This window comes from Diprion similis, chromosome 1, assembly GCF_021155765.1.
Source record: "Diprion similis isolate iyDipSimi1 chromosome 1, iyDipSimi1.1, whole genome shotgun sequence".
Lineage (NCBI taxonomy): Eukaryota > Metazoa > Arthropoda > Insecta > Hymenoptera > Diprionidae > Diprion > Diprion similis.
In genome coordinates this window covers 14925881-14997969 of record NC_060105.1, presented here as the reverse complement: position 1 = coordinate 14997969, position 72089 = coordinate 14925881, and positions in this window count along the sequence as shown.

Sequence of the window (72089 nt, the reverse complement as noted above, 5' to 3'; positions counted from 1 at the left end):
AATTGAGGAATCTTGATTTAGAGACAAGATAGCCGAATATTCGACATTTTTCAACGGATCTCGGCTATTTATGAACCGATCCTGAAATTCTTTGGTGGGTTCGACAGGGCTCCAGACACTCAGCTGCCCCGCACCGAAAATTCAGAAGAAAGTTAGTATTTGGCCGAGAAACCCTCGATTCTTGTCGGTTCTGACCGTTCTGACCAAGTTGCGGATGAGACCTCAAATTGCAATGCGCGTTCGTCGGAATCGCAGACATTCGGGTCAGACCAGCAGAAAAATTAAGGAATCTTGATTTCGAGACAAGATAGCCAAATATTCGACATTTTTCAACGGAACTCGGCTATTTATAAACCGATCCTGAGATTCTTGGGTGGGTTCGACAGGGCCCCAGACACTCAGCTGCTTCGCACCGAAAATTCAGAATAAAGTTAGTATTTGGCCGAGAAACCCTCGATTCTTGTCGGTTCTGACCGTTCTGACCGAGTTACGGATGAGACGTCGAATTGCAATGCGCGTTTGTCAGAATCGCGGACATTCAGGTCAGACCAGCAAAAAAATTGAGATATCTTGATTTAGAGACAAGATAGCCAGAAATTCGACATTTTTCAACGGATCTCGGCTATTTATGAACCAATCCTGAAATTCTTGAATGAATTCGACAGAGCTCCAGACACTCGGCTGCCCCGAACCGGAAATTCAGGAAAAAGTTGGTATTTGGCTGAGAAACCCTCGATTCTCGTCGGTTCTGACCGATCTGACCAAGTTGCGGATGAGACCTCGAATTGCAATGCGCGTTTGTCGGAATCGCAGACATTCGGGTCAGACCAGCAGTAAAATTGAGGAATCTTGATTTAGAGACAAGATAGCCAGAAATTCGACATTTTTTAACGGATCTCGGCTATTGATTAACCGATCCTGAAATTCTTGGGTGGGTTCGACAGGGCCCCAGACACTTAGCTGCCCCGCACCGAAAATTCAGGAAAAAGTTGGTATTTGGCCGAGAAACCCTCGATTCTTGTCGGTTCTGACCGTTCTGACCAAGTTACGGATGAGACGTCGAATTGCAATGCGCGTTCTCCGGAATCGCAGACATTCAGGTCAGACCAGCTGGAAAATTGAGGAATCTTGATTTAGAGACAAGATAGCCAAATATTCGACATTTTTCAACGGATCTCGGCTATTTATTAACCGATCCTGAAATTCTTGGGTGGGTTCGACAGGGCCCGAGACACTCAGCTGCCCCGCACCGAAAATTCAGAAAAAAGTTAGTATACGGCCGAGAAACCCTCGATTCTTGTCGGTTCTGACCGTTCTGACCAAGTTACGGACGAGACGTCGAATTGCAATGCGCGTTCTCCGGAATCGCAGACATTCAGGTAAGACCAGCAGGAAAATTGAGGAATCTTGATTTAGAGACAAGATAGCCAAATATTCGACATTTTTCAACGGGACTCGGCTATTTATGAACCGATCCTGAGATTCTTGGGTGGGTTCGACAGGGCCCCAGACACTCAGCTGCCCCGCACCGAAAATTCAGAATAAAGTTGGTATTTGGCCGAGAAACCCTCGATTCTTGTCGGTTCTGACCGTTCTGACCAAGTTACGGATGAGACGTCGAATTACAATGCGCGTTCTCCGGAATCGCAGACATTCAGGTCAGACCAGCAGGGAAATTGAGGAATCTTGATTTAGAGACAAGATAGCCAAATATTCGACATTTTTCAACGGATCTCGGCTATTTATGAACCGATCCTGAAATTCTTTGGTGGGTTCGACAGGGCTCCAGACACTCAGCTGCCCCGCACCGAAAATTCAGAAAAAAGTTAGTATTTGGCCGAGAAACCCTCGATTCTTGTCGGTTCTGACCGTTCTGACCAAGTTGCGGATGAGACCTCGAATTGCAATGCGCGTTTGTCGGAATCGCAGACATTCGGGTCAGACCAGCAAAAAAATTGAGATATCTTGATTTAGAGACAAGATAGCCAGAAATTCGACATTTTTCAACGGATCTCGGCTATTGATTAACCGATCCTGAAATTCTTGGGTGGGTTCGACAGGGCCCCAGACACTCAGCTGCCCCGCACCGAAAATTCAGGAAAAAGTTGGTATTTGGCCGAGAAACCCTCGATTCTTGTCGGTTCTGACCGTTCTGACCAAGTTACGGATGAGACGTCGAATTACAATGCGCGTTCTCCGGAATCGCAGACATTCAGGTCAGACCAGCAGGGAAATTGAGGAATCTTGATTTAGAGACAAGATAGCCGAATATTCGACATTTTTCAACGGAACTCGGCTATTTATGAACCGATCCTGAGATTCTTGGGTGGGTTCGACAGGGCCCCAGACACTCAGCTGCCCCGCACCGAAAATTCAGAATAAAGTTGGTATTTGGCCGAGAAACCCTCGATTCTTGTCGGTTCTGACCGTTCTGAACAAGTTACGGATGAGACGTCGAATTACCATGCGCGTTCTCCGGAATCGCAGACATTCAGGTCAGACCAGCAGGGAAATTGAGGAATCTTGATTTAGAGACAAGATAGCCAAATATTCGACATTTTTCGACGGATCTCGGCTATTTATGAACCGATCCTGAAATTCTTCGGTGGGTTCGACAGGGCTCCAGACACTCAGCAGCCCCGCACCAAAAATTCAGATAAAAGTTAGTATTTGGCCGAGAAACCCTCGATTCTTGTCGGTTCTGACCGTTCTGACCAAGTTACGGATGAGACGTCGAATTACAATGCGCGTTCTCCGGAATCGCAGACATTCAGGTCAGACCAGCAGGGAAATTGAGGAATCTTGATTTAGAGACAAGATAGCCAAATATTCGACATTTTTCAACGGATCTCGGCTATTTATGAACCGATCCTGAAATTCTTCGGTGGGTTCGACAGGGCTCCAGACACTCAGCAGCCCCGCACCAAAAATTCAGAAGAAAGTTAGTATTTGGCCGAGAAACCCTCGATTCTTGTCGGTTCTGACCGTTCTGACCAAGTTGCGGATGAGACCTCGAATTGCAATGCGCGTTTGTCGGAATCGCAGACATTCGGGTCAGACCAGCAGTAAAATTGAGGAATCTTGATTTAGAGACAAGATAGCCAGAAATTCGACATTTTTTAACGGATCTCGGCTATTGATTAACCGATCCTGAAATTCTTGGGTGGGTTCGACAGGGCCCCAGACACTTAGCTGCCCCGCACCGAAAATTCAGGAAAAAGTTGGTATTTGGCCGAGAAACCCTCGATTCTTGTCGGTTCTGACCGTTCTGACCAAGTTACGGATGAGACGTCGAATTGCAATGCGCGTTCTCCGGAATCGCAGACATTCAGGTCAGACCAGCTGGAAAATTGAGGAATCTTGATTTAGAGACAAGATAGCCAAATATTCGACATTTTTCAACGGATCTCGGCTATTTATTAACCGATCCTGAAATTCTTGGGTGGGTTCGACAGGGCCCGAGACACTCAGCTGCCCCGCACCGAAAATTCAGAAAAAAGTTAGTATACGGCCGAGAAACCCTCGATTCTTGTCGGTTCTGACCGTTCTGATCAAGTTACGGACGAGACGTCGAATTGCAATGCGCGTTCTCCGGAATCGCAGACATTCAGGTAAGACCAGCAGGAAAATTGAGGAATCTTGATTTAGAGACAAGATAGCCAAATATTCGACATTTTTCAACGGGACTCGGCTATTTATGAACCGATCCTGAGATTCTTGGGTGGGTTCGACAGGGCCCCAGACACTCAGCTGCCCCGCACCGAAAATTCAGAATAAAGTTGGTATTTGGCCGAGAAACCCTCGATTCTTGTCGGTTCTGACCGTTCTGACCAAGTTACGGATGAGACGTCGAATTACAATGCGCGTTCTCCGGAATCGCAGACATTCAGGTCAGACCAGCAGGGAAATTGAGGAATCTTGATTTAGAGACAAGATAGCCAAATATTCGACATTTTTCAACGGATCTCGGCTATTTATGAACCGATCCTGAAATTCTTTGGTGGGTTCGACAGGGCTCCAGACACTCAGCTGCCCCGCACCGAAAATTCAGAAAAAAGTTAGTATTTGGCCGAGAAACCCTCGATTCTTGTCGGTTCTGACCGTTCTGACCAAGTTGCGGATGAGACCTCGAATTGCAATGCGCGTTTGTCGGAATCGCAGACATTCGGGTCAGACCAGCAGTAAAATTGAGGAATCTTGATTTAGAGACAAGATAGCCAGAAATTCGACATTTTTCAACGGATCTCGGCTATTGATTAACCGATCCTGAAATTCTTGGGTGGGTTCGACAGGGCCCCAGACACTCAGCTGCCCCGCACCGAAAATTCAGGAAAAAGTTGGTATTTGGCCGAGAAACCCTCGATTCTTGTCGGTTCTGACCGTTCTGACCAAGTTACGGATGAGACGTCGAATTGCAATGCGCGTTCTCCGGAATCGCAGACATTCAGGTCAGACCAGCTGGAAAATTGAGGAATCTTGATTTAGAGACAAGATAGCCGAATATTCGACATTTTTCAACGGATCTCGGCTATTTATGAACCGATCCTGAAATTCTTGGGTGGGTTCGACAGGGCTCCAGACACTCAGCTGCCCCGCACCGAAAATTCAGAAAAAAGTTAATATTTGGCCGAGAAACCCTCGATTCTTGTCGATTCTGGCCGTTCTGACCAAGTTGCGGATGAGACCTCAGATTGCAATGCGCGTTTGTCGGAATCGCAGACATTCGGGTCAGACCAGCAGTAAAATTGAGGAATCTTGATTTAGAGACAAGATAGCCAGAAATTCGACATTTTTCAACGGATCTCGGCTATTTATTAACCGATCCTGAAATTCTTGGGTGGGTTCGACAGGCCCTCAGACGCTCAGCTGCCCCGCACCGAAAATTCAGGAAAAAGTTAGTATTTGGCCGAGAAACCCTCGATTCTTGTCGGTTCTGACCGTTCTGACCAAGTTGCGGATGAGACCTCAAATTGCGATGCGCGTTTGTCGGAATCGCAGACATTCGGGTCAGACCAGCAGAAAAATTGAGGAATCTTTATTTAGAGACAAGATAGCCAAATATTCGACATTTTCCAACGGAACTCGGCTATTTATGAACCGATCCTGAAATTCTTGGGTGGGTTCGACAGGGCTCCAGACACTCAGCTGCCCCGCACTGAAAATTCAGAAAAAAGTAAGTATTTGGCCGAGAAACCCTCGATTCTTGTCGATTCTGACCGTTCTGACCAAGTTGCGGATGAGAGCTCAAATTGCAATGCGCGTTTGTCGGAATCGCAGACATTCGGGTCAGACCAGCAGTAAAATTGAGGAATCTTGATTTAGAGACAAGATAGCCAGGAATTCGACATTTTTCAACGGATCTCGGCTATTTATTAACCGATCCTGAAATTCTCGGGTGGGTTCGACAGGGCCCCAGACACTCAGCTGCCCCGCACCGAAAATTCAGGAAAAAGTTGGTATTTGGCCGAGAAACCCTCGATTCTCGTCGGTTCTGACCGTTCTGACCAAGTTACGGATGAGACGTCGAATTGCAATGCGTGTTCTCCGGAATCGCAGACATTCAGGTGAGACCAGCAGAAAAATTGAGGAATCTTGATTTAGAGACGAGATAGCCAAATATTCGACATTTTTCAACGGAACTCGGCTATTTATGAACCGATCCTGAGATTCTTGGGTGGGTTCGACAGGGCCCCAGACACTCAGCTGCCCCGCACCGGAAATTCAGAATAAAGTTGGTATTTGGCCGAGAAACCCTCGATTCTTGTCGGTTCTGACCGTTCTGACCGAGTTACGGATGAGACGTCGAATTACAATGCGCGTTCTCCGGAATCGCAGACATTCAGGTCAGACCAGCAGAAAAATTGAGGAATCTTGATTTAGAGACAAGATAGCCGAATATTCGACATTTTTCAACGGATCTCGGCTATTTATGAACCGATCCTGAAATTCTTTGGTGGGTTCGACAGGGCTCCAGACACTCAGCTGCCCCGCACCGAAAATTCAGAAGAAAGTTAGTATTTGGCCGAGAAACCCTCGATTCTTGTCGGTTCTGACCGTTCTGACCAAGTTGCGGATGAGACCTCAAATTGCAATGCGCGTTCGTCGGAATCGCAGACATTCGGGTCAGACCAGCAGAAAAATTGAGGAATCTTGATTTCGAGACAAGATAGCCAAATATTCGACATTTTTCAACGGAACTCGGCTATTTATAAACCGGTCCTGAGATTCTTGGGTGGGTTCGACAGGGCCCCAGACACTCAGCTGCTTCGCACCGAAAATTCAGAATAAAGTTAGTATTTGGCCGAGAAACCCTCGATTCTTGTCGGTTCTGACCGTTCTGACCGAGTTACGGATGAGACGTCGAATTACAATGCGCGTTCTCCGGAATCACAGACATTCAGGTCAGACCAGCAGGAAAATTGAGGAATCTTGATTTAGAGACAAGATAGCCAAATATTCGACATTTTTCAACGGATCTCAGCTATTTATGAACCGATCCTGAAATTCTTGGGTGGGTTCGACAGGGCTCCAGACACTCAGCTGCCCCGCACCGAAAATTCAGAAAAAAGTTAGTATTTGGCCGAGAAACCCTCGATTCTTGTCGGTTCTGACCGTTCTGACCAAGTTGCGGATGAGACCTCAAATTGCAATGCGCGTTTGTCGGAATCGCAGACATTCGGGTCAGACCAGCAGAAAAATTGAGGAATCTTGATTTAGAGACAAGATAGCCAAATATTCGACATTTTTCAACGGAACTCGGCTATTTATGAACCGATCCCGAAATTTTTGGCTGGGTTCGACAGGGCTCCAGACACTCAGCTGCCCCGCACCGAAAATTCAGAAAAAAGTAAGTATTTGGCCGAGAAACCCTCGATTCTTGTCGATTCTGACCGTTCTGACCAAGTTGCGAATGAGACCTCAAATTGCAATGCGCGTTTGTCGGAATCGCAGACATTCGGGTCAGACCAGCAGTAGAATTGAGGAATCTTGATTTAAAGACAAGATAGCCAGGAATTCGACATTTTTCAACGGATCTCGGCTATTTATTAACCGATCCTGAAATTCTTGGGTGGGTTCGACAGGGCCCCAGACACTCAGCTGCCCCGCACCGAAAATTCAGGAAAAAGTTGGTATTTGGCCGAGAAACCCTCGATTCTCGTCGGTTCTGACCGTTCTGACCAAGTTACGGATGAGACGTCGAATTGCAATGCGCGTTCTCCAGAATCGCAGACATTCAGGTCAGATCAGCAGAAAAATTGAGGAATCTTGATTTAGAGACGAGATAGCCAAATATTCGACATTTTTTTAACGGAACTTGGCTATTTGTGAACCGATCCTGAGATTCTTGGGTGAGTTCGACAGGGCCCCAGACACTCAGCTGCCCCGCACCGAAAATTCAGAATAAAGTTGGTATTTGGCTGAGAAACCCTCGATTCTTGTCGGTTTGACCGTTCTGACCAAGTTACGGATGAGACGTCGAATTACAATGCGCGTTTTTCGGAATCGCAGACATTCAGGTCAGACCAGCAGGGAAATTGAGGAATCTTGATTTAGAGACAAGATAGCCAAATATTCGACATTTTTCAACGGATCTCGGCTATTTATGAACGATCCTGAGATTGTTGGGTGGGTTCGACAGGGCCCCAGACACTCAGCTGCCCCGCACCGAAAATTCAGGAAAAAGTTGGTATTTGGCCGAGAAACCCTCGATTCTCTTCGGTTCTGACCGTTCTGACCAAGTTACGGATGAGACGTCGAATTGTAATGCGCGTTCTCCGGAATCGCAGACATTCAGGTCAGACCAGCAGAAAAATTGAGGAATCTTGATTTAGAGACGAGATAGCCAAATATTCGACATTTTTCAACGGAACTCGGCTATTTATGAACCGATCCTGAGATTCTTGGGTGGGTTCGACAGGGCCCCAGACACTCAGCTGCCCCGCACCGAAAATTCAGAATAAAGTTGGTATTTGGCCGAGAAACCCTCGATTCTTGTCGGTTCTGACCGTTCTGACCGAGTTACGGATGAGACGTCGAATTACAATGCGCGTTCTCCGGAATCGCAGACATTCAGGTCAGACCAGCAGGGAAATTGAGGAATCTTGATTTAGAGACAAGATAGCCAAATATTCGACATTTTTCAACGGATCTCGGCTATTTATGAACCGATCCTGAAATTCTTCGGTGGGTTCGACAGGGCTCCAGACACTCAGCAGCCCCGCACCAAAAATTCAGAAAAAAGTTAGTATTTGGCCGAGAAACCCTCGATTCTTGTCGGTTCTGACCGTTCTGACCAAGTTGCGGATGAGACCTCGAATTGCAATGCGCGTTTGTCGGAATCGCAGACATTCGGGTCAGACCAGCAGTAAAATTGAGGAATCTTGATTTAGAGACAAGATAGCCAGAAATTCGACATTTTTTAACGGATCTCGGCTATTGATTAACCGATCCTGAAATTCTTGGGTGGGTTCGACAGGGCCCCAGACACTTAGCTGCCCCGCACCGAAAATTCAGGAAAAAGTTGGTATTTGGCCGAGAAACCCTCGATTCTTGTCGGTTCTGACCGTTCTGACCAAGTTACGGATGAGACGTCGAATTGCAATGCGCGTTCTCCGGAATCGCAGACATTCAGGTCAGACCAGCTGGAAAATTGAGGAATCTTGATTTAGAGACAAGATAGCCAAATATTCGACATTTTTCAACGGATCTCGGCTATTTATTAACCGATCCTGAAATTCTTGGGTGGGTTCGACAGGGCCCGAGACACTCAGCTGCCCCGCACCGAAAATTCAGAAAAAAGTTAGTATACGGCCGAGAAACCCTCGATTCTTGTCGGTTCTGACCGTTCTGACCAAGTTACGGACGAGACGTCGAATTGCAATGCGCGTTCTCCGGAATCGCAGACATTCAGGTAAGACCAGCAGGAAAATTGAGGAATCTTGATTTAGAGACAAGATAGCCAAATATTCGACATTTTTCAACGGGACTCGGCTATTTATGAACCGATCCTGAGATTCTTGGGTGGGTTCGACAGGGCCCCAGACACTCAGCTGCCCCGCACCGAAAATTCAGAATAAAGTTGGTATTTGGCCGAGAAACCCTCGATTCTTGTCGGTTCTGACCGTTCTGACCAAGTTACGGATGAGACGTCGAATTACAATGCGCGTTCTCCGGAATCGCAGACATTCAGGTCAGACCAGCAGGGAAATTGAGGAATCTTGATTTAGAGACAAGATAGCCAAATATTCGACATTTTTCAACGGATCTCGGCTATTTATGAACCGATCCTGAAATTCTTTGGTGGGTTCGACAGGGCTCCAGACACTCAGCTGCCCCGCACCGAAAATTCAGAAAAAAGTTAGTATTTGGCCGAGAAACCCTCGATTCTTGTCGGTTCTGACCGTTCTGACCAAGTTGCGGATGAGACCTCGAATTGCAATGCGCGTTTGTCGGAATCGCAGACATTCGGGTCAGACCAGCAAAAAAATTGAGATATCTTGATTTAGAGACAAGATAGCCAGAAATTCGACATTTTTCAACGGATCTCGGCTATTGATTAACCGATCCTGAAATTCTTGGGTGGGTTCGACAGGGCCCCAGACACTCAGCTGCCCCGCACCGAAAATTCAGGAAAAAGTTGGTATTTGGCCGAGAAACCCTCGATTCTTGTCGGTTCTGACCGTTCTGACCAAGTTACGGATGAGACGTCGAATTACAATGCGCGTTCTCCGGAATCGCAGACATTCAGGTCAGACCAGCAGGGAAATTGAGGAATCTTGATTTAGAGACAAGATAGCCGAATATTCGACATTTTTCAACGGAACTCGGCTATTTATGAACCGATCCTGAGATTCTTGGGTGGGTTCGACAGGGCCCCAGACACTCAGCTGCCCCGCACCGAAAATTCAGAATAAAGTTGGTATTTGGCCGAGAAACCCTCGATTCTTGTCGGTTCTGACCGTTCTGAACAAGTTACGGATGAGACGTCGAATTACCATGCGCGTTCTCCGGAATCGCAGACATTCAGGTCAGACCAGCAGGGAAATTGAGGAATCTTGATTTAGAGACAAGATAGCCAAATATTCGACATTTTTCGACGGATCTCGGCTATTTATGAACCGATCCTGAAATTCTTCGGTGGGTTCGACAGGGCTCCAGACACTCAGCAGCCCCGCACCAAAAATTCAGAAAAAAGTTAGTATTTGGCCGAGAAACCCTCGATTCTTGTCGGTTCTGACCGTTCTGACCAAGTTACGGATGAGACGTCGAATTACAATGCGCGTTCTCCGGAATCGCAGACATTCAGGTCAGACCAGCAGGGAAATTGAGGAATCTTGATTTAGAGACAAGATAGCCAAATATTCGACATTTTTCAACGGATCTCGGCTATTTATGAACCGATCCTGAAATTCTTTGGTGGGTTCGACAGGGCTCCAGACACTCAGCTGCCCCGCACCGAAAATTCAGAAAAAAGTTAGTATTTGGCCGAGAAACCCTCGATTCTTGTCGGTTCTGACCGTTCTGACCAAGTTGCGGATGAGACCTCGAATTGCAATGCGCGTTTGTCGGAATCGCAGACATTCGGGTCAGACCAGCAGTAAAATTGAGGAATCTTGATTTAGAGACAAGATAGCCAGAAATTCGACATTTTTCAACGGATCTCGGCTATTGATTAACCGATCCTGAAATTCTTGGGTGGGTTCGACAGGGCCCCAGACACTCAGCTGCCCCGCACCGAAAATTCAGGAAAAAGTTGGTATTTGGCCGAGAAACCCTCGATTCTTGTCGGTTCTGACCGTTCTGACCAAGTTACGGATGAGACGTCGAATTGCAATGCGCGTTCTCCGGAATCGCAGACATTCAGGTCAGACCAGCTGAAAAATTGAGGAATCTTGATTTAGAGACAAGATAGCCGAATATTCGACATTTTTCAACGGATCTCGGCTATTTATGAACCGATCCTGAAATTCTTGGGTGGGTTCGACAGGGCTCCAGACACTCAGCTGCCCCGCACCGAAAATTCAGAAAAAAGTTAATATTTGGCCGAGAAACCCTCGATTCTTGTCGATTCTGGCCGTTCTGACCAAGTTGCGGATGAGACCTCAGATTGCAATGCGCGTTTGTCGGAATCGCAGACATTCGGGTCAGACCAGCAGTAAAATTGAGGAATCTTGATTTAGAGACAAGATAGCCAGAAATTCGACATTTTTCAACGGATCTCGGCTATTTATTAACCGATCCTGAAATTCTTGGGTGGGTTCGACAGGCCCTCAGACGCTCAGCTGCCCCGCACCGAAAATTCAGGATAAAGTTAGTATTTGGCCGAGAAACCCTCGATTCTTGTCGGTTCTGACCGTTCTGACCAAGTTGCGGATGAGACCTCAAATTGCGATGCGCGTTTGTCGGAATCGCAGACATTCGGGTCAGACCAGCAGAAAAATTGAGGAATCTTTATTTAGAGACAAGATAGCCAAATATTCGACATTTTCCAACGGAACTCGGCTATTTATGAACCGATCCTGAAATTCTTGGGTGGGTTCGACAGGGCTCCAGACACTCAGCTGCCCCGCACTGAAAATTCAGAAAAAAGTAAGTATTTGGCCGAGAAACCCTCGATTCTTGTCGATTCTGACCGTTCTGACCAAGTTGCGGATGAGAGCTCAAATTGCAATGCGCGTTTGTCGGAATCGCAGACATTCGGGTCAGACCAGCAGTAAAATTGAGGAATCTTGATTTAGAGACAAGATAGCCAGGAATTCGACATTTTTCAACGGATCTCGGCTATTTATTAACCGATCCTGGAATTCTCGGGTGGGTTCGACAGGGCCCCAGACACTCAGCTGCCCCGCACCGAAAATTCAGGAAAAAGTTGGTATTTGGCCGAGAAACCCTCGATTCTCGTCGGTTCTGACCGTTCTGACCAAGTTACGGATGAGACGTCGAATTGCAATGCGTGTTCTCCGGAATCGCAGACATTCAGGTGAGACCAGCAGAAAAATTGAGGAATCTTGATTTAGAGACGTGATAGCCAAATATTCGACATTTTTCAACGGAACTCGGCTATTTATGAACCGATCCTGAGATTCTTGGGTGGGTTCGACAGGGCCCCAGACACTCAGCTGCCCCGCACCGGAAATTCAGAATAAAGTTGGTATTTGGCCGAGAAACCCTCGATTCTTGTCGGTTCTGACCGTTCTGACCGAGTTACGGATGAGACGTCGAATTACAATGCGCGTTCTCCGGAATCGCAGACATTCAGGTCAGACCAGCAGAAAAATTGAGGAATCTTGATTTAGAGACAAGATAGCCGAATATTCGACATTTTTCAACGGATCTCGGCTATTTATGAACCGATCCTGAAATTCTTTGGTGGGTTCGACAGGGCTCCAGACACTCAGCTGCCCCGCACCGAAAATTCAGAAGAAAGTTAGTATTTGGCCGAGAAACCCTCGATTCTTGTCGGTTCTGACCGTTCTGACCAAGTTGCGGATGAGACCTCAAATTGCAATGCGCGTTCGTCGGAATCGCAGACATTCGGGTCAGACCAGCAGAAAAATTAAGGAATCTTGATTTCGAGACAAGATAGCCAAATATTCGACATTTTTCAACGGAACTCGGCTATTTATAAACCGATCCTGAGATTCTTGGGTGGGTTCGACAGGGCCCCAGACACTCAGCTGCTTCGCACCGAAAATTCAGAATAAAGTTAGTATTTGGCCGAGAAACCCTCGATTCTTGTCGGTTCTGACCGTTCTGACCGAGTTACGGATGAGACGTCGAATTGCAATGCGCGTTTGTCAGAATCGCGGACATTCAGGTCAGACCAGCAAAAAAATTGAGATATCTTGATTTAGAGACAAGATAGCCAGAAATTCGACATTTTTCAACGGATCTCGGCTATTTATGAACCAATCCTGAAATTCTTGAATGAATTCGACAGAGCTCCAGACGCTCGGCTGCCCCGAACCGGAAATTCAGGAAAAAGTTGGTATTTGGCTGAGAAACCCTCGATTCTCGTCGGTTCTGACCGATCTGACCAAGTTGCGGATGAGACCTCGAATTGCAATGCGCGTTTGTCGGAATCGCAGACATTCGGGTCAGACCAGCAGTAAAATTGAGGAATCTTGATTTAGAGACAAGATAGCCAGAAATTCGACATTTTTTAACGGATCTCGGCTATTGATTAACCGATCCTGAAATTCTTGGGTGGGTTCGACAGGGCCCCAGACACTTAGCTGCCCCGCACCGAAAATTCAGGAAAAAGTTGGTATTTGGCCGAGAAACCCTCGATTCTTGTCGGTTCTGACCGTTCTGACCAAGTTACGGATGAGACGTCGAATTGCAATGCGCGTTCTCCGGAATCGCAGACATTCAGGTCAGACCAGCTGGAAAATTGAGGAATCTTGATTTAGAGACAAGATAGCCAAATATTCGACATTTTTCAACGGATCTCGGCTATTTATTAACCGATCCTGAAATTCTTGGGTGGGTTCGACAGGGCCCGAGACACTCAGCTGCCCCGCACCGAAAATTCAGAAAAAAGTTAGTATACGGCCGAGAAACCCTCGATTCTTGTCGGTTCTGACCGTTCTGACCAAGTTACGGACGAGACGTCGAATTGCAATGCGCGTTCTCCGGAATCGCAGACATTCAGGTAAGACCAGCAGGAAAATTGAGGAATCTTGATTTAGAGACAAGATAGCCAAATATTCGACATTTTTCAACGGGACTCGGCTATTTATGAACCGATCCTGAGATTCTTGGGTGGGTTCGACAGGGCCCCAGACACTCAGCTGCCCCGCACCGAAAATTCAGAATAAAGTTGGTATTTGGCCGAGAAACCCTCGATTCTTGTCGGTTCTGACCGTTCTGACCAAGTTACGGATGAGACGTCGAATTACAATGCGCGTTCTCCGGAATCGCAGACATTCAGGTCAGACCAGCAGGGAAATTGAGGAATCTTGATTTAGAGACAAGATAGCCAAATATTCGACATTTTTCAACGGATCTCGGCTATTTATGAACCGATCCTGAAATTCTTTGGTGGGTTCGACAGGGCTCCAGACACTCAGCTGCCCCGCACCGAAAATTCAGAAAAAAGTTAGTATTTGGCCGAGAAACCCTCGATTCTTGTCGGTTCTGACCGTTCTGACCAAGTTGCGGATGAGACCTCGAATTGCAATGCGCGTTTGTCGGAATCGCAGACATTCGGGTCAGACCAGCAAAAAAATTGAGATATCTTGATTTAGAGACAAGATAGCCAGAAATTCGACATTTTTCAACGGATCTTGGCTATTGATTAACCGATCCTGAAATTCTTGGGTGGGTTCGACAGGGCCCCAGACACTCAGCTGCCCCGCACCGAAAATTCAGGAAAAAGTTGGTATTTGGCCGAGAAACCCTCGATTCTTGTCGGTTCTGACCGTTCTGACCAAGTTACGGATGAGACGTCGAATTACAATGCGCGTTCTCCGGAATCGCAGACATTCAGGTCAGACCAGCAGGGAAATTGAGGAATCTTGATTTAGAGACAAGATAGCCGAATATTCGACATTTTTCAACGGAACTCGGCTATTTATGAACCGATCCTGAGATTCTTGGGTGGGTTCGACAGGGCCCCAGACACTCAGCTGCCCCGCACCGAAAATTCAGAATAAAGTTGGTATTTGGCCGAGAAACCCTCGATTCTTGTCGGTTCTGACCGTTCTGAACAAGTTACGGATGAGACGTCGAATTACCATGCGCGTTCTCCGGAATCGCAGACATTCAGGTCAGACCAGCAGGGAAATTGAGGAATCTTGATTTAGAGACAAGATAGCCAAATATTCGACATTTTTCGACGGATCTCGGCTATTTATGAACCGATCCTGAAATTCTTCGGTGGGTTCGACAGGGCTCCAGACACTCAGCAGCCCCGCACCAAAAATTCAGATAAAAGTTAGTATTTGGCCGAGAAACCCTCGATTCTTGTCGGTTCTGACCGTTCTGACCAAGTTACGGATGAGACGTCGAATTACAATGCGCGTTCTCCGGAATCGCAGACATTCAGGTCAGACCAGCAGGGAAATTGAGGAATCTTGATTTAGAGACAAGATAGCCAAATATTCGACATTTTTCAACGGATCTCGGCTATTTATGAACCGATCCTGAAATTCTTTGGTGGGTTCGACAGGGCTCCAGACACTCAGCTGCCCCGCACCGAAAATTCAGAAAAAAGTTAGTATTTGGCCGAGAAACCCTCGATTCTTGTCGGTTCTGACCGTTCTGACCAAGTTGCGGATGAGACCTCGAATTGCAATGCGCGTTTGTCGGAATCGCAGACATTCGGGTCAGACCAGCAGTAAAATTGAGGAATCTTGATTTAGAGACAAGATAGCCAGAAATTCGACATTTTTCAACGGATCTCGGCTATTGATTAACCGATCCTGAAATTCTTGGGTGGGTTCGACAGGGCCCCAGACACTCAGCTGCCCCGCACCGAAAATTCAGGAAAAAGTTGGTATTTGGCCGAGAAACCCTCGATTCTTGTCGGTTCTGACCGTTCTGACCAAGTTACGGATGAGACGTCGAATTGCAATGCGCGTTCTCCGGAATCGCAGACATTCAGGTCAGACCAGCTGGAAAATTGAGGAATCTTGATTTAGAGACAAGATAGCCGAATATTCGACATTTTTCAACGGATCTCGGCTATTTATGAACCGATCCTGAAATTCTTGGGTGGGTTCGACAGGGCTCCAGACACTCAGCTGCCCCGCACCGAAAATTCAGAAAAAAGTTAATATTTGGCCGAGAAACCCTCGATTCTTGTCGATTCTGGCCGTTCTGACCAAGTTGCGGATGAGACCTCAGATTGCAATGCGCGTTTGTCGGAATCGCAGACATTCGGGTCAGATCAGCAGTAAAATTGAGGAATCTTGATTTAGAGACAAGATAGCCAGAAATTCGACATTTTTCAACGGATCTCGGCTATTTATTAACCGATCCTGAAATTCTTGGGTGGGTTCGACAGGCCCTCAGACGCTCAGCTGCCCCGCACCGAAAATTCAGGATAAAGTTAGTATTTGGCCGAGAAACCCTCGATTCTTGTCGGTTCTGACCGTTCTGACCAAGTTGCGGATGAGACCTCAAATTGCGATGCGCGTTTGTCGGAATCGCAGACATTCGGGTCAGACCAGCAGAAAAATTGAGGAATCTTTATTTAGAGACAAGATAGCCAAATATTCGACATTTTCCAACGGAACTCGGCTATTTATGAACCGATCCTGAAATTCTTGGGTGGGTTCGACAGGGCTCCAGACACTCAGCTGCCCCGCACGGAAAATTCAGAAAAAAGTAAGTATTTGGCCGAGAAACCCTCGATTCTTGTCGATTCTGACCGTTCTGACCAAGTTGCGGATGAGAGCTCAAATTGCAATGCGCGTTTGTCGGAATCGCAGACATTCGGGTCAGACCAGCAGTAAAATTGAGGAATCTTGATTTAGAGACAAGATAGCCAGGAATTCGACATTTTTCAACGGATCTCGGCTATTTATTAACCGATCCTGGAATTCTCGGGTGGGTTCGACAGGGCCCCAGACACTCAGCTGCCCCGCACCGAAAATTCAGGAAAAAGTTGGTATTTGGCCGAGAAACCCTCGATTCTCGTCGGTTCTGACCGTTCTGACCAAGTTACGGATGAGACGTCGAATTGCAATGCGTGTTCTCCGGAATCGCAGACATTCAGGTGAGACCAGCAGAAAAATTGAGGAATCTTGATTTAGAGACGTGATAGCCAAATATTCGACATTTTTCAACGGAACTCGGCTATTTATGAACCGATCCTGAGATTCTTGGGTGGGTTCGACAGGGCCCCAGACACTCAGCTGCCCCGCACCGGAAATTCAGAATAAAGTTGGTATTTGGCCGAGAAACCCTCGATTCTTGTCGGTTCTGACCGTTCTGACCGAGTTACGGATGAGACGTCGAATTACAATGCGCGTTCTCCGGAATCGCAGACATTCAGGTCAGACCAGCAGAAAAATTGAGGAATCTTGATTTAGAGACAAGATAGCCGAATATTCGACATTTTTCAACGGATCTCGGCTATTTATGAACCGATCCTGAAATTCTTTGGTGGGTTCGACAGGGCTCCAGACACTCAGCTGCCCCGCACCGAAAATTCAGAAGAAAGTTAGTATTTGGCCGAGAAACCCTCGATTCTTGTCGGTTCTGACCGTTCTGACCAAGTTGCGGATGAGACCTCAAATTGCAATGCGCGTTCGTCGGAATCGCAGACATTCGGGTCAGACCAGCAGAAAAATTAAGGAATCTTGATTTCGAGACAAGATAGCCAAATATTCGACATTTTTCAACGGAACTCGGCTATTTATAAACCGATCCTGAGATTCTTGGGTGGGTTCGACAGGGCCCCAGACACTCAGCTGCTTCGCACCGAAAATTCAGAATAAAGTTAGTATTTGGCCGAGAAACCCTCGATTCTTGTCGGTTCTGACCGTTCTGACCGAGTTACGGATGAGACGTCGAATTGCAATGCGCGTTTGTCAGAATCGCGGACATTCAGGTCAGACCAGCAAAAAAATTGAGATATCTTGATTTAGAGACAAGATAGCCAGAAATTCGACATTTTTCAACGGATCTCGGCTATTTATGAACCAATCCTGAAATTCTTGAATGAATTCGACAGAGCTCCAGACACTCGGCTGCCCCGAACCGGAAATTCAGGAAAAAGTTGGTATTTGGCTGAGAAACCCTCGATTCTCGTCGGTTCTGACCGATCTGACCAAGTGACGGATGAGACGTCGAATTGCAATGCGCGGTTGTCGAAGTTGCAGACATTCAGGTCAGACCAGCAGAAAAATTGAGGAATCTTGATTTAGAGACAAGATAGCCGGAAATTCGACATTTTTCAACGGATCTCGGCTATTTATGAACCGATCCTGAAATTCTTGGGTGGGTTCGACAGGGCCCCAGACACTCAGCTGCCCCGCACCGAAAATTCAGGAAAAAGTTGGTATTTGGCCGAGAAACCCTCGATTCTCTTCGGTTCTGACCGTTCTGACCAAGTTACGGATGAGACGTCGAATTGTAATGCGCGTTCTCCGGAATCGCAGACATTCAGGTCAGACCAGCAGAAAAATTGAGGAATCTTGATTTAGAGACGAGATAGCCAAATATTCGACATTTTTCAACGGAACTCGGCTATTTATGAACCGATCCTGAGATTCTTGGGTGGGTTCGACAGGGCCCCAGACACTCAGCTGCCCCGCACCGAAAATTCAGAATAAAGTTGGTATTTGGCCGAGAAACCCTCGATTCTTGTCGGTTCTGACCGTTCTGACCAAGTTACGGATGAGACGTCGAATTACAATGCGCGTTCTCCGGAATCGCAGACATTCAGGTCAGACCAGCAGGGAAATTGAGGAATCTTGATTTAGAGACAAGATAGCCAAATATTCGACATTTTTCAACGGATCTCGGCTATTTATGAACCGATCCTGAAATTCTTCGGTGGGTTCGACAGGGCTCCAGACACTCAGCAGCCCCGCACCAAAAATTCAGAAAAAAGTTAGTATTTGGCCGAGAAACCCTCGATTCTTGTCGGTTCTGACCGTTCTGACCAAGTTGCGGATGAGACCTCGAATTGCAATGCGCGTTTGTCGGAATCGCAGACATTCGGGTCAGACCAGCAGTAAAATTGAGGAATCTTGATTTAGAGACAAGATAGCCAGAAATTCGACATTTTTTAACGGATCTCGGCTATTGATTAACCGATCCTGAAATTCTTGGGTGGGTTCGACAGGGCCCCAGACACTTAGCTGCCCCGCACCGAAAATTCAGGAAAAAGTTGGTATTTGGCCGAGAAACCCTCGATTCTTGTCGGTTCTGACCGTTCTGACCAAGTTACGGATGAGACGTCGAATTGCAATGCGCGTTCTCCGGAATCGCAGACATTTAGGTCAGACCAGCTGGAAAATTGAGGAATCTTGATTTAGAGACAAGATAGCCAAATATTCGACATTTTTCAACGGATCTCGGCTATTTATTAACCGATCCTGAAATTCTTGGGTGGGTTCGACAGGGCCCGAGACACTCAGCTGCCCCGCACCGAAAATTCAGAAAAAAGTTAGTATACGGCCGAGAAACCCTCGATTCTTGTCGGTTCTGACCGTTCTGATCAAGTTACGGACGAGACGTCGAATTGCAATGCGCGTTCTCCGGAATCGCAGACATTCAGGTAAGACCAGCAGGAAAATTGAGGAATCTTGATTTAGAGACAAGATAGCCAAATATTCGACATTTTTCAACGGGACTCGGCTATTTATGAACCGATCCTGAGATTCTTGGGTGGGTTCGACAGGGCCCCAGACACTCAGCTGCCCCGCACCGAAAATTCAGAATAAAGTTGGTATTTGGCCGAGAAACCCTCGATTCTTGTCGGTTCTGACCGTTCTGACCAAGTTACGGATGAGACGTCGAATTACAATGCGCGTTCTCCGGAATCGCAGACATTCAGGTCAGACCAGCAGGGAAATTGAGGAATCTTGATTTGGAGACAAGATAGCCAAATATTCGACATTTTTCAACGGATCTCGGCTATTTATGAACCGATCCTGAAATTCTTTGGTGGGTTCGACAGGGCTCCAGACACTCAGCTGCCCCGCACCGAAAATTCAGAAAAAAGTTAGTATTTGGCCGAGAAACCCTCGATTCTTGTCGGTTCTGACCGTTCTGACCAAGTTGCGGATGAGACCTCGAATTGCAATGCGCGTTTGTCGGAATCGCAGACATTCGGGTCAGACCAGCAGTAAAATTGAGGAATCTTGATTTAGAGACAAGATAGCCAGAAATTCGACATTTTTCAACGGATCTCGGCTATTGATTAACCGATCCTGAAATTCTTGGGTGGGTTCGACAGGGCCCCAGACACTCAGCTGCCCCGCACCGAAAATTCAGGAAAAAGTTGGTATTTGGCCGAGAAACCCTCGATTCTTGTCGGTTCTGACCGTTCTGACCAAGTTACGGATGAGACGTCGAATTGCAATGCGCGTTCTCCGGAATCGCAGACATTCAGGTCAGACCAGCTGGAAAATTGAGGAATCTTGATTTAGAGACAAGATAGCCGAATATTCGACATTTTTCAACGGATCTCGGCTATTTATGAACCGATCCTGAAATTCTTGGGTGGGTTCGACAGGGCTCCAGACACTCAGCTGCCCCGCACCGAAAATTCAGAAAAAAGTTAATATTTGGCCGAGAAACCCTCGATTCTTGTCGATTCTGGCCGTTCTGACCAAGTTGCGGATGAGACCTCAGATTGCAATGCGCGTTTGTCGGAATCGCAGACATTCGGGTCAGACCAGCAGTAAAATTGAGGAATCTTGATTTAGAGACAAGATAGCCAGAAATTCGACATTTTTCAACGGATCTCGGCTATTTATTAACCGATCCTGAAATTCTTGGGTGGGTTCGACAGGCCCTCAGACGCTCAGCTGCCCCGCACCGAAAATTCAGGATAAAGTTAGTATTTGGCCGAGAAACCCTCGATTCTCGTCGGTTCTGACCGTTCTGACCAAGTTACGGATGAGACGTCGAATTGCAATGCGCGTTCTCCAGAATCGCAGACATTCAGGTCAGATCAGCAGAAAAATTGAGGAATCTTGATTTAGAGACGAGATAGCCAAATATTCGACATTTTTTTAACGGAACTTGGCTATTTATGAACCGATCCTGAGATTCTTGGGTGAGTTCGACAGGGCCCCAGACACTCAGCTGCCCCGCACCGAAAATTCAGAATAAAGTTGGTATTTGGCTGAGAAACCCTCGATTCTTGTCGGTTTGACCGTTCTGACCAAGTTACGGATGAGACGTCGAATTACAATGCGCGTTTTTCGGAATCGCAGACATTTAGGTCAGACCAGCAGGAAAATTGAGGAATCTTGATTTAGAGACAAGATAGCCAAATATTCGACATTTTTCAACGGATCTCGGCTATTTATGAACGATCCTGAGATTCTTGGGTGGGTTCGACAGGGCCCCAGACACTCAGCTGCCCCGCACCGAAAATTCAGGAAAAAGTTGGTATTTGGCCGAGAAACCCTCGATTCTCTTCGGTTCTGACCGTTCTGACCAAGTTACGGATGAGACGTCGAATTGCAATGCGCGTTTGTCAGAATCGCGGACATTCAGGTCAGACCAGCAAAAAAATTGAGATATCTTGATTTAGAGACAAGATAGCCAGAAATTCGACATTTTTCAACGGATCTCGGCTATTTATGAACCAATCCTGAAATTCTTGAATGAATTCGACAGAGCTCCAGACACTCGGCTGCCCCGCACCGAAAATTCGGAAATGAGTTAGTATTTGGCTGAGAAACCCTCGATTCTCGTCGGTTCTGACCGTTCTGACCAAGTTACGGATGAGACGTCGAATTGCAATGCGCGTTTGTCAGAATCGCGGACATTCAGGTCAGACCAGCAAAAAAATTGAGATATCTTGATTTAGAGACAAGATAGCCAGAAATTCGACATTTTTCAACGGATCTCGGCTATTTATGAACCAATCCTGAAATTCTTGAATGAATTCGACAGAGCTCCAGACACTCGGCTGCCCCGAACCGGAAATTCAGGAAAAAGTTGGTATTTGGCTGAGAAACCCTCGATTCTCGTCGGTTCTGACCGATCTGACCAAGTGACGGATGAGACGTCGAATTGCAATGCGCGGTTGTCGAAGTTGCAGACATTCAGGTCAGACCAGCAGAAAAATTGAGGAATCTTGATTTAGAGACAAGATAGCCGGAAATTCGACATTTTTCAACGGATCTCGGCTATTTATGAACCGATCCTGAAATTCTTGGGTGGGTTCGACAGGGCCCCAGACACTCAGCTGCCCCGCACCGAAAATTCAGGAAAAAGTTGGTATTTGGCCGAGAAACCCTCGATTCTCTTCGGTTCTGACCGTTCTGACCAAGTTACGGATGAGACGTCGTATTGTAATGCGCGTTCTCCGGAATCGCAGACATTCAGGTCAGACCAGCAGAAAAATTGAGGAATCTTGATTTAGAGACGAGATAGCCAAATATTCGACATTTTTCAACGGAACTCGGCTATTTATGAACCGATCCTGAGATTCTTGGGTGGGTTCGACAGGGCCCCAGACACTCAGCTGCCCCGCACCGAAAATTCAGAATAAAGTTGGTATTTGGCCGAGAAACCCTCGATTCTTGTCGGTTCTGACCGTTCTGACCAAGTTACGGATGAGACGTCGAATTACAATGCGCGTTCTCCGGAATCGCAGACATTCAGGTCAGACCAGCAGGGAAATTGAGGAATCTTGATTCAGAGACAAGATAGCCAAATATTCGACATTTTTCAACGGATCTCGGCTATTTATGAACCGATCCTGAAATTCTTCGGTGGGTTCGACAGGGCTCCAGACACTCAGCAGCCCCGCACCAAAAATTCAGAAAAAAGTTAGTATTTGGCCGAGAAACCCTCGATTCTTGTCGGTTCTGACCGTTCTGACCAAGTTGCGGATGAGACCTCGAATTGCAATGCGCGTTTGTCGGAATCGCAGACATTCGGGTCAGACCAGCAGTAAAATTGAGGAATCTTGATTTAGAGACAAGATAGCCAGAAATTCGACATTTTTTAACGGATCTCGGCTATTGATTAACCGATCCTGAAATTCTTGGGTGGGTTCGACAGGGCCCCAGACACTTAGCTGCCCCGCACCGAAAATTCAGGAAAAAGTTGGTATTTGGCCGAGAAACCCTCGATTCTTGTCGGTTCTGACCGTTCTGACCAAGTTACGGATGAGACGTCGAATTGCAATGCGCGTTCTCCGGAATCGCAGACATTCAGGTCAGACCAGCTGGAAAATTGAGGAATCTTGATTTAGAGACAAGATAGCCAAATATTCGACATTTTTCAACGGATCTCGGCTATTTATTAACCGATCCTGAAATTCTTGGGTGGGTTCGACAGGGCCCGAGACACTCAGCTGCCCCGCACCGAAAATTCAGAAAAAAGTTAGTATACGGCCGAGAAACCCTCGATTCTTGTCGGTTCTGACCGTTCTGATCAAGTTACGGACGAGACGTCGAATTGCAATGCGCGTTCTCCGGAATCGCAGACATTCAGGTAAGACCAGCAGGAAAATTGAGGAATCTTGATTTAGAGACAAGATAGCCAAATATTCGACATTTTTCAACGGGACTCGGCTATTTATGAACCGATCCTGAGATTCTTGGGTGGGTTCGACAGGGCCCCAGACACTCAGCTGCCCCGCACCGAAAATTCAGAATAAAGTTGGTATTTGGCCGAGAAACCCTCGATTCTTGTCGGTTCTGACCGTTCTGACCAAGTTACGGATGAGACGTCGAATTACAATGCGCGTTCTCCGGAATCGCAGACATTCAGGTCAGACCAGCAGGGAAATTGAGGAATCTTGATTTAGAGACAAGATAGCCAAATATTCGACATTTTTCAACGGATCTCGGCTATTTATGAACCGATCCTGAAATTCTTTGGTGGGTTCGACAGGGCTCCAGACACTCAGCTGCCCCGCACCGAAAATTCAGAAAAAAGTTAGTATTTGGCCGAGAAACCCTCGATTCTTGTCGGTTCTGACCGTTCTGACCAAGTTGCGGATGAGACCTCGAATTGCAATGCGCGTTTGTCGGAATCGCAGACATTCGGGTCAGACCAGCAGTAAAATTGAGGAATCTTGATTTAGAGACAAGATAGCCAGAAATTCGACATTTTTCAACGGATCTCGGCTATTGATTAACCGATCCTGAAATTCTTGGGTGGGTTCGACAGGGCCCCAGACACTCAGCTGCCCCGCACCGAAAATTCAGGAAAAAGTTGGTATTTGGCCGAGAAGTCCTCGATTCTTGTCGGTTCTGACCGTTCTGACCAAGTTACGGATGAGACGTCGAATTGCAATGCGCGTTCTCCGGAATCGCAGACATTCAGGTCAGACCAGCTGGAAAATTGAGGAATCTTGATTTAGAGACAAGATAGCCGAATATTCGACATTTTTCAACGGATCTCGGCTATTTATGAACCGATCCTGAAATTCTTGGGTGGGTTCGACAGGGCTCCAGACACTCAGCTGCCCCGCACCGAAAATTCAGAAAAAAGTTAATATTTGGCCGAGAAACCCTCGATTCTTGTCGATTCTGGCCGTTCTGACCAAGTTGCGGATGAGACCTCAGATTGCGATGCGCGTTTGTCGGAATCGCAGACATTCGGGTCAGACCAGCAGTAAAATTGAGGAATCTTGATTTAGAGACAAGATAGCCAGAAATTCGACATTTTTCAACGGATCTCGGCTATTTATTAACCGATCCTGAAATTCTTGGGTGGGTTCGACAGGCCCTCAGACGCTCAGCTGCCCCGCACCGAAAATTCAGGAAAAAGTTAGTATTTGGCCGAGAAACCCTCGATTCTTGTCGGTTCTGACCGTTCTGACCAAGTTGCGAATGAGACCTCAAATTGCGATGCGCGTTTGTCGGAATCGCAGACATTCGGGTCAGACCAGCAGAAAAATTGAGGAATCTTTATTTAGAGACAAGATAGCCAAATATTCGACATTTTCCAACGGAACTCGGCTATTTATGAACCGATCCTGAAATTCTTGGGTGGGTTCGACAGGGCTCCAGACACTGAGCTGCCCCGCACTGAAAATTCAGAAAAAAGTAAGTATTTGGCCGAGAAACCCTCGATTCTTGTCGATTCTGACCGTTCTGACCAAGTTGCGGATGAGAGCTCAAATTGCAATGCGCGTTTGTCGGAATCGCAGACATTCGGGTCAGACCAGCAGTAAAATTGAGGAATCTTGATTTAGAGACAAGATAGCCAGGAATTCGACATTTTTCAACGGATCTCGGCTATTTATTAACCGATCCTGAAATTCTCGGGTGGGTTCGACAGGGCCCCAGACACTCAGCTGCCCCGCACCGAAAATTCAGGAAAAAGTTGGTATTTGGCCGAGAAACCCTCGATTCTCGTCGGTTCTGACCGTTCTGACCAAGTTACGGATGAGACGTCGAATTGCAATGCGTGTTCTCCGGAATCGCAGACATTCAGGTGAGACCAGCAGAAAAATTGAGGAATCTTGATTTAGAGACGAGATAGCCAAATATTCGACATTTTTCAACGGAACTCGGCTATTTATGAACCGATCCTGAGATTCTTGGGTGGGTTCGACAGGGCCCCAGACACTCAGCTGCCCCGCACCGGAAATTCAGAATAAAGTTGGTATTTGGCCGAGAAACCCTCGATTCTTGTCGGTTCTGACCGTTCTGACCGAGTTACGGATGAGACGTCGAATTACAATGCGCGTTCTCCGGAATCGCAGACATTCAGGTCAGACCAGCAGAAAAATTGAGGAATCTTGATTTAGAGACAAGATAGCCAAATATTCGACATTTTTCAACGGATCTCGGCTATTTATGAACCGATCCTGAAATTCTTTGGTGGGTTCGACAGGGCTCCAGACACTCAGCTGCCCCGCACCGAAAATTCAGAAAAAAGTTAGTATTTGGCCGAGAAACCCTCGATTCTTGTCGGTTCTGACCGTTCTGACCAAGTTGCGGATGAGACCTCGAATTGCAATGCGCGTTTGTCGGAATCGCAGACATTCGGGTCAGACCAGCAGTAAAATTGAGGAATCTTGATTTAGAGACAAGATAGCCAGAAATTCGACATTTTTCAACGGATCTCGGCTATTGATTAACCGATCCTGAAATTCTTGGGTGGGTTCGACAGGGCCCCAGACACTCAGCTGCCCCGCACCGAAAATTCAGGAAAAAGTTGGTATTTGGCCGAGAAACCCTCGATTCTTGTCGGTTCTGACCGTTCTGACCAAGTTACGGATGAGACGTCGAATTGCAATGCGCGTTCTCCGGAATCGCAGACATTCAGGTCAGACCAGCTGGAAAATTGAGGAATCTTGATTTAGAGACAAGATAGCCGAATATTCGACATTTTTCAACGGATCTCGGCTATTTATGAACCGATCCTGAAATTCTTGGGTGGGTTCGACAGGGCTCCAGACACTCAGCTGCCCCGCACCGAAAATTCAGAAAAAAGTTAATATTTGGCCGAGAAACCCTCGATTCTTGTCGATTCTGGCCGTTCTGACCAAGTTGCGGATGAGACCTCAGATTGCAATGCGCGTTTGTCGGAATCGCAGACATTCGGGTCAGACCAGCAGTAAAATTGAGGAATCTTGATTTAGAGACAAGATAGCCAGAAATTCGACATTTTTCAACGGATCTCGGCTATTTATTAACCGATCCTGAAATTCTTGGGTGGGTTCGACAGGCCCTCAGACGCTCAGCTGCCCCGCACCGAAAATTCAGGATAAAGTTAGTATTTGGCCGAGAAACCCTCGATTCTTGTCGGTTCTGACCGTTCTGACCAAGTTGCGGATGAGACCTCAAATTGCGATGCGCGTTTGTCGGAATCGCAGACATTCGGGTCAGACCAGCAGAAAAATTGAGGAATCTTTATTTAGAGACAAGATAGCCAAATATTCGACATTTTCCAACGGAACTCGGCTATTTATGAACCGATCCTGAAATTCTTGGGTGGGTTCGACAGGGCTCCAGACACTCAGCTGCCCCGCACTGAAAATTCAGAAAAAAGTAAGTATTTGGCCGAGAAACCCTCGATTCTTGTCGATTCTGACCGTTCTGACCAAGTTGCGGATGAGAGCTCAAATTGCAATGCGCGTTTGTCGGAATCGCAGACATTCGGGTCAGACCAGCAGTAAAATTGAGGAATCTTGATTTAGAGACAAGATAGCCAGGAATTCGACATTTTTCAACGGATCTCGGCTATTTATTAACCGATCCTGGAATTCTCGGGTGGGTTCGACAGGGCCCCAGACACTCAGCTGCCCCGCACCGAAAATTCAGGAAAAAGTTGGTATTTGGCCGAGAAACCCTCGATTCTCGTCGGTTCTGACCGTTCTGACCAAGTTACGGATGAGACGTCGAATTGCAATGCGTGTTCTCCGGAATCGCAGACATTCAGGTGAGACCAGCAGAAAAATTGAGGAATCTTGATTTAGAGACGTGATAGCCAAATATTCGACATTTTTCAACGGAACTCGGCTATTTATGAACCGATCCTGAGATTCTTGGGTGGGTTCGACAGGGCCCCAGACACTCAGCTGCCCCGCACCGGAAATTCAGAATAAAGTTGGTATTTGGCCGAGAAACCCTCGATTCTTGTCGGTTCTGACCGTTCTGACCGAGTTACGGATGAGACGTCGAATTACAATGCGCGTTCTCCGGAATCGCAGACATTCAGGTCAGACCAGCAGAAAAATTGAGGAATCTTGATTTAGAGACAAGATAGCCGAATATTCGACATTTTTCAACGGATCTCGGCTATTTATGAACCGATCCTGAAATTCTTTGGTGGGTTCGACAGGGCTCCAGACACTCAGCTGCCCCGCACCGAAAATTCAGAAGAAAGTTAGTATTTGGCCGAGAAACCCTCGATTCTTGTCGGTTCTGACCGTTCTGACCAAGTTGCGGATGAGACCTCAAATTGCAATGCGCGTTCGTCGGAATCGCAGACATTCGGGTCAGACCAGCAGAAAAATTAAGGAATCTTGATTTCGAGACAAGATAGCCAAATATTCGACATTTTTCAACGGAACTCGGCTATTTATAAACCGATCCTGAGATTCTTGGGTGGGTTCGACAGGGCCCCAGACACTCAGCTGCTTCGCACCGAAAATTCAGAATAAAGTTAGTATTTGGCCGAGAAACCCTCGATTCTTGTCGGTTCTGACCGTTCTGACCGAGTTACGGATGAGACGTCGAATTGCAATGCGCGTTTGTCAGAATCGCGGACATTCAGGTCAGACCAGCAAAAAAATTGAGATATCTTGATTTAGAGACAAGATAGCCAGAAATTCGACATTTTTCAACGGATCTCGGCTATTTATGAACCAATCCTGAAATTCTTGAATGAATTCGACAGAGCTCCAGACACTCGGCTGCCCCGAACCGGAAATTCAGGAAAAAGTTGGTATTTGGCTGAGAAACCCTCGATTCTCGTCGGTTCTGACCGATCTGACCAAGTGACGGATGAGACGTCGAATTGCAATGCGCGGTTGTCGAAGTTGCAGACATTCAGGTCAGACCAGCAGAAAAATTGAGGAATCTTGATTTAGAGACAAGATAGCCGGAAATTCGACATTTTTCAACGGATCTCGGCTATTTATGAACCGATCCTGAAATTCTTGGGTGGGTTCGACAGGGCCCCAGACACTCAGCTGCCCCGCACCGAAAATTCAGGAAAAAGTTGGTATTTGGCCGAGAAACCCTCGATTCTCTTCGGTTCTGACCGTTCTGACCAAGTTACGGATGAGACGTCGAATTGTAATGCGCGTTCTCCGGAATCGCAGACATTCAGGTCAGACCAGCAGAAAAATTGAGGAATCTTGATTTAGAGACGAGATAGCCAAATATTCGACATTTTTCAACGGAACTCGGCTATTTATGAACCGATCCTGAGATCCTTGGGTGGGTTCGACAGGGCCCCAGACACTCAGCTGCCCCGCACCGAAAATTCAGAATAAAGTTGGTATTTGGCCGAGAAACCCTCGATTCTTGTCGGTTCTGACCGTTCTGACCAAGTTACGGATGAGACGTCGAATTACAATGCGCGTTCTCCGGAATCGCAGACATTCAGGTCAGACCAGCAGGGAAATTGAGGAATCTTGATTTAGAGACAAGATAGCCAAATATTCGACATTTTTCAACGGATCTCGGCTATTTATGAACCGATCCTGAAATTCTTCGGTGGGTTCGACAGGGCTCCAGACACTCAGCAGCCCCGCACCAAAAATTCAGAAAAAAGTTAGTATTTGGCCGAGAAACCCTCGATTCTTGTCGGTTCTGACCGTTCTGACCAAGTTGCGGATGAGACCTCGAATTGCAATGCGCGTTTGTCGGAATCGCAGACATTCGGGTCAGACCAGCAGTAAAATTGAGGAATCTTGATTTAGAGACAAGATAGCCAGAAATTCGACATTTTTTAACGGATCTCGGCTATTGATTAACCGATCCTGAAATTCTTGGGTGGGTTCGACAGGGCCCCAGACACTTAGCTGCCCCGCACCGAAAATTCAGGAAAAAGTTGGTATTTGGCCGAGAAACCCTCGATTCTTGTCGGTTCTGACCGTTCTGACCAAGTTACGGATGAGACGTCGAATTGCAATGCGCGTTCTCCGGAATCGCAGACATTCAGGTCAGACCAGCTGGAAAATTGAGGAATCTTGATTTAGAGACAAGATAGCCAAATATTCGACATTTTTCAACGGATCTCGGCTATTTATTAACCGATCCTGAAATTCTTGGGTGGGTTCGACAGGGCCCGAGACACTCAGCTGCCCCGCACCGAAAATTCAGAAAAAAGTTAGTATACGGCCGAGAAACCCTCGATTCTTGTCGGTTCTGACCGTTCTGATCAAGTTACGGACGAGACGTCGAATTGCAATGCGCGTTCTCCGGAATCGCAGACATTCAGGTAAGACCAGCAGGAAAATTGAGGAATCTTGATTTAGAGACAAGATAGCCAAATATTCGACATTTTTCAACGGGACTCGGCTATTTATGAACCGATCCTGAGATTCTTGGGTGGGTTCGACAGGGCCCCAGACACTCAGCTGCCCCGCACCGAAAATTCAGAATAATGTTGGTATTTGGCCGAGAAACCCTCGATTCTTGTCGGTTCTGACCGTTCTGACCAAGTTACGGATGAGACGTCGAATTACAATGCGCGTTCTCCGGAATCGCAGACATTCAGGTCAGACCAGCAGGGAAATTGAGGAATCTTGATTTAGAGACAAGATAGCCAAATATTCGACATTTTTCAACGGATCTCGGCTATTTATGAACCGATCCTGAAATTCTTTGGTGGGTTCGACAGGGCTCCAGACACTCAGCTGCCCCGCACCGAAAATTCAGAAAAAAGTTAGTATTTGGCCGAGAAACCCTCGATTCTTGTCGGTTCTGACCGTTCTGACCAAGTTGCGGATGAGACCTCGAATTGCAATGCGCGTTTGTCGGAATCGCAGACATTCGGGTCAGACCAGCAGTAAAATTGAGGAATCTTGATTTAGAGACAAGATAGCCAGAAATTCGACATTTTTCAACGGATCTCGGCTATTGATTAACCGATCCTGAAATTCTTGGGTGGGTTCGACAGGGCCCCAGACACTCAGCTGCCCCGCACCGAAAATTCAGGAAAAAGTTGGTATTTGGCCGAGAAACCCTCGATTCTTGTCGGTTCTGACCGTTCTGACCAAGTTACGGATGAGACGTCGAATTGCAATGCGCGTTCTCCGGAATCGCAGACATTCAGGTCAGACCAGCTGGAAAATTGAGGAATCTTGATTTAGAGACAAGATAGCCGAATATTCGACATTTTTCAACGGATCTCGGCTATTTATGAACCGATCCTGAAATTCTTGGGTGGGTTCGACAGGGCTCCAGACACTCAGCTGCCCCGCACCGAAAATTCAGAAAAAAGTTAATATTTGGCCGAGAAACCCTCGATTCTTGTCGATTCTGGCCGTTCTGACCAAGTTGCGGATGAGACCTCAGATTGCAATGCGCGTTTGTCGGAATCGCAGACATTTGGGTCAGACCAGCAGTAAAATTGAGGAATCTTGATTTAGAGACAAGATAGCCAGAAATTCGACATTTTTCAACGGATCTCGGCTATTTATTAACCGATCCTGAAATTCTTGGGTGGGTTCGACAGGCCCTCAGACGCTCAGCTGCCCCGCACCGAAAATTCAGGATAAAGTTAGTATTTGGCCGAGAAACCCTCGATTCTCGTCGGTTCTGACCGTTCTGACCAAGTTACGGATGAGACGTCGAATTGCAATGCGCGTTCTCCAGAATCGCAGACATTCAGGTCAGATCAGCAGAAAAATTGAGGAATCTTGATTTAGAGACGAGATAGCCAAATATTCGACATTTTTTTAACGGAACTTGGCTATTTATGAACCGATCCTGAGATTCTTGGGTGAGTTCGACAGGGCCCCAGACACTCAGCTGCCCCGCACCGAAAATTCAGAATAAAGTTGGTATTTGGCTGAGAAACCCTCGATTCTTGTCGGTTTGACCGTTCTGACCAAGTTACGGATGAGACGTCGAATTACAATGCGCGTTTTTCGGAATCGCAGACATTTAGGTCAGACCAGCAGGAAAATTGAGGAATCTTGATTTAGAGACAAGATAGCCAAATATTCGACATTTTTCAACGGATCTCGGCTATTTATGAACGATCCTGAGATTCTTGGGTGGGTTCGACAGGGCCCCAGACACTCAGCTGCCCCGCACCGAAAATTCAGGAAAAAGTTGGTATTTGGCCGAGAAACCCTCGATTCTCTTCGGTTCTGACCGTTCTGACCAAGTTACGGATGAGACGTCGAATTGCAATGCGCGTTTGTCAGAATCGCGGACATTCAGGTCAGACCAGCAAAAAAATTGAGATATCTTGATTTAGAGACAAGATAGCCAGAAATTCGACATTTTTCAACGGATCTCGGCTATTCATGAACCAATCCTGAAATTCTTGAATGAATTCGACAGAGCTCCAGACACTCGGCTGCCCCGCACCGAAAATTCGGAAATGAGTTAGTATTTGGCTGAGAAACCCTCGATTCTCGTCGGTTCTGACCGTTCTGACCAAGTTACGGATGAGACGTCGAATTGCAATGCGCGTTTGTCAGAATCGCGGACATTCAGGTCAGACCAGCAAAAAAATTGAGATATCTTGATTTAGAGACAAGATAGCCAGAAATTCGACATTTTTCAACGGATCTCGGCTATTTATGAACCAATCCTGAAATTCTTGAATGAATTCGACAGAGCTCCAGACACTCGGCTGCCCCGAACCGGAAATTCAGGAAAAAGTTGGTATTTGGCTGAGAAACCCTCGATTCTCGTCGGTTCTGACCGATCTGACCAAGTGACGGATGAGACGTCGAATTGCAATGCGCGGTTGTCGAAGTTGCAGACATTCAGGTCAGACCAGCAGAAAAATTGAGGAATCTTGATTTAGAGACAAGATAGCCGGAAATTCGACATTTTTCAACGGATCTCGGCTATTTATGAACCGATCCTGAAATTCTTGGGTGGGTTCGACAGGGCCCCAGACACTCAGCTGCCCCGCACCGAAAATTCAGGAAAAAGTTGGTATTTGGCCGAGAAACCCTCGATTCTCTTCGGTTCTGACCGTTCTGACCAAGTTACGGATGAGACGTCGAATTGTAATGCGCGTTCTCCGGAATCGCAGACATTCAGGTCAGACCAGCAGAAAAATTGAGGAATCTTGATTTAGAGACGAGATAGCCAAATATTCGACATTTTTCAACGGAACTCGGCTATTTATAAACCGATCCTGAGATTCTTGGGTGGGTTCGACAGGGCCCCAGACACTCAGCTGCCCCGCACCGAAAATTCAGAATAAAGTTGGTATTTGGCCGAGAAACCCTCGATTCTTGTCGGTTCTGACCGTTCTGACCAAGTTACGGATGAGACGTCGAATTACAATGCGCGTTCTCCGGAATCGCAGACATTCAGGTCAGACCAGCAGGGAAATTGAGGAATCTTGATTTAGAGACAAGATAGCCAAATATTCGACATTTTTCAACGGATCTCGGCTATTTATGAACCGATCCTGAAATTCTTCGGTGGGTTCGACAGGGCTCCAGACACTCAGCAGCCCCGCACCAAAAATTCAGAAAAAAGTTAGTATTTGGCCGAGAAACCCTCGATTCTTGTCGGTTCTGACCGTTCTGACCAAGTTGCGGATGAGACCTCGAATTGCAATGCGCGTTTGTCGGAATCGCAGACATTCGGGTCAGACCAGCAGTAAAATTGAGGAATCTTGATTTAGAGACAAGATAGCCAGAAATTCGACATTTTTTAACGGATCTCGGCTATTGATTAACCGATCCTGAAATTCTTGGGTGGGTTCGACAGGGCCCCAGACACTTAGCTGCCCCGCACCGAAAATTCAGGAAAAAGTTGGTATTTGGCCGAGAAACCCTCGATTCTTGTCGGTTCTGACCGTTCTGACCAAGTTACGGATGAGACGTCGAATTGCAATGCGCGTTCTCCGGAATCGCAGACATTCAGGTCAGACCAGCTGGAAAATTGAGGAATCTTGATTTAGAGACAAGATAGCCAAATATTCGACATTTTTCAACGGATCTCGGCTATTTATTAACCGATCCTGAAATTCTTGGGTGGGTTCGACAGGGCCCGAGACACTCAGCTGCCCCGCACCGAAAATTCAGAAAAAAGTTAGTATACGGCCGAGAAACCCTCGATTCTTGTCGGTTCTGACCGTTCTGATCAAGTTACGGACGAGACGTCGAATTGCAATGCGCGTTCTCCGGAATCGCAGACATTCAGGTAAGACCAGCAGGAAAATTGAGGAATCTTGATTTAGAGACAAGATAGCCAAATATTCGACATTTTTCAACGGGACTCGGCTATTTATGAACCGATCCTGAGATTCTTGGGTGGGTTCGACAGGGCCCCAGACACTCAGCTGCCCCGCACCGAAAATTCAGAATAAAGTTGGTATTTGGCCGAGAAACCCTCGATTCTTGTCGGTTCTGACCGTTCTGACCAAGTTACGGATGAGACGTCGAATTACAATGCGCGTTCTTCGGAATCGCAGACATTCAGGTCAGACCAGCAGGGAAATTGAGGAATCTTGATTTAGAGACAAGATAGCCAAATATTCGACATTTTTCAACGGATCTCGGCTATTTATGAACCGATCCTGAAATTCTTTGGTGGGTTCGACAGGGCTCCAGACACTCAGCTGCCCCGCACCGAAAATTCAGAAAAAAGTTAGTATTTGGCCGAGAAACCCTCGATTCTTGTCGGTTCTGACCGTTCTGACCAAGTTGCGGATGAGACCTCGAATTGCAATGCGCGTTTGTCGGAATCGCAGACATTCGGGTCAGACCAGCAGTAAAATTGAGGAATCTTGATTTAGAGACAAGATAGCCAGAAATTCGACATTTTTCAACGGATCTCGGCTATTGATTAACCGATCCTGAAATTCTTGGGTGGGTTCGACAGGGCCCCAGACACTCAGCTGCCCCGCACCGAAAATTCAGGAAAAAGTTGGTATTTGGCCGAGAAACCCTCGATTCTTGTCGGTTCTGACCGTTCTGACCAAGTTACGGATGAGACGTCGAATTGCAATGCGCGTTCTCCGGAATCGCAGACATTCAGGTCAGACCAGCTGGAAAATTGAGGAATCTTGATTTAGAGACAAGATAGCCGAATATTCGACATTTTTCAACGGATCTCGGCTATTTATGAACCGATCCTGAAATTCTTGGGTGGGTTCGACAGGGCTCCAGACACTCAGCTGCCCCGCACCGAAAATTCAGAAAAAAGTTAATATTTGGCCGAGAAACCCTCGATTCTTGTCGATTCTGGCCGTTCTGACCAAGTTGCGGATGAGACCTCAGATTGCGATGCGCGTTTGTCGGAATCGCAGACATTCGGGTCAGACCAGCAGTAAAATTGAGGAATCTTGATTTAGAGACAAGATAGCCAGAAATTCGACATTTTTCAACGGATCTCGGCTATTTATTAACCGATCCTGAAATTCTTGGGTGGGTTCGACAGGCCCTCAGACGCTCAGCTGCCCCGCACCGAAAATTCAGGAAAAAGTTAGTATTTGGCCGAGAAACCCTCGATTCTTGTCGGTTCTGACCGTTCTGACCAAGTTGCGGATGAGACCTCAAATTGCGATGCGCGTTTGTCGGAATCGCAGACATTCGGGTCAGACCAGCAGAAAAATTGAGGAATCTTTATTTAGAGACAAGATAGCCAAATATTCGACATTTTCCAACGGAACTCGGCTATTTATGAACCGATCCTGAAATTCTTGGGTGGGTTCGACAGGGCTCCAGACACTGAGCTGCCCCGCACTGAAAATTCAGAAAAAAGTAAGTATTTGGCCGAGAAACCCTCGATTCTTGTCGATTCTGACCGTTCTGACCAAGTTGCGGATGAGAGCTCAAATTGCAATGCGCGTTTGTCGGAATCGCAGACATTCGGGTCAGACCAGCAGTAAAATTGAGGAATCTTGATTTAGAGACAAGATAGCCAGGAATTCGACATTTTTCAACGGATCTCGGCTATTTATGAACCGATCCTGAAATTCTCGGGTGGGTTCGACAGGGCCCCAGACACTCAGCTGCCCCGCACCGAAAATTCAGGAAAAAGTTGGTATTTGGCCGAGAAACCCTCGATTCTCGTCGGTTCTGACCGTTCTGACCAAGTTACGGATGAGACGTCGAATTGCAATGCGTGTTCTCCGGAATCGCAGACATTCAGGTGAGACCAGCAGAAAAATTGAGGAATCTTGATTTAGAGACGAGATAGCCAAATATTCGACATTTTTCAACGGAACTCGGCTATTTATGAACCGATCCTGAGATTCTTGGGTGGGTTCGACAGGGCCCCAGACACTCAGCTGCCCCGCACCGGAAATTCAGAATAAAGTTGGTATTTGGCCGAGAAACCCTCGATTCTTGTCGGTTCTGACCGTTCTGACCGAGTTACGGATGAGACGTCGAATTACAATGCGCGTTCTCCGGAATCGCAGACATTCAGGTCAGACCAGCAGAAAAATTGAGGAATCTTGATTTAGAGACAAGATAGCCGAATATTCGACATTTTTCAACGGATCTCGGCTATTTATGAACCGATCCTGAAATTCTTTGGTGGGTTCGACAGGGCTCCAGACACTCAGCTGCCCCGCACCGAAAATTCAGAAGAAAGTTAGTATTTGGCCGAGAAACCCTCGATTCTTGTCGGTTCTGACCGTTCTGACCAAGTTGCGGATGAGACCTCAAATTGCAATGCGCGTTCGTCGGAATCGCAGACATTCGGGTCAGACCAGCAGAAAAATTAAGGAATCTTGATTTCGAGACAAGATAGCCAAATATTCGACATTTTTCAACGGAACTCGGCTATTTATAAACCGATCCTGAGATTCTTGGGTGGGTTCGACAGGGCCCCAGACACTCAGCTGCTTCGCACCGAAAATTCAGAATAAAGTTAGTATTTGGCCGAGAAACCCTCGATTCTTGTCGGTTCTGACCGTTCTGACCGAGTTACGGATGAGACGTCGAATTACAATGCGCGTTCTCCGGAATCACAGACATTCAGGTCAGACCAGCAGGAAAATTGAGGAATCTTGATTTAGAGACAAGATAGCCAAATATTCGACATTTTTCAACGGATCTCGGCTATTTATGAACCGATCCTGAAATTCTTGGGTGGGTTCGACAGGGCTCCAGACACTCAGCTGCCCCGCACCGAAAATTCAGAAAAAAGTTAGTATTTGGCCGAGAAACCCTCGATTCTTGTCGGTTCTGACCGTTCTGACCAAGTTGCGGATGAGACCTCAAATTGCAATGCGCGTTTGTCGGAATCGCAGACATTCGGGTCAGACCAGCAGAAAAATTGAGGAATCTTGATTTAGAGACAAGATAGCCAAATATTCGACATTTTTCAACGGAACTCGGCTATTTATGAACCGATCCCGAAATTTTTGGCTGGGTTCGACAGGGCTCCAGACACTCAGCTGCCCCGCACCGAAAATTCAGAAAAAAGTAAGTATTTGGCCGAGAAACCCTCGATTCTTGTCGATTCTGACCGTTCTGACCAAGTTGCGAATGAGACCTCAAATTGCAATGCGCGTTTGTCGGAATCGCAGACATTCGGGTCAGACCAGCAGTAGAATTGAGGAATCTTGATTTAAAGACAAGATAGCCAGGAATTCGACATTTTTCAACGGATCTCGGCTATTTATTAACCGATCCTGAAATTCTTGGGTGGGTTCGACAGGGCCCCAGACACTCAGCTGCCCCGCACCGAAAATTCAGGAAAAAGTTGGTATTTGGCCGAGAAACCCTCGATTCTCGTCGGTTCTGACCGTTCTGACCAAGTTACGGATGAGACGTCGAATTGCAATGCGCGTTCTCCAGAATCGCAGACATTCAGGTCAGATCAGCAGAAAAATTGAGGAATCTTGATTTAGAGACGAGATAGCCAAATATTCGACATTTTTTTAACGGAACTTGGCTATTTATGAACCGATCCTGAGATTCTTGGGTGAGTTCGACAGGGCCCCAGACACTCAGCTGCCCCGCACCGAAAATTCAGAATAAAGTTGGTATTTGGCTGAGAAACCCTCGATTCTTGTCGGTTTGACCGTTCTGACCAAGTTACGGATGAGACGTCGAATTACAATGCGCGTTTTTCGGAATCGCAGACATTCGGGTCAGACCAGCAGGAAAATTGAGGAATCTTGATTTAGAGACAAGATAGCCAAATATTCGACATTTTTCAACGGATCTCGGCTATTTATGAACGATCCTGAGATTGTTGGGTGGGTTCGACAGGGCCCCAGACACTCAGCTGCCCCGCACCGAAAATTCAGGAAAAAGTTGGTATTTGGCCGAGAAACCCTCGATTCTCTTCGGTTCTGACCGTTCTGACCAAGTTACGGATGAGACGTCGAATTGTAATGCGCGTTCTCCGGAATCGCAGACATTCAGGTCAGACCAGCAGAAAAATTGAGGAATCTTGATTTAGAGACGAGATAGCCAAATATTCGACATTTTTCAACGGAACTCGGCTATTTATGAACCGATCCTGAGATTCTTGGGTGGGTTCGACAGGGCCCCAGACACTCAGCTGCCCCGCACCGAAAATTCAGAATAAAGTTGGTATTTGGCCGAGAAACCCTCGATTCTTGTCGGTTCTGACCGTTCTGACCAAGTTACGTATGAGACGTCGAATTACAATGCGCGTTCTCCGGAATCGCAGACATTCAGGTCAGACCAGCAGGGAAATTGAGGAATCTTGATTTAGAGACAAGATAGCCGAATATTCGACATTTTTCAACGGATCTCGGCTATTTATGAACCAATCCTGAAATTCTTCGGTGGGTTCGACAGGGCTCCAGACACTCAGCAGCCCCGCACCAAAAATTCAGAAAAAAGTTAGTATTTGGCCGAGAAACCCTCGATTCTTGTCGGTTCTGACCGTTCTGACCAAGTTGCGGATGAGACCTCGAATTGCAATGCGCGTTTGTCGGAATCGCAGACATTCGGGTCAGACCAGCAGTAAAATTGAGGAATCTTGATTTAGAGACAAGATAGCCAGAAATTCGACATTTTTTAACGGATCTCGGCTATTGATTAACCGATCCTGAAATTCTTGGGTGGGTTCGACAGGGCCCCAGACACTTAGCTGCCCCGCACCGAAAATTCAGGAAAAAGTTGGTATTTGGCCGAGAAACCCTCGATTCTTGTCGGTTCTGACCGTTCTGACCAAGTTACGGATGAGACGTCGAATTGCAATGCGCGTTCTCCGGAATCGCAGACATTCAGGTCAGACCAGCTGGAAAATTGAGGAATCTTGATTTAGAGACAAGATAGCCAAATATTCGACATTTTTCAACGGATCTCGGCTATTTATTAACCGATCCTGAAATTCTTGGGTGGGTTCGACAGGGCCCGAGACACTCAGCTGCCCCGCACCGAAAATTCAGAAAAAAGTTAGTATACGGCCGAGAAACCCTCGATTCTTGTCGGTTTTGACCGTTCTGACCAAGTTACGGACGAGACGTCGAATTGCAATGCGCGTTCTCCGGAATCGCAGACATTCAGGTAAGACCAGCAGGAAAATTGAGGAATCTTGATTTAGAGACAAGATAGCCAAATATTCGACATTTTTCAACGGGACTCGGCTATTTATGAACCGATCCTGAGATTCTTGGGTGGGTTCGACAGGGCCCCAGACACTCAGCTGCCCCGCACCGAAAATTCAGAATAAAGTTGGTATTTGGCCGAGAAACCCTCGATTCTTGTCGGTTCTGACCGTTCTGACCAAGTTACGGATGAGACGTCGAATTACAATGCGCGTTCTCCGGAATCGCAGACATTCAGGTGAGACCAGCAGGGAAATTGAGGAATCTTGATTTAGAGACAAGATAGCCAAATATTCGACATTTTTCAACGGATCTCGGCTATTTATGAACCGATCCTGAAATTCTTTGGTGGGTTCGACAGGGCTCCAGACACTCAGCTGCCCCGCACCGAAAATTCAGAAAAAAGTTAGTATTTGGCCGAGAAACCCTCGATTCTTGTCGGTTCTGACCGTTCTGACCAAGTTGCGGATGAGACCTCGAATTGCAATGCGCGTTTGTCGGAATCGCAGACATTCGGGTCAGACCAGCAAAAAAATTGAGATATCTTGATTTAGAGACAAGATAGCCAGAAATTCGACATTTTTCAACGGATCTCGGCTATTGATTAACCGATCCTGAAATTCTTGGGTGGGTTCGACAGGGCCCCAGACACTCAGCTGCCCCGCACCGAAAATTCAGGAAAAAGTTGGTATTTGGCCGAGAAACCCTCGATTCTTGTCGGTTCTGACCGTTCTGACCAAGTTACGGATGAGACGTCGAATTACAATGCGCGTTCTCCGGAATCGCAGACATTCAGGTCAGACCAGCAGGGAAATTGAGGAATCTTGATTTAGAGACAAGATAGCCGAATATTCGACATTTTTCAACGGAACTCGGCTATTTATGAACCGATCCTGAGATTCTTGGGTGGGTTCGACAGGGCCCCAGACACTCAGCTGCCCCGCACCGAAAATTCAGAATAAAGTTGGTATTTGGCCGAGAAACCCTCGATTCTTGTCGGTTCTGACCGTTCTGACCAAGTTACGGATGAGACGTCGAATTACCATGCGCGTTCTCCGGAATCGCAGACATTCAGGTCAGACCAGCAGGGAAATTGAGGAATCTTGATTTAGAGACAAGATAGCCAAATATTCGACATTTTTCGACGGATCTCGGCTATTTATGAACCGATCCTGAAATTCTTCGGTGGGTTCGACAGGGCTCCAGACACTCAGCAGCCCCGCACCAAAAATTCAGAAAAAAGTTAGTATTTGGCCGAGAAACCCTCGATTCTTGTCGGTTCTGACCGTTCTGACCAAGTTACGGATGAGACGTTTAATTGCAATGCGCGTTCTCCGGAATCGCAGACATTCAGGTCAGACCAGCTGAAAAATTGAGGAATCTTGATTTAGAGACAAGATAGCCGAATATTCGACATTTTTCAACGGATCTCGGCTATTTATGAACCGATCCTGAAATTCTTGGGTGGGTTCGACAGGGCTCCAGACACTCAGCTGCCCCGCACCGAAAATTCAGAAAAAAGTTAATATTTGGCCGAGAAACCCTCGATTCTTGTCGATTCTGGCCGTTCTGACCAAGTTGCGGATGAGACCTCAGATTGCAATGCGCGTTTGTCGGAATCGCAGACATTCGGGTCAGACCAGCAGTAAAATTGAGGAATCTTGATTTAGAGACAAGATAGCCAGAAATTCGACATTTTTCAACGGATCTCGGCTATTTATTAACCGATCCTGAAATTCTTGGGTGGGTTCGACAGGCCCTCAGACGCTCAGCTGCCCCGCACCGAAAATTCAGGATAAAGTTAGTATTTGGCCGAGAAACCCTCGATTCTTGTCGGTTCTGACCGTTCTGACCAAGTTGCGGATGAGACCTCAAATTGCGATGCGCGTTTGTCGGAATCGCAGACATTCGGGTCAGACCAGCAGAAAAATTGAGGAATCTTTATTTAGAGACAAGATAGCCAAATATTCGACATTTTCCAACGGAACTCGGCTATTTATGAACCGATCCTGAAATTCTTGGGTGGGTTCGACAGGGCTCCAGACACTCAGCTGCCCCGCACTGAAAATTCAGAAAAAAGTAAGTATTTGGCCGAGAAACCCTCGATTCTTGTCGATTCTGACCGTTCTGACCAAGTTGCGGATGAGAGCTCAAATTGCAATGCGCGTTTGTCGGAATCGCAGACATTCGGGTCAGACCAGCAGTAAAATTGAGGAATCTTGATTTAGAGACAAGATAGCCAGGAATTCGACATTTTTCAACGGATCTCGGCTATTTATTAACCGATCCTGGAATTCTCGGGTGGGTTCGACAGGGCCCCAGACACTCAGCTGCCCCGCACCGAAAATTCAGGAAAAAGTTGGTATTTGGCCGAGAAACCCTCGATTCTCGTCGGTTCTGACCGTTCTGACCAAGTTACGGATGAGACGTCGAATTGCAATGCGTGTTCTCCGGAATCGCAGACATTCAGGTGAGACCAGCAGAAAAATTGAGGAATCTTGATTTAGAGACGAGATAGCCAAATATTCGACATTTTTCAACGGAACTCGGCTATTTATGAACCGATCCTGAGATTCTTGGGTGGGTTCGACAGGGCCCCAGACACTCAGCTGCCCCGCACCGGAAATTCAGAATAAAGTTGGTATTTGGCCGAGAAACCCTCGATTCTTGTCGGTTCTGACCGTTCTGACCGAGTTACGGATGAGACGTCGAATTACAATGCGCGTTCTCCGGAATCGCAGACATTCAGGTCAGACCAGCAGAAAAATTGAGGAATCTTGATTTAGAGACAAGATAGCCGAATATTCGACATTTTTCAACGGATCTCGGCTATTTATGAACCGATCCTGAAATTCTTTGGTGGGTTCGACAGGGCTCCAGACACTCAGCTGCCCCGCACCGAAAATTCAGAAGAAAGTTAGTATTTGGCCGAGAAACCCTCGATTCTTGTCGGTTCTGACCGTTCTGACCAAGTTGCGGATGAGACCTCAAATTGCAATGCGCGTTCGTCGGAATCGCAGACATTCGGGTCAGACCAGCAGAAAAATTAAGGAATCTTGATTTCGAGACAAGATAGCCAAATATTCGACATTTTTCAACGGAACTCGGCTATTTATAAACCGATCCTGAGATTCTTGGGTGGGTTCGACAGGGCCCCAGACACTCAGCTGCTTCGCACCGAAAATTCAGAATAAAGTTAGTATTTGGCCGAGAAACCCTCGATTCTTGTCGGTTCTGACCGTTCTGACCGAGTTACGGATGAGACGTCGAATTACAATGCGCGTTCTCCGGAATCACAGACATTCAGGTCAGACCAGCAGGAAAATTGAGGAATCTTGATTTAGAGACAAGATAGCCAAATATTCGACATTTTTCAACGGATCTCGGCTATTTATGAACCGATCCTGAAATTCTTGGGTGGGTTCGACAGGGCTCCAGACACTCAGCTGCCCCGCACCGAAAATTCAGAAAAAAGTTAGTATTTGGCCGAGAAACCCTCGATTCTTGTCGGTTCTGACCGTTCTGACCAAGTTGCGGATGAGACCTCAAATTGCAATGCGCGTTTGTCGGAATCGCAGACATTCGGGTCAGACCAGCAGAAAAATTGAGGAATCTTGATTTAGAGACAAGATAGCCAAATATTCGACATTTTTCAACGGAACTCGGCTATTTATGAACCGATCCCGAAATTTTTGGCTGGGTTCGACAGGGCTCCAGACACTCAGCTGCCCCGCACCGAAAATTCAGAAAAAAGTAAGTATTTGGCCGAGGAACCCTCGATTCTTGTCGATTCTGACCGTTCTGACCAAGTTGCGAATGAGACCTCAAATTGCAATGCGCGTTTGTCGGAATCGCAGACATTCGGGTCAGACCAGCAGTAGAATTGAGAAATCTTGATTTAAAGACAAGATAGCCAGGAATTCGACATTTTTCAACGGATCTCGGCTATTTATTAACCGATCCTGAAATTCTTGGGTGGGTTCGACAGGGCCCCAGACACTCAGCTGCCCCGCACCGAAAATTCAGGAAAAAGTTGGTATTTGGCCGAGAAACCCTCGATTCTCGTCGGTTCTGACCGTTCTGACCAAGTTACGGATGAGACGTCGAATTGCAATGCGCGTTCTCCAGAATCGCAGACATTCAGGTCAGATCAGCAGAAAAATTGAGGAATCTTGATTTAGAGACGAGATAGCCAAATATTCGACATTTTTTTAACGGAACTTGGCTATTTATGAACCGATCCTGAGATTCTTGGGTGAGTTCGACAGGGCCCCAGACACTCAGCTGCCCCGCACCGAAAATTCAGAATAAAGTTGGTATTTGGCTGAGAAACCCTCGATTCTTGTCGGTTTGACCGTTCTGACCAAGTTACGGATGAGACGTCGAATTACAATGCGCGTTTTTCGGAATCGCAGACATTTAGGTCAGACCAGCAGGAAAATTGAGGAATCTTGATTCAGAGACAAGATAGCCAAATATTCGACATTTTTCAACGGATCTCGGCTATTTATGAACGATCCTGAGATTCTTGGGTGGGTTCGACAGGGCCCCAGACACTCAGCTGCCCCGCACCGAAAATTCAGGAAAAAGTTGGTATTTGGCCGAGAAACCCTCGATTCTCTTCGGTTCTGACCGTTCTGACCAAGTTACGGATGAGACGTCGAATTGCAATGCGCGTTTGTCAGAATCGCGGACATTCAGGTCAGACCAGCAAAAAAATTGAGATATCTTGATTGAGAGACAAGATAGCCAGAAATTCGACATTTATCAACGGATCTCGGCTATTTATGAACCAATCCTGAAATTCTTGAATGAATTCGACAGAGCTCCAGACACTCGGCTGCCCCGCACCGAAAATTCGGAAATGAGTTAGTATTTGGCTGAGAAACCCTCGATTCTCGTCGGTTCTGACCGTTCTGACCAAGTTACGGATGAGACGTCGAATTGCAATGCGCGTTTGTCAGAATCGCGGACATTCAGGTCAGACCAGCAAAAAAATTGAGATATCTTGATTTAGAGACAAGATAGCCAGAAATTCGACATTTTTAACGGATCTCGGCTATTTATGAACCAATCCTGAAATTCTTGAATGAATTCGACAGAGCTCCAGACACTCGGCTGCCCCGAACCGGAAATTCAGGAAAAAGTTGGTATTTGGCTGAGAAACCCTCGATTCTCGTCGGTTCTGACCGATCTGACCAAGTGACGGATGAGACGTCGAATTGCAATGCGCGGTTGTCGAAGTTGCAGACATTCAGGTCAGACCAGCAGAAAAATTGAGGAATCTTGATTTAGAGACAAGATAGCCGGAAATTCGACATTTTTCAACGGATCTCGGCTATTTATGAACCGATCCTGAAATTCTTGGGTGGGTTCGACAGGGCCCCAGACACTCAGCTGCCCCGCACCGAAAATTCAGGAAAAAGTTGGTATTTGGCCGAGAAACCCTCGATTCTTGTCGGTTCTGACCGTTCTGACCAAGTTACGGATGAGACGTCGAATTGTAATGCGCGTTCTCCGGAATCGCAGACATTCAGGTCAGACCAGCAGAAAAATTGAGGAATCTTGATTTAGAGACGAGATAGCCAAATATTCGACATTTTTCAACGGAACTCGGCTATTTATGAACCGATCCTGAGATTCTTGGGTGGGTTCGACAGGGCCCCAGACACTCAGCTGCCCCGCACCGAAAATTCAGAATAAAGTTGGTATTTGGCCGAGAAACCCTCGATTCTTGTCGGTTCTGACCGTTCTGACCAAGTTACGGATGAGACGTCGAATTACAATGCGCGTTCTCCGGAATCGCAGACATTCAGGTCAGACCAGCAGGGAAATTGAGGAATCTTGATTTAGAGACAAGATAGCCAAATATTCGACATTTTTCAACGGATCTCGGCTATTTATGAACCGATCCTGAAATTCTTCGGTGGGTTCGACAGGGCTCCAGACACTCAGCAGCCCCGCACCAAAAATTCAGAAAAAAGTTAGTATTTGGCCGAGAAACCCTCGATTCTTGTCGGTTCTGACCGTTCTGACCAAGTTGCGGATGAGACCTCGAATTGCAATGCGCGTTTGTCGGAATCGCAGACATTCGGGTCAGACCAGCAGTAAAATTGAGGAATCTTGATTTAGAGACAAGATAGCCAGAAATTCGACATTTTTTAACGGATCTCGGCTATTGATTAACCGATCCTGAAATTCTTGGGTGGGTTCGACAGGGCCCCAGACACTTAGCTGCCCCGCACCGAAAATTCAGGAAAAAGTTGGTATTTGGCCGAGAAACCCTCGATTCTTGTCGGTTCTGACCGTTCTGACCAAGTTACGGATGAGACGTCGAATTGCAATGCGCGTTCTCCGGAATCGCAGACATTCAGGTCAGACCAGCTGGAAAATTGAGGAATCTTGATTTAGAGACAAGATAGCCAAATATTCGACATTTTTCAACGGATCTCGGCTATTTATTAACCGATCCTGAAATTCTTGGGTGGGTTCGACAGGGCCCGAGACACTCAGCTGCCCCGCACCGAAAATTCAGAAAAAAGTTAGTATACGGCCGAGAAACCCTCGATTCTTGTCGGTTCTGACCGTTCTGATCAAGTTACGGACGAGACGTCGAATTGCAATGCGCGTTCTCCGGAATCGCAGACATTCAGGTAAGACCAGCAGGAAAATTGAGGAATCTTGATTTAGAGACAAGATAGCCAAATATTCGACATTTTTCAACGGGACTCGGCTATTTATGAACCGATCCTGAGATTCTTGAGTGGGTTCGACAGGGCCCCAGACACTCAGCTGCCCCGCACCGAAAATTCAGAATAAAGTTGGTATTTGGCCGAGAAACCCTCGATTCTTGTCGGTTCTGACCGTTCTGACCAAGTTACGGATGAGACGTCGAATTACAATGCGCGTTCTCCGGAATCGCAGACATTCAGGTCAGACCAGCAGGGAAATTGAGGAATCTTGATTTAGAGACAAGATAGCCAAATATTCGACATTTTTCAACGGATCTCGGCTATTTATGAACCGATCCTGAAATTCTTTGGTGGGTTCGACAGGGCTCCAGACACTCAGCTGCCCCGCACCGAAAATTCAGAAAAAAGTTAGTATTTGGCCGAGAAACCCTCGATTCTTGTCGGTTCTGACCGTTCTGACCAAGTTGCGGATGAGACCTCGAATTGCAATGCGCGTTTGTCGGAATCGCAGACATTCGGGTCAGACCAGCAGTAAAATTGAGGAATCTTGATTTAGAGACAAGATAGCCAGAAATTCGACATTTTTCAACGGATCTCGGCTATTTATTAACCGATCCTGAAATTCTTGGGTGGGTTCGACAGGCCCTCAGACGCTCAGCTGCCCCGCACCGAAAATTCAGGAAAAAGTTAGTATTTGGCCGAGAAACCCTCGATTCTTGTCGGTTCTGACCGTTCTGACCAAGTTGCGGATGAGACCTCAAATTGCGATGCGCGTTTGTCGGAATCGCAGACATTCGGGTCAGACCAGCAGAAAAATTGAGGAATCTTTATTTAGAGACAAGATAGCCAAATATTCGACATTTTCCAACGGAACTCGGCTATTTATGAACCGATCCTGAAATTCTTGGGTGGGTTCGACAGGGCTCCAGACACTCAGCTGCCCCGCACTGAAAATTCAGAAAAAAGTAAGTATTTGGCCGAGAAACCCTCGATTCTTGTCGATTCTGACCGTTCTGACCAAGTTGCGGATGAGAGCTCAAATTGCAATGCGCGTTTGTCGGAATCGCAGACATTCGGGTCAGACCAGCAGTAAAATTGAGGAATCTTGATTTAGAGACAAGATAGCCAGGAATTCGACATTTTTCAACGGATCTCGGCTATTTATTAACCGATCCTGAAATTCTCGGGTGGGTTCGACAGGGCCCCAGACACTCAGCTGCCCCGCACCGAAAATTCAGGAAAAAGTTGGTATTTGGCCGAGAAACCCTCGATTCTCGTCGGTTCTGACCGTTCTGACCAAGTTACGGATGAGACGTCGAATTGCAATGCGTGTTCTCCGGAATCGCAGACATTCAGGTGAGACCAGCAGAAAAATTGAGGAATCTTGATTTAGAGACGAGATAGCCAAATATTCGACATTTTTCAACGGAACTCGGCTATTTATGAACCGATCCTGAGATTCTTGGGTGGGTTCGACAGGGCCCCAGACACTCAGCTGCCCCGCACCGGAAATTCAGAATAAAGTTGGTATTTGGCCGAGAAACCCTCGATTCTTGTCGGTTCTGACCGTTCTGACCGAGTTACGGATGAGACGTCGAATTACAATGCGCGTTCTCCGGAATCGCAGACATTCAGGTCAGACCAGCAGAAAAATTGAGGAATCTTGATTTAGAGACAAGATAGCCGAATATTCGACATTTTTCAACGGATCTCGGCTATTTATGAACCGATCCTGAAATTCTTTGGTGGGTTCGACAGGGCTCCAGACACTCAGCTGCCCCGCACCGAAAATTCAGAAGAAAGTTAGTATTTGGCCGAGAAACCCTCGATTCTTGTCGGTTCTGACCGTTCTGACCAAGTTGCGGATGAGACCTCAAATTGCAATGCGCGTTCGTCGGAATCGCAGACATTCGGGTCAGACCAGCAGAAAAATTAAGGAATCTTGATTTCGAGACAAGATTGCCAAATATTCGACATTTTTCAACGGAACTCGGCTATTTATAAACCGATCCTGAGATTCTTGGGTGGGTTCGACAGGGCCCCAGACACTCAGCTGCTTCGCACCGAAAATTCAGAATAAAGTTAGTATTTGGCCGAGAAACCCTCGATTCTTGTCGGTTCTGACCGTTCTGACCGAGTTACGGATGAGACGTCGAATTACAATGCGCGTTCTCCGGAATCACAGACATTCAGGTCAGACCAGCAGGAAAATTGAGGAATCTTGATTTAGAGACAAGATAGCCAAATATTCGACATTTTTCAACGGATCTCGGCTATTTATGAACCGATCCTGAAATTCTTGGGTGGGTTCGACAGGGCTCCAGACACTCAGCTGCCCCGCACCGAAAATTCAGAAAAAAGTTAGTATTTGGCCGAGAAACCCTCGATTCTTGTCGGTTCTGACCGTTCTGACCGAATTGCAGATGAGACCTCAAATTGCAATGCGCGTTTGTCGGAATCGCAGACATTCGGGTCAGACCAGCAGAAAAATTGAGGAATCTTGATTTAGAGACAAGATAGCCAAATATTCGACATTTTTCAACGGAACTCGGCTATTTATGAACCGATCCCGAAATTTTTGGCTGGGTTCGACAGGGCTCCAGACACTCAGCTGCCCCGCACCGAAAATTCAGAAAAAAGTAAGTATTTGGCCGAGAAACCCTCGATTCTTGTCGATTCTGACCGTTCTGACCAAGTTGCGAATGAGACCTCAAATTGCAATGCGCGTTTGTCGGAATCGCAGACATTCGGGTCAGACCAGCAGTAGAATTGAGGAATCTTGATTTAAAGACAAGATAGCCAGGAATTCGACATTTTTCAACGGATCTCGGCTATTTATTAACCGATCCTGAAATTCTTGGGTGGGTTCGACAGGGCCCCAGACACTCAGCTGCCCCGCACCGAAAATTCAGGAAAAAGTTGGTATTTGGCCGGGAAACCCTCGATTCTCGTCGGTTCTGACCGTTCTGACCAAGTTACGGATGAGACGTCGAATTGCAATGCGCGTTCTCCAGAATCGCAGACATTCAGGTCAGATCAGCAGAAAAATTGAGGAATCTCGATTTAGAGACGAGATAGCCAAATATTCGACATTTTTTTAACGGAACTTGGCTATTTATGAACCGATCCTGAGATTCTTGGGTGAGTTCGACAGGGCCCCAGACACTCAGCTGCCCCGCACCGAAAATTCAGAATAAAGTTGGTATTTGGCTGAGAAACCCTCGATTCTTGTCGGTTTGACCGTTCTGACCAAGTTACGGATGAGACGTCGAATTACAATGCGCGTCTTTCGGAATCGCAGACATTCAGGTCAGACCAGCAGGAAAATTGAGGAATCTTGATTTAGAGACAAGATAGCCAAATATTCGACATTTTTCAACGGATCTCGGCTATTTATGAACGATCCTGAGATTGTTGGGTGGGTTCGACAGGGCCCCAGACACTCAGCTGCCCCGCACCGAAAATTCAGGAAAAAGTTGGTATTTGGCCGAGAAACCCTCGATTCTCTTCGGTTCTGACCGTTCTGACCAAGTTACGGATGAGACGTCGAATTGTAATGCGCGTTCTCCGGAATCGCAGACATTCAGGTCAGACCAGCAGAAAAATTGAGGAATCTTGATTTAGAGACGAGATAGCCAAATATTCGACATTTTTCAACGGAACTCGGCTATTTATGAACCGATCCTGAGATTCTTGGGTGGGTTCGACAGGGCCCCAGACACTCAGCTGCCCCGCACCGAAAATTCAGAATAAAGTTGGTATTTGGCCGAGAAACCCTCGATTCTTGTCGGTTCTGACCGTTCTGACCAAGTTACGGATGAGACGTCGAATTACAATGCGCGTTCTCCGGAATCGCAGACATTCGGGTCAGACCAGCAGGAAAATTGAGGAATCTTGATTTAGAGACAAGATAGCCAAATATTCGACATTTTTCAACGGATCTCGGCTATTTATGAACCGATCCTGAAATTCTTCGGTGGGTTCGACAGGGCTCCAGACACTCAGCAGCCCCGCACCAAAAATTCAGAAAAAAGTTAGTATTTGGCCGAGAAACCCTCGATTCTTGTCGGTTCTGACCGTTCTGACCAAGTTGCGGATGAGACCTCGAATTGCAATGCGCGTTTGTCGGAATCGCAGACATTCGGGTCAGACCAGCAGTAAAATTGAGGAATCTTGATTTAGAGACAAGATAGCCAGAAATTCGACATTTTTTAACGGATCTCGGCTATTGATTAACCGATCCTGAAATTCTTGGGTGGGTTCGACAGGGCCTCAGACACTTAGCTGCCCCGCACCGAAAATTCAGGAAAAAGTTGGTATTTGGCCGAGAAACCCTCGATTCTTGTCGGTTCTGACCGTTCTGACCAAGTTACGGATGAGACGTCGAATTGCAATGCGCGTTCTCCGGAATCGCAGACATTCAGGTCAGACCAGCTGGAAAATTGAGGAATCTTGATTTAGAGACAAGATAGCCAAATATTCGACATTTTTCAACGGATCTCGGCTATTTATTAACCGATCCTGAAATTCTTGGGTGGGTTCGACAGGGCCCGAGACACTCAGCTGCCCCGCACCGAAAATTCAGAAAAAAGTTAGTATACGGCCGAGAAACCCTCGATTCTTGTCGGTTCTGACCGTTCTGACCAAGTTACGGACGAGACGTCGAATTGCAATGCGCGTTCTCCGGAATCGCAGACATTCAGGTAAGACCAGCAGGAAAATTGAGGAATCTTGATTTAGAGACAAGATAGCCAAATATTCGACATTTTTCAACGGGACTCGGCTATTTATGAACCGATCCTGAGATTCTTGGGTGGGTTTGACAGGGCCCCAGACACTCAGCTGCCCCGCACCGAAAATTCAGAATAAAGTTGGTATTTGGCCGAGAAACCCTCGATTCTTGTCGGTTCTGACCGTTCTGACCAAGTTACGGATGAGACGTCGAATTACAATGCGCGTTCTCCGGAATCGCAGACATTCAGGTCAGACCAGCAGGGAAATTGAGGAATCTTGATTTAGAGACAAGATAGCCAAATATTCGACATTTTTCAACGGATCTCGGCTATTTATGAACCGATCCTGAAATTCTTTGGTGGGTTCGACAGGGCTCCAGACACTCAGCTGCCCCGCACCGAAAATTCAGAAAAAAGTTAGTATTTGGCCGAGAAACCCTCGATTCTTGTCGGTTCTGACCGTTCTGACCAAGTTGCGGATGAGACCTCGAATTGCAATGCGCGTTTGTCGGAATCGCAGACATTCGGGTCAGACCAGCAGTAAAATTGAGGAATCTTGATTTAGAGACAAGATAGCCAGAAATTCGACATTTTTCAACGGAACTCGGCTATTTATGAACCGATCCTGAGATTCTTGGGTGGGTTCGACAGGGCCCCAGACACTCAGCTGCCCCGCACCGAAAATTCAGAATAAAGTTGGTATTTGGCCGAGAAACCCTCGATTCTTGTCGGTTCTGACCGTTCTGACCAAGTTACGGATGAGACGTCGAATTACCATGCGCGTTCTCCGGAATCGCAGACATTCAGGTCAGACCAGCAGGGAAATTGAGGAATCTTGATTTAGAGACAAGATAGCCAAATATTCGACATTTTTCGACGGATCTCGGCTATTTATGAACCGATCCTGAAATTCTTCGGTGGGTTCGACAGGGCTCCAGACACTCAGCAGCCCCGCACCAAAAATTCAGAAAAAAGTTAGTATTTGGCCGAGAAACCCTCGATTCTTGTCGGTTCTGACCGTTCTGACCAAGTTACGGATGAGACGTCGAATTACAATGCGCGTTCTCCGGAATCGCAGACATTCAGGTCAGACCAGCAGGGAAATTGAGGAATCTTGATTTAGAGACAAGATAGCCAAATATTCGACATTTTTCAACGGATCTCGGCTATTTATGAACCGATCCTGAAATTCTTTGGTGGGTTCGACAGGGCTCCAGACACTCAGCTGCCCCGCACCGAAAATTCAGAAAAAAGTTAGTATTTGGCCGAGAAACCCTCGATTCTTGTCGGTTCTGACCGTTCTGACCAAGTTGCGGATGAGACCTCGAATTGCAATGCGCGTTTGTCGGAATCGCAGACATTCAGGTCAGACCAGCAGTAAAATTGAGGAATCTTGATTTAGAGACAAGATAGCCAGAAATTCGACATTTTTCAACGGATCTCGGCTATTGATTAACCGATCCTGAAATTCTTGGGTGGGTTCGACAGGGCCCCAGACACTCAGCTGCCCCGCACCGAAAATTCAGGAAAAAGTTGGTATTTGGCCGAGAAACCCTCGATTCTTGTCGGTTCTGACCGTTCTGACCAAGTTACGGATGAGACGTCGAATTGCAATGCGCGTTCTCCGGAATCGCGGACATTCAGGTCAGACCAGCTGGAAAATTGAGGAATCTTGATTTAGAGACAAGATAGCCGAATATTCGACATTTTTCAACGGATCTCGGCTATTTATGAACCGATCCTGAAATTCTTGGGTGGGTTCGACAGGGCTCCAGACACTCAGCTGCCCCGCACCGAAAATTCAGAAAAAAGTTAATATTTGGCCGAGAAACCCTCGATTCTTGTCGATTCTGGCCGTTCTGACCAAGTTGCGGATGAGACCTCAGATTGCAATGCGCGTTTGTCGGAATCGCAGACATACGGGTCAGACCAGCAGTAAAATTGAGGAATCTTGATTTAGAGACAAGATAGCCAGAAATTCGACATTTTTCAACGGATCTCGGCTATTTATTAACCGATCCTGAAATTCTTGGGTGGGTTCGACAGGCCCTCAGACGCTCAGCTGCCCCGCACCGAAAATTCAGGAAAAAGTTAGTATTTGGCCGAGAAACCCTCGATTCTTGTCGGTTCTGACCGTTCTGACCAAGTTGCGGATGAGACCTCAAATTGCGATGCGCGTTTGTCGGAATCGCAGACATTCGGGTCAGACCAGCAGAAAAATTGAGGAATCTTTATTTAGAGACAAGATAGCCAAATATTCGACATTTTCCAACGGAACTCGGCTATTTATGAACCGATCCTGAAATTCTTGGGTGGGTTCGACAGGGCTCCAGACACTTAGCTGCCCCGCACTGAAAATTCAGAAAAAAGTAAGTATTTGGCCGAGAAACCCTCGATTCTTGTCGATTCTGACCGTTCTGACCAAGTTGCGGATGAGAGCTCAAATTGCAATGCGCGTTTGTCGGAATCGCAGACATTCGGGTCAGACCAGCAGTAAAATTGAGGAATCTTGATTTAGAGACAAGATAGCCAGGAATTCGACATTTTTCAACGGATCTCGGCTATTTATTAACCGATCCTGGAATTCTCGGGTGGGTTCGACAGGGCCCCAGACACTCAGCTGCCCCGCACCGAAAATTCAGGAAAAAGTTGGTATTTGGCCGAGAAACCCTCGATTCTCGTCGGTTCTGACCGTTCTGACCAAGTTACGGATGAGACGTCGAATTGCAATGCGTGTTCTCCGGAATCGCAGACATTCAGGTGAGACCAGCAGAAAAATTGAGGAATCTTGATTTAGAGACGAGATAGCCAAATATTCGACATTTTTCAACGGAACTCGGCTATTTATGAACCGATCCTGAGATTCTTGGGTGGGTTCGACAGGGCCCCAGACACTCAGCTGCCCCGCACCGGAAATTCAGAATAAAGTTGGTATTTGGCCGAGAAACCCTCGATTCTTGTCGGTTCTGACCGTTCTGACCGAGTTACGGATGAGACGTCGAATTACAATGCGCGTTCTCCGGAATCGCAGACATTCAGGTCAGACCAGCAGGGAAATTGAGGAATCTTGATTTAGAGACAAGATAGCCAAATATTCGACATTTTTCAACGGATCTCGGCTATTTATGAACCGATCCTGAAATTCTTTGGTGGGTTCGACAGGGCTCCAGACACTCAGCTGCCCCGCACCGAAAATTCAGAAAAAAGTTAGTATTTGGCCGAGAAACCCTCGATTCTTGTCGGTTCTGACCGTTCTGACCAAGTTGCGGATGAGACCTCGAATTGCAATGCGCGTTTGTCGGAATCGCAGACATTCGGGTCAGACCAGCAGTAAAATTGAGGAATCTTGATTTAGAGACAAGATAGCCAGAAATTCGACATTTTTTAACGGATCTCGGCTATTGATTAACCGATCCTGAAATTCTTGGGTGGGTTCGACAGGGCCCCAGACACTCAGCTGCCCCGCACCGAAAATTCAGGAAAAAGTTGGTATTTGGCCGAGAAACCCTCGATTCTTGTCGGTTCTGACCGTTCTGACCAAGTTACGGATGAGACGTCGAATTGCAATGCGCGTTCTCCGGAATCGCAGACATTCAGGTCAGACCAGCTGGAAAATTGAGGAATCTTGATTTAGAGACAAGATAGCCGAATATTCGACATTTTTCAACGGATCTCGGCTATTTATGAACCGATCCTGAAATTCTTGGGTGGGTTCGACAGGGCTCCAGACACTCAGCTGCCCCGCACCGAAAATTCAGAAAAAAGTTAATATTTGGCCGAGAAACCCTCGATTCTTGTCGATTCTGGCCGTTCTGACCAAGTTGCGGATGAGACCTCAGATTGCAATGCGCGTTTGTCGGAATCGCAGACATTCGGGTCAGACCAGCAGTAAAATTGAGGAATCTTGATTTAGAGACAAGATAGCCAGAAATTCGACATTTTTCAACGGATCTCGGCTATTTATTAACCGATCCTGAAATTCTTGGGTGGGTTCGACAGGCCCTCAGACGCTCAGCTGCCCCGCACCGAAAATTCAGGAAAAAGTTAGTATTTGGCCGAGAAACCCTCGATTCTTGTCGGTTCTGACCGTTCTGACCAAGTTGCGGATGAGACCTCAAATTGCGATGCGCGTTTGTCGGAATCGCAGACATTCGGGTCAGACCAGCAGAAAAATTGAGGAATCTTTATTTAGAGACAAGATAGCCAAATATTCGACATTTTCCAACGGAACTCGGCTATTTATGAACCGATCCTGAAATTCTTGGGTGGGTTCGACAGGGCTCCAGACACTCAGCTGCCCCGCACTGAAAATTCAGAAAAAAGTAAGTATTTGGCCGAGAAACCCTCGATTCTTGTCGATTCTGACCGTTCTGACCAAGTTGCGGATGAGAGCTCAAATTGCAATGCGCGTTTGTCGGAATCGCAGACATTCGGGTCAGACCAGCAGTAAAATTGAGGAATCTTGATTTAGAGACAAGATAGCCAGGAATTCGACATTTTTCAACGGATCTCGGCTATTTATTAACTGATCCTGAAATTCTCGGGTGGGTTTGACAGGGCCCCAGACACTCAGCTGCCCCGCACCGAAAATTCAGAAAAAAGTTGGTATTTGGCCGAGAAACCCTCGATTCTCGTCGGTTCTGACCGTTCTGACCAAGTTACGGATGAGACGTCGAATTGCAATGCGTGTTCTCCGGAATCGCAGACATTCAGGTGAGACCAGCAGAAAAATTGAGGAATCTTGATTTAGAGACGAGATAGCCAAATATTCGACATTTTTCAACGGAACTCGGCTATTTATGAACCGATCCTGAGATTCTTGGGTGGGTTCGACAGGGCCCCAGACACTCAGCTGCCCCGCACCGGAAATTCAGAATAAAGTTGGTATTTGGCCGAGAAACCCTCGATTCTTGTCGGTTCTGACCGTTCTGACCGAGTTACGGATGAGACGTCGAATTACAATGCGCGTTCTCCGGAATCGCAGACATTCAGGTCAGACCAGCAGAAAAATTGAGGAATCTTGATTTAGAGACAAGATAGCCGAATATTCGACATTTTTCAACGGATCTCGGCTATTTATGAACCGATCCTGAAATTCTTTGGTGGGTTCGACAGGGCTCCAGACACTCAGCTGCCCCGCACCGAAAATTCAGAAGAAAGTTAGTATTTGGCCGAGAAACCCTCGATTCTTGTCGGTTCTGACCGTTCTGACCAAGTTGCGGATGAGACCTCAAATTGCAATGCGCGTTCGTCGGAATCGCAGACATTCGGGTCAGACCAGCAGAAAAATTAAGGAATCGTGATTTCGAGACAAGATAGCCAAATATTCGACATTTTTCAACGGAACTCGGCTATTTATAAACCGATCCTGAGATTCTTGGGTGGGTTCGACAGGGCCCCAGACACTCAGCTGCTTCGCACCGAAAATTCAGAATAAAGTTAGTATTTGGCCGAGAAACCCTCGATTCTTGTCGGTTCTGACCGTTCTGACCGAGTTACGGATGAGACGTCGAATTACAATGCGCGTTCTCCGGAATCACAGACATTCAGGTCAGACCAGCAGGAAAATTGAGGAATCTTGATTTAGAGACAAGATAGCCAAATATTCGACATTTTTCAACGGATCTCGGCTATTTATGAACCGATCCTGAAATTCTTGGGTGGGTTCGACAGGGCTCCAGACACTCAGCTGCCCCGCACCGAAAATTCAGAAAAAAGTTAGTATTTGGCCGAGAAACCCTCGATTCTTGTCGGTTCTGACCGTTCTGACCAAGTTGCGGATGAGACCTCAAATTGCAATGCGCGTTTGTCGGAATCGCAGACATTCGGGTCAGACCAGCAGAAAAATTGAGGAATCTTGATTTAGAGACAAGATAGCCAAATATTCGACATTTTTCAACGGAACTCGGCTATTTATGAACCGATCCCGAAATTTTTGGCTGGGTTCGACAGGGCTCCAGACACTCAGCTGCCCCGCACCGAAAATTCAGAAAAAAGTAAGTATTTGGCCGAGAAACCCTCGATTCTTGTCGATTCTGACCGTTCTGACCAAGTTGCGAATGAGACCTCAAATTGCAATGCGCGTTTGTCGGAATCGCAGACATTCGGGTCAGACCAGCAGTAGAATTGAGGAATCTTGATTTAAAGACAAGATAGCCAGGAATTCGACATTTTTCAACGGATCTCGGCTATTTATTAACCGATCCTGGAATTCTTGGGTGGGTTCGACAGGGCCCCAGACACTCAGCTGCCCCGCACCGAAAATTCAGGAAAAAGTTGGTATTTGGCCGAGAAACCCTCGATTCTCGTCGGTTCTGACCGTTCTGACCAAGTTACGGATGAGACGTCGAATTGCAATGCGCGTTCTCCAGAATCGCAGACATTCAGGTCAGATCAGCAGAAAAATTGAGGAATCTTGATTTAGAGACGAGATAGCCAAATATTCGACATTTTTTTAACGGAACTTGGCTATTTATGAACCGATCCTGAGATTCTTGGGTGAGTTCGACAGGGCCTCAGACACTCAGCTGCCCCGCACCGAAAATTCAGAATAAAGTTGGTATTTGGCTGAGAAACCCTCGATTCTTGTCGGTTTGACCGTTCTGACCAAGTTACGGATGAGACGTCGAATTACAATGCGCGTTTTTCGGAATCGCAGACATTCAGGTCAGACCAGCAGGAAAATTGAGGAATCTTGATTTAGAGACAAGATAGCCAAATATTCGACATTTTTCAACGGATCTCGGCTATCTATGAACGATCCTGAGATTCTTGGGTGGGTTCGACAGGGCCCCAGACACTCAGCTGCCCCGCACCGGAAATTCAGAATAAAGTTGGTATTTGGCCGAGAAACCCTCGATTCTTGTCGGTTCTGACCGTTCTGACCAAGTTGCGGATGAGACCTCGAATTGCAATGCGCGTTTGTCGGAATCGCAGACATTCGGGTCAGACCAGCAGTAAAATTGAGGAATCTTGATTTAGAGACAAGATAGCCAGAAATTCGACATTTTTCAACGGATCTCGGCTATTGATTAACCGATCCTGAAATTCTTGGGTGGGTTCGACAGGGCCCCAGACACTCAGCTGCCCCGCACCGAAAATTCAGGAAAAAGTTGGTATTTGGCCGAGAAACCCTCGATTCTTGTCGGTTCTGACCGTTCTGACCAAGTTACGGATGAGACGTCGAATTGCAATGCTCGTTCTCCGGAATCGCAGACATTCAGGTCAGACCAGCTGGAAAATTGAGGAATCTTGATTTAGAGACAAGATAGCCAGAAATTCGACATTTTTCAACGGATCTCGGCTATTGATTAACCGATCCTGAAATTCTTGGGTGGGTTCGACAGGGCCCCAGACACTCAGCTGCCCCGCACCGAAAATTCAGGAAAAAGTTGGTATTTGGCCGAGAAACCCTCGATTCTTGTCGGTTCTGACCGTTCTGACCAAGTTACGGATGAGACGTCGAATTGCAATGCGCGTTCTCCGGAATCGCAGACATTCAGGTCAGACCAGCTGGAAAATTTAGGAATCTTGATTTAGAGACAAGATAGCCAAATATTCGACATTTTTCAACGGATCTCGGCTATTTATGAACCGATCCTGAAATTCTTCGGTGGGTTCGACAGGGCTCCAGACACTCAGCAGCCCCGCACCAAAAATTCAGAAAAAAGTTAGTATTTGGCCGAGAAACCCTCGATTCTTGTCGGTTCTGACCGTTCTGACCAAGTTGCGGATGAGACCTCGAATTGCAATGCGCGTTTGTCGGAATCGCAGACATTCGGGTCAGACCAGCAGTAAAATTGAGGAATCTTGATTTAGAGACAAGATAGCCAGAAATTCGACATTTTTTAACGGATCTCGGCTATTGATTAACCGATCCTGAAATTCTTGGGTGGGTTCGACAGGGCCCCAGACACTTAGCTGCCCCGCACCGAAAATTCAGGAAAAAGTTGGTATTTGGCCGAGAAACCCTCGATTCTTGTCGGTTCTGACCGTTCTGACCAAGTTACGGATGAGACGTCGAATTGCAATGCGCGTTCTCCGGAATCGCAGACATTCAGGTCAGACCAGCTGGAAAATTGAGGAATCTTGATTTAGAGACAAGATAGCCAAATATTCGACATTTTTCAACGGATCTCGGCTATTTATTAACCGATCCTGAAATTCTTGGGTGGGTTCGACAGGGCCCGAGACACTCAGCTGCCCCGCACCGAAAATTCAGAAAAAAGTTAGTATACGGCCGAGAAACCCTCGATTCTTGTCGGTTCTGACCGTTCTGACCAAGTTACGGACGAGACGTCGAATTGCAATGCGCGTTCTCCGGAATCGCAGACATTCAGGTAAGACCAGCAGGAAAATTGAGGAATCTTGATTTAGAGACAAGATAGCCAAATATTCGACATTTTTCAACGGGACTCGGCTATTTATGAACCGATCCTGAGATTCTTGGGTGGGTTCGACAGGGCCCCAGACACTCAGCTGCCCCGCACCGAAAATTCAGAATAAAGTTGGTATTTGGCCGAGAAACCCTCGATTCTTGTCGGTTCTGACCGTTCTGACCAAGTTACGGATGAGACGTCGAATTACAATGCGCGTTCTCCGGAATCGCAGACATTCAGGTCAGACCAGCAGGGAAATTGAGGAATCTTGATTTAGAGACAAGATAGCCAAATATTCGACATTTTTCAACGGATCTCGGCTATTTATGAACCGATCCTGAAATTCTTTGGTGGGTTCGACAGGGCTCCAGACACTCAGCTGCCCCGCACCGAAAATTCAGAAAAAAGTTAGTATTTGGCCGAGAAACCCTCGATTCTTGTCGGTTCTGACCGTTCTGACCAAGTTGCGGATGAGACCTCGAATTGCAATGCGCGTTTGTCGGAATCGCAGACATTCGGGTCAGACCAGCAGTAAAATTGAGGAATCTTGATTTAGAGACAAGATAGCCAGAAATTCGACATTTTTCAACGGAACTCGGCTATTTATGAACCGATCCTGAGATTCTTGGGTGGGTTCGACAGGGCCCCAGACACTCAGCTGCCCCGCACCGAAAATTCAGAATAAAGTTGGTATTTGGCCGAGAAACCCTCGATTCTTGTCGGTTCTGACCGTTCTGACCAAGTTACGGATGAGACGTCGAATTACCATGCGCGTTCTCCGGAATCGCAGACATTCAGGTCAGACCAGCAGGGAAATTGAGGAATCTTGATTTAGAGACAAGATAGCCAAATATTCGACATTTTTCGACGGATCTCGGCTATTTATGAACCGATCCTGAAATTCTTCGGTGGGTTCGACAGGGCTCCAGACACTCAGCAGCCCCGCACCAAAAATTCAGAAAAAAGTTAGTATTTGGCCGAGAAACCCTCGATTCTTGTCGGTTCTGACCGTTCTGACCAAGTTACGGATGAGACGTCGAATTACAATGCGCGTTCTCCGGAATCGCAGACATTCAGGTCAGACCAGCAGGGAAATTGAGGAATCTTGATTTAGAGACAAGATAGCCAAATATTCGACATTTTTCAACGGATCTCGGCTATTTATGAACCGATCCTGAAATTCTTTGGTGGGTTCGACAGGGCTCCAGACACTCAGCTGCCCCGCACCGAAAATTCAGAAAAAAGTTAGTATTTGGCCGAGAAACCCTCGATTCTTGTCGGTTCTGACCGTTCTGACCAAGTTGCGGATGAGACCTCGAATTGCAATGCGCGTTTGTCGGAATCGCAGACATTCAGGTCAGACCAGCAGTAAAATTGAGGAATCTTGATTTAGAGACAAGATAGCCAGAAATTCGACATTTTTCAACGGATCTCGGCTATTGATTAACCGATCCTGAAATTCTTGGGTGGGTTCGACAGGGCCCCAGACACTCAGCTGCCCCGCACCGAAAATTCAGGAAAAAGTTGGTATTTGGCCGAGAAACCCTCGATTCTTGTCGGTTCTGACCGTTCTGACCAAGTTACGGATGAGACGTCGAATTGCAATGCGCGTTCTCCGGAATCGCGGACATTCAGGTCAGACCAGCTGGAAAATTGAGGAATCTTGATTTAGAGACAAGATAGCCGAATATTCGACATTTTTCAACGGATCTCGGCTATTTATGAACCGATCCTGAAATTCTTGGGTGGGTTCGACAGGGCTCCAGACACTCAGCTGCCCCGCACCGAAAATTCAGAAAAAAGTTAATATTTGGCCGAGAAACCCTCGATTCTTGTCGATTCTGGCCGTTCTGACCAAGTTGCGGATGAGACCTCAGATTGCAATGCGCGTTTGTCGGAATCGCAGACATACGGGTCAGACCAGCAGTAAAATTGAGGAATCTTGATTTAGAGACAAGATAGCCAGAAATTCGACATTTTTCAACGGATCTCGGCTATTTATTAACCGATCCTGAAATTCTTGGGTGGGTTCGACAGGCCCTCAGACGCTCAGCTGCCCCGCACCGAAAATTCAGGAAAAAGTTAGTATTTGGCCGAGAAACCCTCGATTCTTGTCGGTTCTGACCGTTCTGACCAAGTTGCGGATGAGACCTCAAATTGCGATGCGCGTTTGTCGGAATCGCAGACATTCGGGTCAGACCAGCAGAAAAATTGAGGAATCTTTATTTAGAGACAAGATAGCCAAATATTCGACATTTTCCAACGGAACTCGGCTATTTATGAACCGATCCTGAAATTCTTGGGTGGGTTCGACAGGGCTCCAGACACTTAGCTGCCCCGCACTGAAAATTCAGAAAAAAGTAAGTATTTGGCCGAGAAACCCTCGATTCTTGTCGATTCTGACCGTTCTGACCAAGTTGCGGATGAGAGCTCAAATTGCAATGCGCGTTTGTCGGAATCGCAGACATTCGGGTCAGACCAGCAGTAAAATTGAGGAATCTTGATTTAGAGACAAGATAGCCAGGAATTCGACATTTTTCAACGGATCTCGGCTATTTATTAACCGATCCTGGAATTCTCGGGTGGGTTCGACAGGGCCCCAGACACTCAGCTGCCCCGCACCGAAAATTCAGGAAAAAGTTGGTATTTGGCCGAGAAACCCTCGATTCTCGTCGGTTCTGACCGTTCTGACCAAGTTACGGATGAGACGTCGAATTGCAATGCGTGTTCTCCGGAATCGCAGACATTCAGGTGAGACCAGCAGAAAAATTGAGGAATCTTGATTTAGAGACGAGATAGCCAAATATTCGACATTTTTCAACGGAACTCGGCTATTTATGAACCGATCCTGAGATTCTTGGGTGGGTTCGACAGGGCCCCAGACACTCAGCTGCCCCGCACCGGAAATTCAGAATAAAGTTGGTATTTGGCCGAGAAACCCTCGATTCTTGTCGGTTCTGACCGTTCTGACCGAGTTACGGATGAGACGTCGGATTACAATGCGCGTTCTCCGGAATCGCAGACATTCAGGTCAGACCAGCAGGGAAATTGAGGAATCTTGATTTAGAGACAAGATAGCCAAATATTCGACATTTTTCAACGGATCTCGGCTATTTATGAACCGATCCTGAAATTCTTTGGTGGGTTCGACAGGGCTCCAGACACTCAGCTGCCCCGCACCGAAAATTCAGAAAAAAGTTAGTATTTGGCCGAGAAACCCTCGATTCTTGTCGGTTCTGACCGTTCTGACCAAGTTGCGGATGAGACCTCGAATTGCAATGCGCGTTTGTCGGAATCGCAGACATTCGGGTCAGACCAGCAGTAAAATTGAGGAATCTTGATTTAGAGACAAGATAGCCAGAAATTCGACATTTTTTAACGGATCTCGGCTATTGATTAACCGATCCTGAAATTCTTGGGTGGGTTCGACAGGGCCCCAGACACTCAGCTGCCCCGCACCGAAAATTCAGGAAAAAGTTGGTATTTGGCCGAGAAACCCTCGATTCTTGTCGGTTCTGACCGTTCTGACCAAGTTACGGATGAGACGTCGAATTGCAATGCGCGTTCTCCGGAATCGCAGACATTCAGGTCAGACCAGCTGGAAAATTGAGGAATCTTGATTTAGAGACAAGATAGCCGAATATTCGACATTTTTCAACGGATCTCGGCTATTTATGAACCGATCCTGAAATTCTTGGGTGGGTTCGACAGGGCTCCAGACACTCAGCTGCCCCGCACCGAAAATTCAGAAAAAAGTTAATATTTGGCCGAGAAACCCTCGATTCTTGTCGATTCTGGCCGTTCTGACCAAGTTGCGGATGAGACCTCAGATTGCAATGCGCGTTTGTCGGAATCGCAGACATTCGGGTCAGACCAGCAGTAAAATTGAGGAATCTTGATTTAGAGACAAGATAGCCAGAAATTCGACATTTTTCAACGGATCTCGGCTATTTATTAACCGATCCTGAAATTCTTGGGTGGGTTCGACAGGCCCTCAGACGCTCAGCTGCCCCGCACCGAAAATTCAGGAAAAAGTTAGTATTTGGCCGAGAAACCCTCGATTCTTGTCGGTTCTGACCGTTCTGACCAAGTTGCGGATGAGACCTCAAATTGCGATGCGCGTTTGTCGGAATCGCAGACATTCGGGTCAGACCAGCAGAAAAATTGAGGAATCTTTATTTAGAGACAAGATAGCCAAATATTCGACATTTTCCAACGGAACTCGGCTATTTATGAACCGATCCTGAAATTCTTGGGTGGGTTCGACAGGGCTCCAGACACTCAGCTGCCCCGCACTGAAAATTCAGAAAAAAGTAAGTATTTGGCCGAGAAACCCTCGATTCTTGTCGATTCTGACCGTTCTGACCAAGTTGCGGATGAGAGCTCAAATTGCAATGCGCGTTTGTCGGAATCGCAGACATTCGGGTCAGACCAGCAGTAAAATTGAGGAATCTTGATTTAGAGACAAGATAGCCAGGAATTCGACATTTTTCAACGGATCTCGGCTATTTATTAACTGATCCTGAAATTCTCGGGTGGGTTTGACAGGGCCCCAGACACTCAGCTGCCCCGCACCGAAAATTCAGAAAAAAGTTGGTATTTGGCCGAGAAACCCTCGATTCTCGTCGGTTCTGACCGTTCTGACCAAGTTACGGATGAGACGTCGAATTGCAATGCGTGTTCTCCGGAATCGCAGACATTCAGGTGAGACCAGCAGAAAAATTGAGGAATCTTGATTTAGAGACGAGATAGCCAAATATTCGACATTTTTCAACGGAACTCGGCTATTTATGAACCGATCCTGAGATTCTTGGGTGGGTTCGACAGGGCCCCAGACACTCAGCTGCCCCGCACCGGAAATTCAGAATAAAGTTGGTATTTGGCCGAGAAACCCTCGATTCTTGTCGGTTCTGACCGTTCTGACCGAGTTACGGATGAGACGTCGAATTACAATGCGCGTTCTCCGGAATCGCAGACATTCAGGTCAGACCAGCAGAAAAATTGAGGAATCTTGATTTAGAGACAAGATAGCCGAATATTCGACATTTTTCAACGGATCTCGGCTATTTATGAACCGATCCTGAAATTCTTTGGTGGGTTCGACAGGGCTCCAGACACTCAGCTGCCCCGCACCGAAAATTCAGAAGAAAGTTAGTATTTGGCCGAGAAACCCTCGATTCTTGTCGGTTCTGACCGTTCTGACCAAGTTGCGGATGAGACCTCAAATTGCAATGCGCGTTCGTCGGAATCGCAGACATTCGGGTCAGACCAGCAGAAAAATTAAGGAATCGTGATTTCGAGACAAGATAGCCAAATATTCGACATTTTTCAACGGAACTCGGCTATTTACAAACCGATCCTGAGATTCTTGGGTGGGTTCGACAGGGCCCCAGACACTCAGCTGCTTCGCACCGAAAATTCAGAATAAAGTTAGTATTTGGCCGAGAAACCCTCGATTCTTGTCGGTTCTGACCGTTCTGACCGAGTTACGGATGAGACGTCGAATTACAATGCGCGTTCTCCGGAATCACAGACATTCAGGTCAGACCAGCAGGAAAATTGAGGAATCTTGATTTAGAGACAAGATAGCCAAATATTCGACATTTTTCAACGGATCTCGGCTATTTATGAACCGATCCTGAAATTCTTGGGTGGGTTCGACAGGGCTCCAGACACTCAGCTGCCCCGCACCGAAAATTCAGAAAAAAGTTAGTATTTGGCCGAGAAACCCTCGATTCTTGTCGGTTCTGACCGTTCTGACCAAGTTGCGGATGAGACCTCAAATTGCAATGCGCGTTTGTCGGAATCGCAGACATTCGGGTCAGACCAGCAGAAAAATTGAGGAATCTTGATTTAGAGACAAGATAGCCAAATATTCGACATTTTTCAACGGAACTCGGCTATTTATGAACCGATCCCGAAATTTTTGGCTGGGTTCGACAGGGCTCCAGACACTCAGCTGCCCCGCACCGAAAATTCAGAAAAAAGTAAGTATTTGGCCGAGAAACCCTCGATTCTTGTCGATTCTGACCGTTCTGACCAAGTTGCGAATGAGACCTCAAATTGCAATGCGCGTTTGTCGGAATCGCAGACATTCGGGTCAGACCAGCAGTAGAATTGAGGAATCTTGATTTAAAGACAAGATAGCCAGGAATTCGACATTTTTCAACGGATCTCGGCTATTTATTAACCGATCCTGGAATTCTTGGGTGGGTTCGACAGGGCCCCAGACACTCAGCTGCCCCGCACCGAAAATTCAGGAAAAAGTTGGTATTTGGCCGAGAAACCCTCGATTCTCGTCGGTTCTGACCGTTCTGACCAAGTTACGGATGAGACGTCGAATTGCAATGCGCGTTCTCCAGAATCGCAGACATTCAGGTCAGATCAGCAGAAAAATTGAGGAATCTTGATTTAGAGACGAGATAGCCAAATATTCGACATTTTTTTAACGGAACTTGGCTATTTATGAACCGATCCTGAGATTCTTGGGTGAGTTCGACAGGGCCCCAGACACTCAGCTGCCCCGCACCGAAAATTCAGAATAAAGTTGGTATTTGGCTGAGAAACCCTCGATTCTTGTCGGTTTGACCGTTCTGACCAAGTTACGGATGAGACGTCGAATTACAATGCGCGTTTTTCGGAATCGCAGACATTCAGGTCAGACCAGCAGGAAAATTGAGGAATCTTGATTTAGAGACAAGATAGCCAAATATTCGACATTTTTCAACGGATCTCGGCTATTTATGAACGATCCTGAGATTCTTGGGTGGGTTCGACAGGGCCCCAGACACTCAGCTGCCCCGCACCGGAAATTCAGAATAAAGTTGGTATTTGGCCGAGAAACCCTCGATTCTTGTCGGTTCTGACCGTTCTGACCAAGTTGCGGATGAGACCTCGAATTGCAATGCGCGTTTGTCGGAATCGCAGACATTCGGGTCAGACCAGCAGTAAAATTGAGGAATCTTGATTTAGAGACAAGATAGCCAGAAATTCGACATTTTTCAACGGATCTCGGCTATTGATTAACCGATCCTGAAATTCTTGGGTGGGTTCGACAGGGCCCCAGACACTCAGCTGCCCCGCACCGAAAATTCAGGAAAAAGTTGGTATTTGGCCGAGAAACCCTCGATTCTTGTCGGTTCTGACCGTTCTGACCAAGTTACGGATGAGACGTCGAATTGCAATGCGCGTTCTCCGGAATCGCAGACATTCAGGTCAGACCAGCTGGAAAATTGAGGAATCTTGATTTAGAGACAAGATAGCCAGAAATTCGACATTTTTCAACGGATCTCGGCTATTGATTAACCGATCCTGAAATTCTTGGGTGGGTTCGACAGGGCCCCAGACACTCAGCTGCCCCGCACCGAAAATTCAGGAAAAAGTTGGTATTTGGCCGAGAAACCCTCGATTCTTGTCGGTTCTGACCGTTCTGACCAAGTTACGGATGAGACGTCGAATTGCAATGCGCGTTCTCCGGAATCGCAGACATTCAGGTCAGACCAGCTGGAAAATTTAGGAATCTTGATTTAGAGACAAGATAGCCGAATATTCGACATTTTTCAACGGATCTCGGCTATTTATGAACCGATCCTGAAATTCTTGGGTGGGTTCGACAGGGCTCCAGACACTCAGCTGCCCCGCACCGAAAATTCAGAAAAAAGTTAATATTTGGCCGAGAAACCCTCGATTCTTGTCGGTTCTGACCGTTCTGACCAAGTTGCGGATAAGACCTCAAATTGCAATGCGCGTTTGTCGGAATCGCAGACATTCGGGTCAGACCAGCAGAAACTTGAGGAATCTTGATTTAGAGACAAGATAGCCAACTATTCGACATTTTTTAACGGAACTCGGCTATTTATGAACCAATCCTGAAATTCTTGGGTGGGTTCGACAGGGCTCCAGACACTCAGCTGCCCCGCACCGAAAATTCAGAAAAAAGTTAGTATTTGGCCGAGAAACCCTCGATTCTTGTCGGTTCTGACCGTTCTGACCAAGTTGCGGATAAGACCTCAAATTGCAATGCGCGTTTGTCGGAATCGCAGACATTCGGGTCAGACCAGCAGAAAAATTGAGGAATCTTGATTTAGAGACAAGATAGCCAAATATTCGACATTTTTCAACGGATCTCGGCTATTTATGAACCGATCCTGAAATTCTTGGGTGGGTTCGACAGGGCTCCAGACACTCAGCTGCCCCGCACCGAAAATTCAGAAAAAAGTGAGTATTTGGCCGAGAAACCCTCGATTCTTGTCGGTTCTGACCGTTCTGACCAAGTTGCGGATGAGACCTCAAATTGCGATGCGCGTTTGTCGGAATCGCAGACATTCGGGTCAGACCAGCAGAAACTTGAGGAATCTTGATTTAGAGACAAGATAGCCAAATATTCGACATTTTTTAACGGAACTCGGCTATTTATGAACCAATCCTGAAATTCTTGGGTGGGTTCGACAGGGCTCCAGACACTCAGCTGCCCCGCACCGAAAATTCAGAAAAAAGTTAGTATTTGGCCGAGAAACCCTCGATTCTTGTCGGTTCTGACCGTTCTGACCAAGTTGCGGATGAGACCCCAAATTGCAATGCGCGTTTGTCGGAATCGCAGACATTCGGGTCAGACCAGCAGAAAAATTGAGGAATCTTGATTTAGTGACAAGATAGCCAAATATTCGACATTTTTCAACGGAACTCGGCTATTTATGAACCGATCCTGAAATTTTTGGGTGGGTTCGACAGGGCTCCAGACACTCAGCTGCCCCGCACCGAAAATTCAGAAAAAAGTAAGTATTTGGCCGAGAAACCCTCGATTCTTGTCGATTCTGACCGTTCTGACCAAGTTGCGAATGAGACCTCAAATTGCAATGCGCGTTTGTCGGAATCGCAGACATTCGGGTCAGACCAGCAGTGAAATTGAGGAATCTTGATTTAAAGACAAGATAGCCAGGAATTCGACATTTTTTAACGGATCTCGGCTATTTATTAACCGATCCTGAAATTCTTGGGTGGGTTCGACAGGGCCCCAGACACTCAGCTGCCCCGCACCGAAAATTCAGGAAACAGTTGGTATTTGGCCGAGAAACCCTCGATTCTCGTCGGTTCTGACCGTTCTGACCAAGTTACGGATGAGACGTCGAATTGCAATGCGCGTTTTCCAGAATCGCAGACACTCAGGTCAGATTAGCAGAAAAATTGAGGAATCTTGATTTAGAGACGAGATAGCCAAATATTCGACATTTTTTTAACGGAACTTGGCTATTTATGAACCGATCCTGAGATTCTTGGGTGAGTTCGACAGGGCCCCAGACACTCAGCTGCCCCGCACCGAAAATTCAGAATAAAGTTGGTATTTGGCTGAGAAACCCTCGATTCTTGTCGGTTCTGACCGTTCTGACCAAGTTACGGATGAGACGTCGAATTACAATGCGCGTTCTCCGGAATCGCAGACATTCAGGTCAGACCAGCAGGAAAATTGAGGAATCTTGATTTAGAGACAAGATAGCCGTATATTCGACATTTTTCAACGGATCTCGGCTATTTATGAACGATCCTGAGATTCTTGGGTGGGTTCGACAGGGCCCCAGACACTCAGCTGCCCCGCACCGGAAATTCAGAATAAAGTTGGTATTTGGCCGAGAAACCCTCGATTCTTGTCGGTTCTGACCGTTCTGACCGAGTTACGGCTGAGACGTCGAATTACAATGCGCGTTCTCCGGAATCGCAGACATTCAGGTCAGACCAGCAGAAAAATTGAGGAATCTTGATTTAGAGACAAGATAGCCAAATATTCGACATTTTTCAACGGATCTCGGCTATTTATGAACCGATCCTGAAATTCTTTGGTGGGTTCGACAGGGCTCCAGACACTCAGCTGCCCCGCACCGAAAATTCAGAAGAGAGTTAGTATTTGGCCGAGAAACCCTCGATTCTTGTCGGTTCTGACCGTTCTGACCAAGTTGCGGATGAGACCTCAAATTGCAATGCGCGTTTGTCGGAATCGCAGACATTCGGGTCAGACCAGCAGAAAAATTGAGGAATCTTGATTTCGAGACAAGATAGCCAAATATTCGACATTTTTCAACGGAACTCGGCTATTTATAAACCGATCCTGAGATTATTGGGTGGGTTCGACAGGGCCCCAGACACTCAGCTGCCCCGCACCGAAAATTCAGAATAAAGTTAGTATTTGGCCGAGAAACCCTCGATTCTTGTCGGTTCTGACCGTTCTGACCGAGTTACGGATGAGACGTCGAATTACAATGCGCGTTCTCCGGAATCGCAGACATTCAGGTCAGACCAGCAGGAAAATTGAGGAATCTTGATTTAGAGACAAGATAGCCAAATATTCGACATTTTTTTAACGGAACTTGGCTATTTATGAACCGATCCTGAGATTCTTGGGTGAGTTCGACAGGGCCCCAGACACTCAGCTGCCCCGCACCGAAAATTCAGAATAAAGTCGGTATTTGGCTGAGAAACCCTCGATTCTTGTCGGTTCTGACCGTTCTGACCAAGTTACGGATGAGACGTCGAATTTTAATGCGCGTTCTCCGGAATCGCAGACATTCAGGTCAGACCAGCAGGAAAATTGAGGAATCTTGATTTAGAGACAAGATAGCCAAATATTCGACATTTTTCAACGGATCTCGGCTATTTATGAACCGATCCTGAAATTCTTTGGTGGGTTCGACAGGGCTCCAGACACTCAGCTGCCCCGCACCGAAAATTCAGAAGAGAGTTAGTATTTGGCCGAGAAACCCTCGATTCTTGTCGGTTCTGAGCGTTCTGACCAAGTTGCGGATGAGACCTCAAATTGCAATGCGCGTTTGTCGGAATCGCAGACATTCGGGTCAGACCAGCAGAAAAATTGAGGAATCTTGATTTCGAGACAAGATAGCCAAATATTCGACATTTTTCAACGGAACTCGGCTATTCATAAACCGATCCTGAGATTCTTGGGTGGGTTCGACAGGGCCCCAGACACTCAGCTGCCCCGCACCGAAAATTCAGAATAAAGTTAGTATTTGGCCGAGAAACCCTCGATTCTTGTCGGTTCTGACCGTTCTGACCGAGTTACGGATGAGACGTCGAATTACAATGCGCGTTCTCCGGAATCGCAGACATTCAGGTCAGACCAGCAGGAAAATTGAGGAATCTTGATTTAGAGACAAGATAGCCAAATATTCGACATTTTTTAACGGATCTCGGCTATTTATAAACCGATCCTGAAATTCTTGGGTGGGTTCGACAGGGCTCCAGACACTCAGCTGCCCCGCACCGAAAATTCAGAAAAAAGTTAGTATTTGGCCGAGAAACCCTCGATTCTTGTCGGTTCTGACCGTTCTGACCAAGTTGCGGATGAGACCTCAAATTGCAATGCGCGTTTGTCGGAATCGTAGACATTCGGGTCAGACCAGCAGAAAAATTGAGGAATCTTGATTTAGAGACAAGATAGCCAAATATTCGACATTTTTTAACGGAACTCGGCTATTTATGAACCGATCCTGAAATTCTTGGGTGGGTTCGACAGGGCTCCAGACACTCAGCTGCCCCGCACCGAAAATTCAGGAAACAGTTGGTATTTGGCCGAGAAACCCTCAATTCTCGTCGGTTCTGACCGTTCTGACCAAGTTACGGATGAGACGTCGAATTGCAATGCGCGTTTTCCAGAATCGCAGACATTCAGGTCAGATTAGCAGAAAAATTGAGGAATCTTGATTTAGAGACGAGATAGCCAAATATTCGACATTTTTTTAACGGAACTTGGCTATTTATGAACCGATCCTGAGATTCTTGGGTGAGTTCGACAGGGCCCCAGACACTCAGCTGCCCCGCACCGAAAATTCAGAATAAAGTTGGTATTTGGCTGAGAAACCCTCGATTCTTGTCGGTTCTGACCGTTCTGACCAAGTTACGGATGAGACGTCGAATTACAATGCGCGTTCTCCGGAATCGCAGACATTCAGGTCAGACCAGCAGGAAAATTGAGGAATCTTGATTTAGAGACAAGATAGCCGTATATTCGACATTTTTCAACGGATCTCGGCTATTTATGAACGATCCTGAGATTCTTGGGTGGGTTCGACAGGGCCCCAGACACTCAGCTGCCCCGCACCGGAAATTCAGAATAAAGTTGGTATTTGGCCGAGAAACCCTCGATTCTTGTCGGTTCTGACCGTTCTGACCGAGTTACGGCTGAGACGTCGAATTACAATGCGCGTTCTCCGGAATCGCAGACATTCAGGTCAGACCAGCAGAAAAATTGAGGAATCTTGATTTAGAGACAAGATAGCCAAATATTCGACATTTTTCAACGGATCTCGGCTATTTATGAACCGGTCCTGAAATTCTTTGGTGGGTTCGACAGGGCTCCAGACACTCAGCTGCCCCGCACCGAAAATTCAGAAGAGAGTTAGTATTTGGCCGAGAAACCCTCGATTCTTGTCGGTTCTGACCGTTCTGACCAAGTTGCGGATGAGACCTCAGATTGCAATGCGCGTTTGTCGGAATCGCAGACATTCGGGTCAGACCAGCAGAAAAATTGAGGAATCTTGATTTCGAGACAAGATAGCCAAATATTTGACATTTTTCAACGGAACTCGGCTATTTATAAACCGATCCTGAGATTATTGGGTGGGTTCGACAGGGCCCCAGACACTCAGCTGCCCCGCACCGAGAATTCAGAATAAAGTTAGTATTTGGCCGAGAAACCCTCGATTCTTGTCGGTTCTGACCGTTCTGACCGAGTTACGGATGAGACGTCGAATTACAATGCGCGTTCTCCGGAATCGCAGACATTCAGGTCAGACCAGCAGGAAAATTGAGGAATCTTGATTTAGAGACAAGATAGCCAAATATTCGACATTTTTTTAACGGAACTTGGCTATTTATGAACCGATCCTGAGATTCTTGGGTGAGTTCGACAGGGCCCCAGACACTCAGCTGCCCCGCACCGAAAATTCAGAATAAAGTTGGTATTTGGCTGAGAAACCCTCGATTCTTGTCGGTTCTGACCGTTCTGACCAAGTTACGGATGAGACGTCGAATTTTAATGCGCGTTCTCCGGAATCGCAGACATTCAGGTCAGACCAGCAGGAAAATTGAGGAATCTTGATTTAGAGACAAGATAGCCAAATATTCGACATTTTTCAACGGATCTCGGCTATTTATGAACCGATCCTGAAATTCTTTGGTGGGTTCGACAGGGCTCCAGACACTCAGCTGCCCCGCACCGAAAATTCAGAAGAGAGTTAGTATTTGGCCGAGAAACCCTCGATTCTTGACGGTTTTGACCGTTCTGACCAAGTTGCGGATGAGACCTCAAATTGCAATGCGCGTTTGTCGGAATCGCAGACATTCGGGTCAGACCAGCAGAAAAATTGAGGAATCTTGATTTCGAGACAAGATAGCCAAATATTCGACATTTTTCAACGGAACTCGGCTATTCATAAACCGATCCTGAGATTCTTGGGTGGGTTCGACAGGGCCCCAGA